Source organism: Chlorocebus sabaeus, chromosome 20, assembly GCF_047675955.1.
Source record: "Chlorocebus sabaeus isolate Y175 chromosome 20, mChlSab1.0.hap1, whole genome shotgun sequence".
NCBI classification, from domain to species: domain Eukaryota; kingdom Metazoa; phylum Chordata; class Mammalia; order Primates; family Cercopithecidae; genus Chlorocebus; species Chlorocebus sabaeus.
In genome coordinates this window covers 62,339,386-62,411,474 of record NC_132923.1, presented here as the reverse complement: position 1 = coordinate 62,411,474, position 72,089 = coordinate 62,339,386, and the positions used below count along the sequence as shown (strand labels likewise).

The 72,089-nt window shown below is 37.0% G+C and overlaps 1 protein-coding gene across 2 annotated transcripts; it reads right to left on the bottom strand.

Annotated features, from left to right (window-relative positions):
- Nucleotides 1–22,772: 22,772 nt before the first annotated feature.
- On the bottom strand, nucleotides 22,773–66,081 carry LRRC53 (leucine rich repeat containing 53). Of its 2 annotated transcripts, XM_007978290.3 has the most exons (5): nucleotides 65,996–66,081; nucleotides 36,690–36,803; nucleotides 33,575–34,390; nucleotides 28,713–29,228; nucleotides 22,773–25,615 (listed from the first exon to the last, which is right to left on the bottom strand). In XM_007978290.3, exons 2-5 carry the CDS (start codon nucleotides 36,775–36,777, stop codon nucleotides 23,289–23,291), a joined length of 3,747 nt encoding a protein of 1,248 aa, XP_007976481.3. In that variant the 5' UTR covers nucleotides 36,778–36,803; nucleotides 65,996–66,081; the 3' UTR covers nucleotides 22,773–23,288. The 2 variants fall into 2 exon arrangements, with proteins under 2 accessions (XP_007976481.3, XP_072863309.1); XM_073007208.1 differs by lacking the exon at nucleotides 36,690–36,803.
- Nucleotides 66,082–72,089: the final 6,008 nt, after the last annotated feature.

Here is a 72,089-nt window from a genome sequence, read left to right as displayed (position 1 = left end):
TCTAAAAATGGAGCATGCAGTGAGTCTGGCTTTCATTGATGATACACATTATGCTTTGCTTACATGTAGAAAGTGAAGGTGAGGAATCTACTCACAGGTAGAATATACGCATATTTTAGGTTTAAAGTAAACTTCATTTGCATCTATCTCTCAATTGCATTTGGATTGCTTTCATATCTTGTCACACTAGACAAATCTCCTTAAGGACTTTGCATCCCTAAAACTTAGCACACTTGTAAAGTAGTTGTCAAATGTAATCATAAGTAATGTTTAAATAATTATATTGTAATCTCCTAATGGCCACCCTATAACAATATATAAGAAGGATAAAGTCAAGAGAGATGTTACTTAAACATCCCTTTTAACAAGTTAAAAGTCTTGACTAACATCAAAATATTTATGAGTCTCATGTACAGAGAGGAAGCCACGTCTCATCTCATACTCTATTTTGGAGTTTTTTTCCCCAAGCTACCATATGGTCTTTTAATTACACTCTGCATAACAGAGTGCTTTTCATAGGTTATGTACTCTGTGCATAGTTTGTTAAGCATAATGATGATGTAATTGTCCTAATTTTTCTCTACATATTTTCTATAGTTTTAAATTAGACTTAGCCCTTATTACAGTGTGGATGTGTGGACTCTGTTTTGAGCTGAAACAAGATTGTCATTTGTAAGGTCTTGTTCTGATGTCCTTCCTTCTCTCTACCTCTTAGAGTGTGCATCCTGATAAGATTGATGGATATACAGAAAACTGATTATAATTTTAAATGTACTGTAGCATTTTTTCATAAGAAAGAAATACAACTCCTTTTGCCTCATCCCCTGTGTCAGTCCATTAACCTGGCCCTGTTGATTTTAACTTCTAATACATGGGTTTCTCTACCACTTACCATCATCCACCACCATCCTAGCCCAAGCCATCTTTCATTTAAACCATTGCAATAGTCTTTTTAAAAATCAGGTTTATTTAGGTATAATATATATGCAGTAAAATTTACCTTGCTAGGTTAACACTTCAATGAGTTTTAATAAATATGTACAGCTGTATAACCACAACTGCAATCAAGTTGTAGAACATTTCCATCACTCCAAAAAGTTCCCAGTGCCTGTTTGGAACCAATCCACTTCCCACACCTACAGCCCTGGGCAACCAATGAGCTCATTTCTGTCTGGATAAGCTTGCCTATATACCAATGTCATATAAATGGAATCATGTTGCTGTATTTATCAGTAATTTATTCTTTTTCACTCTTGTGTAATATTTCATATTATAGATGTGCCATGATTTGTTTATGCATACAGAAGTTCATGACCATTTGAGTTCTTCTCATTGTAGAGAAATTAAGAATAAATCTGCTCAAATAATTGATGCCTTTGTGTGGTTGTTTTCGTTTCCATTGGATAAATGAGTAACAGATGGATTACTACATGTTATAATAAGAGTTTTTCCAAGGTGTCTGTACCATTATGAATTTCCAACAGTAGTCGGTGAGAATTTCAGTTGACATCCTTGCCAGCACTTTGAATTGTCTATTTTTAAATATATATGTATATATTAGCCATTTGAGTGGGGAACATCATTGTGATATTTACATTTCTCCAATGACTAGAAAAATTGACATTTTTATGTGCTTATTTGGTATCCATATTTCTTTTGTGAAACATTTGCTTAAAAAGTCTCATCATTTAGTTGTAAGACTTCTTAGATTATAGGGATTATAGGGAAAAGGACTTTATCTGCTACATGTTTTGCAAGGATTTTCCTGTAATATGTGGCTTGCCTTTTTGTATTCTGAGCAACGTCTTTCAAAGAGCAGATTTTTTAATGTCAATGAAATCCATCTTACCAAAATTTTAAATCAATTTGTATCCTGTCTAAAATATTTTTGCCTTACTCAAAGCCATAAAAACTTCCTCCTATTTTTTTATAGAAGTCTTGCAGGTTTAGGTTTTATATTTATAAGATCTATTTTGAGTTCTTATTTTTTTAAAGTACCCAGTTTGGGTTGAATTTGTTATTCTTTGGTTTGTTCATTTTTTTAAAATATAGATGTCCAAATTTTTGGCATAATTTTTCAAAAATATTATCCTTTCTTATTAAATTATTTTGATACATTTTTCAAAAATCAGTTGACCATGTATGTATGCATTTATTTCCAACTCTATTCTGTTTCATTGATCATGTGTCTACCCTTAAATCAATACCACACTATCTTACTATGTTATAATAAGTCATGTAATTAAGTAATGTGAATCCTCCAACTTTGTTCTTCTTTGTTAAAAAGGTTCTGGCCATTTAGATTTTTTTACTTTTCCATATAAATTTTAGAATTGGCTTGTCTATATTCCTATAAAAAGCTTGTTGGAATTTGATTCGATTGCATTGAATTATTACATCAATTTGGGAAGAATGAACATCTTAACCATGTTAGTCTTCTCCTCAATAAACATGGTTTATCTCTATCTTCACTTAGGTCTTCTTAACTTTCATACATTACTTATTTTAGCATACAAACCTTGCATAATTTTTATTATACTTATCTCTATTTATTTTGTGTCTCTTGATGCTATTGTAAATATTACTCTTAAAAACATCAATGTCCTAATTGGAAGTAAAACACTCCTAAGCCAATGCAAAAGAACTGAAATAATAACAAACAGTCTCTAAGGCCACAGCACAATCAAATCAGAATTTAAGGTTAAGAAACTCACTAAAAGTCACACAATTACATGAAAATTGAACAGCCTGCTCCTGAATGAATCCTGGGTAAAAAAGTGAAATTAAAGCAGAGATCAAGAAGTTCCTTGAAACCAATGAGAACAAAGAGACAACGTACCAGAATCTCTGAGATGCAGCTAAAGCAGTGTTAAGAGCTAAATTTACAGCACTAAATGCCCACATCAAAAAGCTAGAAAGATCTCAAATTTGACATCCTAACATTACAACTAAAAGAAGTAGAGAGCCAAGAGAAAACAACCACCAAAACTAGCAGAAGAAAAGAACTAACCAACATCAGAGTGAACCGGAGGATATAGAGACACAAAAAATCCCTTCAGAAAATCAGTGAATCCACGAGGTGGTTTTTTGAAAAATTTAATAAAATAGATAGACCACTAGCTAGACCAATAAAGAAGAAAAGAGCATAATAAACAAGCATAATAAAAAGCATATAAATAATAAAAACCAATAAGCATAATAAAAAATGATAAAGAGGATATACTTCTGACTCCACAGAAATACAGACAACCACCAGAGAATACTATAAGCACCTCTATGCAAATAAACTAGAAAATCTAGAAGAAATGGATAAATACCTGGATATATACACCCCTGTAAGACTGAACCAGGAAGAAGCTGAATCCCTGAATAGACCAATAATAAGTTCTGAAATTGAAGCAATAATAGCCTACCAACCAAAATAAAGCCCAGGACCAGATGGATTTCAACTGAATTCTGCCTGAGGTACAAAGAGGAGCTGGTACCTTATTTTCTGAAACTATTCCAAACAATTGAAAAGGAAGAACTCCTCCCTAATCCATATTATGAGACCAGCATCATCCTGATACCAAAACCTTGCAGAGATACAACAAAAAAAGAAAACTTCAGACCAATATCCCTGGTGAACACTGATACAAAAATTGTCAATAAAATACTAGCAAACCAAATCCAGCAGCACATCAAAAAGCTTATCCACCACAATCAAGTTGGCTTCATCCCCATGATGTAAGGCTGGTTCAGCATATGCAAATCAATAAATGCAATTCATCACATAAACAGAACTAAAGACAAAAATCTCATGATTATCTCAATAGATGCAGAAAAGGTCTTTGATAAAATTCAACATCCCTTCATGTTAAAAACTCTCAATAAACTAAGTACTGATGGAACATACCTCAAAATAATAAGAGCCATTTATGACAAACCCACAGCCAATATCATACTGAATGGGCAAAAGCTGGAAGCATTCTCCTTGAAAACTGGTACAAGACAAGTATGCCTTCTCTCACTACTCCTATTCAACATAGTATTGGAAGTTCTGGCCAGGACAATCACGCCAAGTGAAAGAAATTAAACATATTCAAATAGGAAGAGAGAAAGTCACACTGTCTCTGTTTGCAGATGACATGATCCTATGTCAAGAAGACCTCATCGTCTCAGTCCAAAAACCTATTGAGCTTTAAGCAATGTCAGCAAAGTCTCAGGACACAAATCAATGTGCAAAAATCACAAGCATTCCTATACACCAACAATAGACAAGAAGAGAGGCAATTGTGAATGAACCTCTCACTCACAATTGCTACAAAGAAAATAAAATACCTAGGAATACAACTAACAAGGGAAGTGAAGGACCTCCTCAAGGAGAACTACAAACCACTGATCAAAGAAATAAGAGAGGACACAAACAAATGGAAAATCATTCCGTGCTCATGGAGAGAAAGAATCTATATCATGAAAATGGCCAGACTGCCCAAAGTAATTTATAGATTCAATGCTATTACCATTAAATAACCTTTGACATTCTTCACAGAATTAGAAAAAAAAAAATCATATGGAACCAAAAAAGAGCCCATATAGCCAAGAAAATCCTAAGCAAAAAGAACAAAGCTAGAGGCATCATGGTACCCAACTTCAAACTACGCTGTAAGACTACATAACCAAAACATCATGGTACTGGTAAGCAAAAAACAGACACATAGACAAATGGGAGAGAATAGATAACTCAGAAATAAGACCACACATCTATAACCATCTGATCTTTGACAAACCTGACAAAAACAAGCAATAGGGAAAGGATTCCCTATTTAATAAATTGTGCTGGGAGTACTGGCTAGCCATTTGCAGAAAACTGAAACTGGACCCCTTCCTTATGCCTTATAAAAATATTAACTCCAGATGGATTAAAGACCAATGTAAAACCCAAAACTATAAAAACCCTAGAAGAAAATCTAGGCAAGACCATTTAGGACATAGGCATGGACAAAGATTTTATGGCAAAAATGTCAGAAGCAATGCAGCAAAAGCAAAAATTGACAAATGTGATCTAATTAAACTAAAGATCTTCTGCACAGCAAAAGAAACTATCATCAGAGTGAACAGACAATCTACCAAATAGGAGAAAATGTTTATTATCTATCTATCTGAAAAAGGTCTAATACCCACAATCTACAAGGAACTTAAACAAATTTACATGAAAAAACAACCCCATTAAAAAGTGGGCAAAGGACATGAACAGACATGTCTCAAAAGAAGACATTTTTGCGGCCAACAAACATATAAAAAGAAGCTCAACATCACAGATCATTAGAGAAATACAAATCAAAACCACAATGAGACACCATTTCATGCCAGTCAGAATGGCGATTATTAGTAAGTCAACAAACAACAGATGCTGGTGAGGCTGTGGAGAAATAGAAATGCTTTTACATTGATGGTGGGAATGTAAATTAGTTCAACCATTGTGGAAGACAATGTGGTGATTCCTCAAAGGCCTAGAATGTGAAATATCATTTGACCCAGTAATCACATTCCTGGGTATATACCCAAAGGAATATAAATCATTCAGTTATAAAGATACATGCATGCTTGTGTTCATTGCAGCACTATTTACAATAGCAAAGAGATGGATTCAACTCAAATGCCCAACAATGATAGATTGGATAAGGAAAATGTGGTACATACACTCCATGGAATATTTTGCTGCCATAAAAAAGGAACAAGATCATGTCCTTTGCAGGGACATGGATGGAGCTGTAAGCTATTATCCTCAGAAAACTAACACAGGAACAGAAAACCAAACACCACATGTTCTCACTTATAAGTGGGAGCTAAACAATGAGAACATGTGGACACAGGGAGGGGAACAATGCATACTGGGGCCTGTTGGGGAAGGCCGGGGGAGGGAGAGCATCAGGAAAAATAGCTAATGCATACTGTGCTTAATACCTAGGTGATGGATTGATAGGTGCAGCAAACCACCATGGTACATGTTTACCTATGCAACAAGCCTGCACATCCTGCATATGTTTCCCGAGAACTTAATAAAACAAAAATGAATCAATGTCCAATTTTTTGCTACTATTAATATATAGAAATATAATAATGTTTTATTACAATCTAGTACCCCACAAACTTACTAAATTTACTTATCCATCCTAGTTCCCTTTTTTGTACCTTCTTTGGGATTTCTACATAAATTATTATGTCATCTGTTAATAAAGAATTTTTTCTTTCTTTCTTTCTTTCTTTCTTTCTTTCTTTCTTTCTTTCTTTCTTTCTTTCTTTTCTGTCTGTCTGTCTGTCTGTCTTTGCCTTTTTGAACAGTCAGGGACCTCCAGTACAATGTTGAATTGAAGTGGTAAGATACATACCTCAAATTTGTCTATTTCTCAAAATGTTTCATCTGCCATCACCCTAGTGCAAACTGCCAGCTTTATCGCTTGAACTTCTGAAATTGTTTTTGGCTGTTCTTTCTTGGTTTATTTTTGTTTTCTTTTCCTCTCCAATCTCTAAACATCCACTGAAATGATATTTTAAAAACATAAACCTGATATATTACCATTGCTTAAAATTATTGTATGGCTTCCCATATTCTTAGGATTCAATCTCAAAATTCTTACTATGTCCTGTAAAACTCTCCCTGATTCTGTACCTCTCACATTACTAACACCAGTTCACTTTCTATACGTTCAGTATGTTGCATTTCATCTGACCTCTGGGCCTTTTCACAAGTTCTGTTTCCTCAGTAAATGCAATTAATGATGACTACCACAAAAATTACTGTGAGCATTAAATGAGATGATGTTTGTGAACACACTTTATAAACTGCAAACTCTCTGTAAGGTGCAAGATTAGGGAAAAGTGTAACACAAGGTCAAGGCTCCCTTTGATTCTCTACTTCAGCGGCACTCTCGTTCTCTAGGCGGCCCATGTAGAAATTTCAAAGTCGTCCTTGACTCCTCTTTAGTTCTGGTTTTATTTATCTCTTTCCTTCTTTTTAAAGTTATTTTCCTATTTTTGGTTCTACAGTTTACCTCTCAAATCCATCCAGTTATCTCCATTTCCACAGCTAATTCCTTATTTCATATGTCGAACACTGCACATTGTCTTAAATAGTATCCTGTCTTCAGCCTTGCTCATCATCTTTTTTCCACCAATCACTAGATTTAGCTTTCTAAAAATGCAAATTTGAACATAGCACTTCTCTGACTTAAAATTCCCAGTGTTTTCCTTTTGCTCTTAAGATAAAAACAATATGTCTTAACACAATCTTCAAAGCCCCTTATGATTATGTCCCTGCCTGCCTCCCGGCCTCCTTCTCACCACATGCAGCCTGTCATCCAGAGTCATCCCAACCACAGGAAACTTTCATTTCCCCAGCATGCCTCCTCTTACCTCCATGCCTTTGTGCACATTAGTCTCTTTGTCAGAGACACTCTTCTCCACTTTTCATTACACTAACTCCAATTTATTTTAGGTCTTGGTCTAAATGTAATTTCTTTCCAAAAATCTTTCTTAATTCTCCAATATCAAGTTATATGCAATTTCCTCCTTATCCCAAGTCACCATTTATCATTGTATTTGTTGCATTTTACTCACAGTTTTGTAATTTTCTCTACTTAATTAGACTTTGCTAATTATAAACTAAATACTTAAAAAAGGTAAAGATGGCCCTGAGATTTTAGTTCATGGACCCCAGAAATAGTTACCCATTTTAGAGGGAGAATATTATTTAATAAAAAGTTGAAAGTTTTGCCTAAGAGTAATTTTATTCCAATATCCCAGATATTAAAATGTATAGTACTTTATTGGAAAGAGAGTTTGTTTATGATAGATGCTGAATTTTTCAAACTTGGACAGTTACCATGAATCAAGAAACAAGATGTCTAATATCATTGCAGTGTTTAGGCAATCTAGCATATGTTCAGCAATAAATTATGTGAAGCATCAGATTCAATATAAGCTACATATTAGCCATTTACAATGAGGAACGAATCCATGACTCCAAAGTGAGACGGCATTATCAATTATGGTAGTAGCAACATTACACAGGACTCATCCTTCTCGATTTAGCAGCATACTACCTCCTGGGAAAAATATAAACAAAGAACACCAATATTAGCATTGACGCCTACACAAGTGATAGGTATACATTCAGAAAAGCTTGAAGTTAGGGTCTCTTTTGCATCTCACATGTTCAAATCAACCGGTAATCACAGGTTTAGGAAAACTGAAAAACCATCACATCCACCACCTTAAAGGTCAAATAAAAAAGATCAAATGCCCACAGGACCATGGGAAGCATGCAGATGCTCAAGGCAGAACAGTGTGTTGAATAAGAAATCAGGTGCTCTGACTCACGCTCCAGCCAAACAGCGCTGAGCAGGAACATAGGTATACCCACGCTGACCATATCAACTAATTTCTGCTTGTTAATTAAGAAATCTATATGTTTTTTAATGTTGGAAATTAATTCAATATTTTAAAGAAAACATTTTTCAGGCTAACACTGTAGGGACTAAAGAGAATTGGCATGTGTCTTGTGACCTTGTGCAATTTATTTAACCTACCTATACTTTAGTTTATTATTTTTTATTCTCAATTCTTTCTTTTATGTTATTATGGATACATAATAGTTGCACATATTTACACGGTACATGTGATGTTTTGATTCAGGCATAAAATGTGTAATGATCAAACCAGAATAATAGGGATATCTATCTTAAGCATTTATCATTTCTTTGGATTAGGGACATTCTAATTCCATTCTTTAGTTGTTTTAAAACATACGGCAAATTATTGTTAACTATAGTCACTCCATTATGCTACTGAATACTATATCTTATTCATCTTATCTAACTGTATTTTTATATCTATTAACCATTTCCACTTTATCTCATCTTCTCCACTACCCTTCCCAGCCTCTGGTAACTATCATTCTACTTTCTATCTCCATGAGTTCATTTTATTTAAGCTCCCACATATAAGCGAGAACATGTGATATTTGTCTTTCTGTGCCTGGCCTATGTCACTTCATATAATGGCTTCCAGTTCCATCCATGTTGTTGCAAATAGGATTCCATTCTTTTTATGTCTGAATAATATTCCTTATGAATATGTACCAAATTTTCTTTATCCATTTATCTACTGATGTACATTTAGGTTGATTCAAAATCTTTACTATCTTGAATTGTGCTGCAGTAAACATGGGAGTGCAGCCATCTCTTAGATATACTGATTTCTTCTCTTTTGAATATATACCTAACGGTGTGATTGCTGGATAATATGGTAGTACAATTGTTAGTTTTTTGAGAAACCTCCATGTTGTTCTCCATTGCAGTGACTGTAATAATTAACATTCCCACTAACAGTTTATGAGAGTTCCCATTTCTTTGCATCCTCACCAGCATTCATTTATTTTTGAAATGTATATAATAATAAGACCTACGTCAAAAGATTAGAGCAGTGGTTGACAATAATAAGCATTCAATAAATGTTAGCTATTATTATTATTATCTTTAGGCCACCATTGAGTTCTTTCTTTCTATGAGCCAGAAACTGTGCCATAGTAAGCAGAAAATAAAGAGGAATAGGTCAGTGACCAGGCCATCAAACTACTCATCGTATAGAGAATGAGTGACAGAAGTAAAATCAGCAGAGTAAGTCTCAACTAGAGAGAAGCACAGAGGGCTAAGGATACTCCCTGGAAGGGCCTTTTACCCAGACTAGAGGTAGTAAAAGGATATCAGGGAAGGTTTCTTAGAACAGATGATACCTGAATGCACCTTTAAAAGATGTCTACTAATTAAATAGGTAAACTATGAAGAGATGAGTAAGATGATCCGGAAGAAAGCTATACCAGCAAGGTCCAGAGCCCTGAGAAATCCACAGACAGTTCAGTAGGGATGAATCAGAGAAGACAAGGACATCAGTCAAACAACATAGACTATAAATGTAAAACTGGAACCAGATGTTGAAGGTCCTTGTACAACTCAGGGTTCTCCAGAGAAGCAGAACCAGTGAAATATTTCTATTTATATCTATAAGAGGTGATTTATTGTGGGAATTGTCTCATATGATTATGAAGGCCAAGAAATCCCACAATATGCTGTCTGCGAACCAGAGAACCCAGAAAGTCAGTGATGTGATTCAGTGTGAATTCAAAGTCCTGAGAATCAGGAGGGTCACCACTGTAAGTTCCAGAGTCTGAAGGCCCAAGGACCTGAAGTGCTGATATCTGAAGTCAGGAGAAGATGCATGTCACAGCCCTAGAAAAGAGAGCTAAGTCACCCTTCCTCTGCCTCCTGATTCTATTGGGGCCCTCAAGGGATTGGATGATGCCTGCCCACATTGGTGAGGGTGGATCTTTTACACTCAGTCTACGATTCAAATGCTGATCTCTTCAAGAAGCACCCTCACAGACACACTAGAAATAACATTTTACCAGCTATCTGGGTATCCCTTAGCCCAGTCAAGTTGACACATTAAATGAACTATCACAGGCCTTGTGTGTGTCATCAGTGGAGGTCACTGCAAAGTTTTAAGAAGGGATATAGAACAACTCTTATTATTATTTTAGAATGCTCCTCTTGTAACAAAGCAAAGGCTGTGTTGGAGAAATTCAAAACTGGAGGAAGAGAAATCAGTTCATCTAGAACAAATATCTATTACGTTAGCTGAAGCAGTAGCTTTGAAAGAGAAAGGACATATTGGTTTAGGGAGATTTCAATAGGACTTCCCAATGGATTGAGGTGGAAGCACAAGGGAAATGAGGAGGTCAAGAAAGACTTCTAGGCTTCTGGCTTATGATAATGATAGATACAAGAAAAGGAGCAGATTTATGAGGGAAATTATCAGATTAGAAGGAGAAGGAGCCAAGGTGTGAAGCCAAACAGAGAGAGAAGAACAAGGCAAGATGAAAAAGAAGCTGGTACAACCTGGCAAATAAGAGCTATACTCAATACATTTTACAGAAAGAAATCAACACCTGCTTCCTAGATTTCATTTCTCTCCTGGGCTTGTCTCCTCCAATACATCACGATCAACTAAAGAAGAAAGCTGAGATGAATTAATCCATCAATATGTATTATATCCATTCCCATTTCCTTATAACCAGGTACCCAGATTTGTGGATCACTTTCAAATTATAGTCTGGGCCCAGAGAAGAGAGTCTCTTGTTTTCTTTTTGTTTTCCTGTGCAAAGCCAGCTGGTTCACGAAGAGATTTAACTCTGTGTCCTGGGATTCCTTAATGCCAGGCTCTTATAGCCTGGGATATAGCAGTAATTTAAGGACATCTGCCAATTTTTTCTAGGCAGGATTTGGTGAGATTTCATATTGAGACTTTAACTCAGAGTTGCAAAATGGAAGTCCGGGAACCAAATATGGCTTGCAGACTTTTAACGTCACATATGGTATTTAAAAATATGAATTAAAGTACATTTAAATACACAGATATCCAACAGGTCTCATATTGGTAGCCATTTGAGTTTACTACCCATCCTTAAATATTAGATGAGTATGTCCTTTTCAACATATTATTTGGACCATAAAGCATTCTGAATATAATAACTTCAAAGGATATAAACACACTGATGGTGTGGACTGTGCATTGACAAGCGGCAGGAAAATAGGAGTGAGCTGAAGTTCTGAAATCTTATGTTTATTGTGCTAATCTTTATCAGTTTATCACTAAAAAGAGCAGAGCCAACCAATCACCACCCAGATCACTGGAAAGATTAAATCAGACCAATAGATGGAGATTTTTCTATGAATATAGCTGATATTAACATTCCAACATTTCATTACACTGACAAAGATTGCAATGAGAACAGACAATGGAGCAAATTAATCTATTCTTCTGACAGTATGTAATGAGAATGGGATGTGGCTTTAAAAATTAAGCCATTCTTAGTGCAATCTCAAGATTGCAATCTCATGGTCTCTCTCAGATGCTATACACTCTGGTGATACATCATTGAAAAGTGTCAGTTAAACAAAGAATGTGTCTTAGCTCTTGCTGGGATTGTAGAACACATTTGCTTTGTCTCACCACAGCCCTGCCCATTAAAAACAATGAAGTAGAATCAATTATACTTTTCAAAACACACATAAACACAATCAAAGTTGAAAAATTAAGATATTTCTGGCAATTTCATACTGGTCAAAACTTACTAACAAAATATTGTAGTGTATTGCTCTCTTTTCAGTCTTTTTAATATGAGTTTCTAAATTTAATTTTATAAAACAGAAGACAGTGAAAGGTTACTTTAGGGACTGAGAATCTAATACTAACTTATCCATAAGTGGGGTATAGATAATTAAGGTTGTCATGGAGAGCTGCTCAGTCATTCTGTCTGCATAGTCATATTGCATTATGAGCTGAGCCTTATGACCAATGAGATAGGTTGTAGCCTTAAAATTTGCAGTAACTCAATGTAATATTTTACTTGGTATTCATACCCAAAGAGAACCTAAAAAGGATCTAAGATAACTGGCATTCTAAACAAAACAGAAAACATGCAATTATGTTTTTTATATCTAGTTCTCTAGGTTCAAACCAAAAAGAAATGGTGAGACTCTCAGATGTGCAAATGATGATAATAATAGCAACAACGCAGCTACACTTGCAGAGAGACAACAATGTGCCTGGAGCTCTATGTATATTATCTCATTTAGTCCTAGTAATGTGTGGGTTAAGTTCCTTTAGAATCAATGTAAGAGGGTAGTCAAGACTTAAATACTCGGGTTCCCTGTCTTCAAAGCCCATGCTTGCCACCATTATACTATGTCTTCCTTGCTTCATCTTACATTTAACAAAATTAATGTTCATGAGGCAAATTGGCTTAATTAGTATCTCCCAGAGAGTTTACAGCAAAGCCAGACTGAAAATTAGGCCTCCAGATTTCCTTGGTAAAGGTACTTCTTATTTTGTCACTCTACTTCAATTTATCAAAGCACCTCCTCCCATATTTTTTAATGAAAGATAATATTATTGATTAAATTTGCCACGAGATTTCAGTAATTTACCTGATCATGTTGTCATCTAGAATTAAACTAAACATTATATTCATTCTACAGTGTTTCTTGATGGCTAGGCATTGTGCCCTGTTCTCTAAACATAATAATGAATAAGATATTTATTGCTATTGAGCTATCATCTTCATTCATTTATTCAGTAAATGTTACTGAGTCCTATATACCAGAATTTATATTAGTTCCAGTTAAATAACACTTTTAGTGCCTACCTTTTTAATTGTTTAATTTATTATTATTCAACTTCTATTTTAGATTCGGGGGCACATGTGCAGGTTTGCTACATGGGTATATTGTGATGCTCAGGTTTGGGTTATGGATCGCATCACCAGGTAGTGAGCATAGCAGCCAATAGGCAGTTTTTCAACTTGCCCCTCTCTCTCCCTTCCCCATCTAGTAGTCTGCAGTGTCTGTTGTTCTCATCTTTATGTCCATGTGTACCCAATGTTTAGCTCCCACTTATAGGTGAGAACATGTGTTATTTGGTTTTCTGTTCCTGCATTAATTCCCTTCGGATAATGACCTCTACTATTTACAATAGCAAAGACATGGAATCAACTTAGGTGCACATCAACAGAGGATTGGATAAAGAAACTATGCTACATATACACCATAGAATACTATATGGCCATAAAAAGAACAAAATAATGTGCTTTGCAGCAACATGGATGCAGCTGGAGGCCATTATCCTAAGGGAAATAATGCATACCTTTTGAATACCTATTAATAGCCAATTACTGTGCGAGGCACAGAAGATACAATGGTGAAAAGACAATCCCTGACCTCAAGGCATTTATGATCTATATGCACAGGCAGACAAATAAAGAGGCAATTAAGTATAATACATGTTATGATAGTACAGATTGTTATGGGAGTACGTAGGAAGGTACCCAGGAAAAGTCAATCAAAGATAAGACCTAAATGACAGTAGATGTTATGAAGGAAAAAGGGGTAGGGGAGAACATTCCAGGCAAAAGGAATCGCATTTTAGAATTAACGTCTGAACCATAACATGCAGTGAAAAAACTTAGTCATTCACTTATTTCTTATTTATTCATTTACCAACTTTCATTGAAAAAAATAACACCAGATTATTTTTGGTTTATTATCACTTACATAAAATAGTCAGTACATTTTGACAAATGAATATATGAACGAGGTTATCACATGTTGTGTTGAATGCTTGTTCTGTAGCTTTTCACTGGTCTGTCACTTTTGAGAAGCAACATAGACAATCTCCATTCGTGTCTTTTCTTTTCTTGATAAAGTATTGACAAACAAGGGAGAAGTTGAATCCACAAATTGACACCATGGTTACATAGACTCTGTGGCTGACTCACAATACTGTGTTTAACTCAGGTCTTGTTATTCAGGATAATGAGAGTGTGAGCTATGCTCTAGAATTATGTTGTTTAATATGAAAGCCACTTACCATGACTATTTAAATTTATATTAAATAAAATTAAACAAATTAAAAACTCAATGTATCAGTCACAGTAGCCACATTTTAAGTGCTCTGTAACTTTATGCTATCATATTGGACAATGCAGAACTTTTTTTTTTTTGAGACGGAGTCTTGCTCTGTCGCCCAGGCTGGAGTGCAGTGGCATGATCTCGACTTACTGCAACCTCTGCCTCGGGTTCAAGTGATTCTCCTGCCTCGAGTAGCTGGGACTACAGGTGTGTGCCAGCATGCCCAGCTAATTTTTTGTATTTTTAGTAGAGATGGGGTTTCACCGTGTTAGCCAGAATGGTCTCAATCTCCTGACCTTGTGATCTGCCTGCCTTGGCCTCCCAAAGTGCTGGGATTACAAGAACATTTTTATCAGTGTAAAATGTTCTATTAGATATTCCTACTCTAGATCTAGATTATTATTTTTACTAAACTATTGATAAATATTTCAGGATAGTGTTGAAACATAATAGTTGCTCAATAAATAGTTATTAATATTTTTAAATTTAGCTTTATTCTCCTTTAATGGCAAAGTCTCACTCTTTAAAGTAGAAACCAACATTTACACAAATCCTCTAACATATTTTTTGTAGCAATCAAGGTAAAAATTTGATTAATGGGCTGACAATCGCCTTCCTGAATCTGTAATACCAGAAAATTTCCCAGATGTTAGTGTAGCATGGCTGCTTAGGCAAGACTGACAAAACAATCTCAAGGTGACAAATTTCCATGTCATGACCCCCTCATGTTGCGTTGCCCACTTTCGGTGGAGGCACTGATAAGTAGTATCACTGCCAAGAGTGCTTAAAGCAAAGGGGAGGAGATGCCAAGACTTTGCAGAATCTACTTTGAATAATGAAGAATTAAATATCATTCATCTTAAACTGATTTTCCAGACACACTGCCAAGAAGCAAACAAGTAACTCTATATTTTTGATACCAGAATCTAAAAGAGTTTCAAAGGGGGATGGCTGGCACCTGCATCTGAGTTTAACTCATTTTATGAGTAGTCCCTCCCCACCCATTAGGCTGTGTACAATTATTTTAAATGTGCTCACGATACTGGCTTATGTACTTATAGCTACACCAGCTCAACAATATCCAAATGATTATAAGGTAACAAAGTAGAGCAGAGTTAGAAGATCAATGATTGCTAAGCACCAGTCTGTTTGCTTATTGATTTACCTCATTCCAGAAATAATTTAAAAATAGTCAAGAGTGGCTGGGCATGGTGGCTCATGCCTGTAATCCCAGCACTTTGGGAGGCCAAGGCAGGAGAATCACGAGGTCAAAAGAGCAAGACCATACCACTAACACAGTGAAATCCCATCTCTACTAAAAATACAAAAAAATTACCTGGGGTTGGTGGCACGTGCCAGTCGTCCCAGCTATTCGGGAGGCTGAGGCAGGAGAATCACTTGATCCCGGGAGGCAAAGGCTGCAGTGAGCCCAGATTGCACTACTGCACTCCAGCCTGGGTGACACAGTGAGACACTGTCTCGAGGAAAAAAAAAAAAAAAAGTCAAGAGTAACCAGTGAAAGTACACCAAAATGCCTAATTTTTTGTGACACAGAAGACACATTTGATAAGGAGTGACATATTTGATAAGAACACAATCTAAACAACAAAAAATGAGTGGATGTATTTACCTCTGAAATTAGTAACATGTTTTATAAAATGAGAAAACCTAATTCTGGTGCAGATGAGATATATTGATAACCCTCACACACATGCTGTTGAGAGTATAAATTTAGTGCAACTGTTAGAATAATTGTTGTACCGAAGTCTTTAAAGTAGTTACGCACTTTGGCACATCGTTTTCACTCCTCAAAATATCATAAATGAATAATCTATGAAATCTGGCAACTCGTGTTGAAAAGATATTCTTTGAAGTGTTTACACCCAAATTTGGAACAACCTCAAATTGGGAAATGATTAAAAGCTAAATGTAGTGTCATTAAAATAGGTTAACATAGAGTGTTTAATAACATGAGAAAATGCTTTGTTGCTTAGATTAATTCTTTAGTATTTAGGAAAAAAGAATTACATAATTGCATATTGGCATAAGGTCAATGACGTAAAGAATATATAAGAAATATGTGAAATATTTTAACAATGGTTTCTTCTAAATGATAATGTTTAATTTTTTAAACTTCTACAAAGAACAAGTATTAATTTACAATTGGCAAAATTAGGTAATAATTCAGAATAATCCATAAAGCAAAGTGTTGATCAAATCACATTGCATATAATTTCACTAGACCTACTGAAAGTGTATGGATAAACAGAATTTAATGGGAGTAAATTTTGGTAGAGTAGAGGCAGCAGTTGTGGCTTATATCTCAAAAGTCATTAAGATATAGACAGATGCTTACAACGCCACAATCTAAAAGATAGGAAGCAGCAATGTCCTGGAACTTTATCCTCTCACTGATGCAGAGCAATTTTTGTGAGATATAACAGGGCATCATGTGTTGATTACAGAGTATTTTCATTATAATGTGTGCTGAAGAGACCATGGATTTTGAAACAAAAGTCTGCACCAACTACTAGTTATATGTAAAATGTTTATACATTAAAAACTAGTTCCACACACACCACCACCACCACCACCACCTACTTTGCATGGTTGTTAGGAGGATTAAAGGAGTTTATGTAGTTACCTGCCATGATGCCGGATACAAAATGCATTCAGTAAAAGTAGCTACAAGCTTGGTTTCTAAGAGAGTATAGAAATCATTGGTTGCAGAACAGGAAATATTTAGCAATCAGGAATCTACAGTGAAGTTCTAAGAATCACAACACAGTGATGCAGACATTGAGATGAGCAATATTCAGAAATCCATGCAGGCAGGCAACACGACAGAATTCAATCAATGAGTATCGTTAGCTAAAATAAGGATGTGAAGTGTCCAAGAGAGTTTTAAAAATAATAACTACTTTATAAAATTAAAAACTAAAATCCCAACAACCTTATAACCAGTAATAGGATTTCAGCTTTAAAAAATCTATTTTGCTCAATGATACAGGTGCTATCAGAAGTGGAAATTTCAGTGGTATTCCATGTTTACTACATACAATATAAGCTCTTTAGCCTAGGATTTATGGCATTATACAGTCTTGTTTAGTCTGCCTTTCAATCTTTACTTCTTATAATATCATGTACATACCCTATACTTCAAACAAAACGACTTGCTCCTTGCATATTCCTTCACTCCTTATAAATGCCTTCTGCTATTTATTGAGTCTGAAACCAAATGAATGAACAATTATAAAGATAAATTTATAGTATCAAATTATCCATCACTTATTTAGACCATTGGGGGAAAAAAGGCCTAGAAGTCTCTTTGAATCTCAGCTGATGTTGCTCAGATTGATTTTTAATGCCTTTTGTGTGTGTGTGTGTCTCTTCATTTGTTTCTTGAAATAAATATGTGAATTTCAAAACTGACATGACTATTTGGTTTGCAGCGGCTGCGGCAGCAGACATGGCTTATCACCACATCAGACCTCCCATTGGCTATTCCATTCCCAAGCCTGTATCATCTCTGCTGATACGAGGGTGGAACGCATGTCCTGAAGTGAGTAATTTTTATTTCCTCTTAGAAAATGTGTTATGGTCAAAATCTGTCGCAAATAGTATAACTCCAAAGTCTACTTTCAGTGTGTATTTTAAGACTGTCAAGGCGGGAAGACTGATTTGCCTTCTGCTCTTTAGTCTCTAATTGCCTCAAGAAGTCTGAGTATCTCATATTTCTTAGCTGCTGCTTTCTGATTTTGAAACGTTTCTCACAACTGATTAGTAAAAGAGAGACCAGGGTATGACAGATGACTCACAGTCTCATCTCAGCTGCAATTTTTATTAACTGTGCGTGAGCCACACTTAGTCATTTCCCAAAGCAAGAAATTTGGCACAGGATGGATTTGTGTTGGCTTTTAAACATGAGGCAGGCCTCAGAATAGGTGGTCTTCAGGAGCACTGTGGGAGGCAGAAGACCTGGGTCCTAATCCCTCTCTAACTTTCTGAGTGACAGTATTATGATGTGGTTAACAGCACAGACTTAGAATTCAAATGGAGTGATCAATGTTATGGAAAGGATATATAAACAGTAAAATAAATTTTTAAATATGGTCATAGGTCTAAAAGAATAGTGAGGGAATATTATCACAGAATGAAATTCCAGACAATCCGCCTGCAAGAAAGGATTCTTAAGTGTGCAGACAGGTTATGCCTGCTTTGTTCTCAGAGATTCACAGAGGAGATTGTACAACTTCTTTCCTAGTAACACAGTCCAGTCCAGTGCCTAGTAATCTTTCTGCCAGTATATTTTGTTGTCTATTAAAATCTCTGTGTTTTGATACCAATCCATTGATTCCATTGCTCAGAGTGGAGAATATTAGTTTGCATTCTTCACACTGGAAGACCTCATACATAAAGACCTAATGGTTCTCATTTTGCCATCCTAAGCCATTCTAGTTATTGTCCTCTTAAAATATAACTTTGTTTCTGATCCTTCCTAGGCCCTTTATCTCTCTTCAACAAGAGAATAGATAAAGTGAGGCTGTTATTATTTCAGGAAATCACTTAGGAGAAATAGGATAAGCCCCAGTCTAGATGTTTGAAAAGAGAAAGCAAGCTTTCCATTCTTTTCCTAAAGGCAAAATCCAGACCAAGTCATTACCCAGTCTCATTTTTTCTTAAGAAGAAAAAATGAAGATCGTTTTGGGACGGATTGAGTATCTCAGAAGATAACCTCTTATCCTGGCCATTCAACCTGATATGTTACATGTTTATTTGTTTAGAATCTTCCATCACTACCAAAATGTTAGCTCCATGAAAGCAGGGGCTTTTTGTTTTGTTTTATTTTGTTCACTGCTATAACACTAACATCTAAAGTTAGATGCTCAAGAATGTTTGTTGAGTAAATGAATGAATACCACTATTGCGTATCAGTGCCTTCAATCCCTGCATCTGAATTTCGATGTCCAGAAAATTTCTTCTTGAAAATTGCATCACATAAAATAGTTTAGGAAAACCTTTTCTTGTATTTCAGTATGAACTTCAGGCATATTTTCTCAGAAAAAGTATGTCAAGCACCTATTCTAGAATTTGCTTCTCTCTGTGGGATGTGAGCTATGACAAAGTTTACCATCAAATAACAATCAAGGGAATCCCTTTTGCTTTGATGAAGTGCCTCTTCATAATTATAGATAACAGGCGTGTGGAATTTCTAATTTCAAGATAAAGGTAAGTCATTGGCAGGTCCTAAAAGCATTTTTTGGATAGAATGGATGTCTTAAGGAAAAGGTTGGGAAATGAGAAACAGAAATTGGAACATGGCCAAAGAAGGATAATGCTAAAAAAAAAAAAAGAAGAACAAAAATCGATTGCTTAGTAGAAAAGTTGTGTTGCTATCAGCACAGAGTCTTTGTTCTGCTGATGAGATGCAGAGGGGAAGACGGAGAAAAAGCATATTAGGAAAGCAAAGTCTTCAACTGACTTGCGATATGTGGTTCTGCAAGTAAGTCCAGCCTGACTTGGCTCTGGCAACCACCTCAGTATTGTGAAGTTGAGCTGCTTCTGTATGTGACACACTTGAGGCTTCCTTAATTGCCAAGTAAGGTCTTTACCATGTCAGCAAGCTGAGTGGCAAAGAAAAGGAAACAATGGGCTATTTTTCATTATTTCCTTCAACAATTATTTGCTGGGTTCCTCCTGTATACCTCCTACGGATAGGGGCAAGGGATTCAATAGAGATGGAAACTCTTAACTTAAATGGAGTTTAAGACCTGGTAGTTATATGGAGATTGATTGAATAAACACATTAATGATTCTATAGTTACCTGCCAAGATTAAGAAAGACAAAATTCTGTGAGAATATATACTAAAAGAATACTACTAGCAAGTTGGGGGACAAAGACAGAATGTAGGTTAGTGAAGGCTTCCCAAAAAGAGTAACACCTGAGCTGAAATCATAAACAGGAGTTTTCTGAAAGAAGACAGCTTGGTGAGAAAGAACAGTCTAAGCAACCAGAACATGTGAAAATTCACTGGGAGAACAGATACAAGGGAAAGACTGGTAGTAGTTGCAACATTGTAGTCATGGAGAGGTTAAATCTCTGTATCAGGCATTATTTGAAACAAGTTCTTCTTTAGATGGAGGACACTAACCACTAACATCATGCTATCCTGGTCATTACTTTCTAGGTTATCAACTTTGCTTCTCATTTTTTCTTGTATATCTGTCTTTACCTCATTCCTTGAATTTGAAGCACAGTATTTTCTCCAAGGTGTCTTCTTAGTCAAAATTCATAAACTAGAACATTGAGGAGAGTAAGAAGACCAGTCTATTGAAGATGGGAGAAGGTTGGAAAACAGTAAGAGGTTAAAAAAAAAAAAAACCCTGATATTAGATAGTGACAGATTTTGGAAACGAGAACAGGAAATTTGGACATGGAATTTCGGCAATTATATTTTTATCTCTAAAGCAATGAAAAGATAAAAGTAATTTTTTAGAAAGTTCATCTGAGTTTGATACAAAGGATTTATTTACTTACTTAAAAAATTGTATGTAGCTCCTATAGTAAGGCAAGCGCCAAATTATCTTCTAATGCTCCCCGGAATAGCTGAGCATTGTTTCTTAATATGTGGCTGTGAACTGTGGGTTACAGATTACCTTAGAATGTTTGTTGAAATAAAGATTCCGGGGCCCTATCCTAGGTTTACTGAATGAAAATCTCTGACATAGAGCCTGAAACACCACATTTTAACAAGCACGCCAGGTGATTTGTGCCCAACAAAGATAGAGAACTGATGGGTTGAAACTCAAGCAAAAGACAGTGAAGTTGGAGCAGCCAGCTGGATTGCTGTTTGAGTAATCCAGTTGATTACAACACACAGACTACAATGGTTACCATGGAGATTCAAGGGCAAGGGTAAACCTGAGAACGATTTCAAAGAAAACATCATAAAGAGATAAAAGACTGGATTTCAGAAATGGAAGGGAGAAGAGACCAGGAGAACTAGCACTGCTGCCTCCTGAGAGTCAGCTAGTGACCAAGAGTACTCATTAGGCCTCTAGATATCAGGGATATTGTTGGCAGCGAGAGGAGAGAGAACAAAGCTAAAGGTGCTGCAGTAAGGTGACAGTGCTTTAAAGTAGGAAAAAAAGAAAAAGGAAAAGGAAAGATAGCTACCAAGAAAAAAAAAGTGACCTGGTCTACAAAGATGAAGAAGCCGTCAATTAGGGTGGAATAAACTTATCATGCAAGAAGTTGGCATAGATACTTCTCTCACTCACCTTAAAGGTGCTTTAAAAATAAAGTGGGATCAAGCAAGGCAGATAGGTGGCATAGGAGTGAAGCTCAAGCAGAGATAATGAACAGAAATACCGGAGGAATTAGGATTAAAAGCAATAAAGTCTTGAATATTGGTGAGAAAAGACAAAGAGAGGTAAGAAGTTTAGGAACTTTCAAAATAAGAAACTTAAGTCATTTCCTAGCAATTCTGAATAGAAAGGGAAACAAAAGAGGTGAGGTATGTGGGCTATATTTATATTGTTCTAATAATCTTTTAAGGTTTACAAAGCTTATTTATTATTATTATTATACCAAATGTAGATATAAAGATGTATAGACCTAGACAGGTATACAGATACGAGAAAAGGAAGTTTGTTTCCCTTTTAACCTTTTTGTTCCCCTACTAAAAAATGTAAAATATGATAATATTCTAAACCGTGAAGGTATGCTTTAAATATTTTTTACAGTGGTCTCAATAATTAAATTATTTGAATCCCTATATATATTTTTCAAATAAGCATGGCTTTGAATGAGACATGTTTGTTCTGCTACTATTTTTAAATGTAATATTTATATTCACATTTAATTCCAGTGTACAAGGAGGAGTTCTCACTCCAAACAATAGCGGCATGCGAAACCCAAGAGATCAAACCTTGAAAGCTATGTACTAATAGGTTATTTAGTTTTCAAAATCTTAAATTAATAACAATTGGCAATAAAGCTCATTAAAATTCCTTTTGTTCAGGATCCATTGTGTTGATCTTCAAGCCCTGTTCTTCTAAAATGATTGAAGCTGAGCTCTCCACCTAGTGGATTTATTGGATTTTGCAGATTTTTATGAAAACAGCCAACTATCCCTGGAAATCCTTAACTTTTTTCTCTTAGAGAAATAACAGGTTTTAAAGACTTCTACTTAAATCTAAGATAATTGTCAACAGGACAATTGCAAATGTATGAAATATGCCAATATGCATATCAGTTAGACTACAGTTAACAAAGCTGAATTTTTATTTTCATACTATAATTAGGAAAACAGATCAAACACAAATATGAATATATAATTATCCATGTAGAAAGCAATATTGTAATACCACTAATTGAGATGTGTATAATAATTTACATAAAATAAACATCAAATGTAAATCTGCTCAAATACTCTTCTTATGTAGTCTTTCCTTTTTTTGAGGCTTTTGTTTTTTTGCTTTTTCAATGTTTGCTTGCTTTTGCAAGACTTGGCCAAACTTTTCTTACTTGGTTTTTCATTCCTTAGAGAAGCATACTCAGTTAATTGTGTCAGACGTATCATATGACTCCATCTTTGATTTTTGTCATATATTCAACTCTGTGGTTTTATTTTATTGATAACAAAGAGCTACTGAGGACATCGTTATCCTCCAAAATGATGCATTTGTAATGCATGCAAAGGCTAAGGGGTGTTTGTGTGTCCTCTTGAAGAAAGCTAAAGTAGAAAATAATTACTATTTGAGTTATTTTCTTCACTTTATTCTGCTTCTAAAGGTGATGTAGTAGCATATTCAGCAGATGGTGGATACAGTGCAGGTTTTGGAGCAGAGTTTTCAGCTTCATTTATTCTGCTAGGAACTAAAAACACTTCATTTTCTGCCTCAAAACTGTCTTTTAACCCTGGTAAGAAGGAAAGTGCTTCATGTGTCTCCACTGTCATTGCGCCTTCTTTGTATGCACTATCTTTATCTGGTTGAATATTTTGAAATTCTCTAAAATTATGCATATTACTGTTAATTTCAGGATCTACTTCACTGCAAAGTATTCTATTTTGGGTTTCATGGGAACTTGTGATACTTAAATCTTTAGCTGTAATGGTCTCCTCGGCAGAGCTTGCATCATATAATACATGTTTTACACTTGTTCCATTTTCCCAAGTTTGCTGCCTTTCTTTTGTGGTGCCTTTTAAGGTCATTTGTGTGATCTGAATTAACATACTAGAATCTGTCTTGCTTTCATCAAGCATATTTTTCTCTTCTTTCCCTACTATTTTTATCTCTAGTGCTTCAGTGCCGTCATTTCTGGGCAATGCATTTGTGCTGTCAATTCCTTTTTCGCTACTATTGGTTAGGTGCCAAATGGCTTGACTACTAACAGGAGAAGTACTGATATCCTTGGGAAGTTCTATTCTATTTTGGTATGGAATTGAATTTGTCTTCATAAATGATAGGTTGTTCTTGGATCGTGTTTGAGGAATGAGAGAGGAATCACAAGTTTCTGTTTTTGAAAGTTTTTTTCCTACATCATTTTCTTCCTTATCCGTAATACAATTTTCCACAATTTGATGTGGTATTTGGGGTTTTGTCATTAATGTTTTTTCTTTATCTCCAAGTTGTGTATGAGTTGAATTTTCCTCTCTGTGTTGTAAGGCTTCATTTTGATCTAAAGTGTATTCCTTGTTGTAGCTGTCAGTCTTGTGAGCATCTAAAAGTTGTGTTTGATTCCTCGGGGACAAAGAAAACTGATTTAGCTCGCTGGTCTTTGATACATTCTGCCCCATGTGCTCAGTGGACTCCGTTGTCCGTTGGTCAGTAGCCCCCGTGGAATGCTGGAATGGTAAAACATCACTTCCTGTATTTTCCCAAGTAGTTGGTAAATAACTAAGCACTTTTGATTCAAGCTGAGTTGCACCTTCCATTTGTTCAGTTGAGAATTGAGAATGTGAGTGCCTGTGCTCAGCATCAGTGGGTGTAGGCTGAGGCAATTTTGATGTGTTTCCATCAGGAATGTGGCCAGCTGAATAACAGTTGCTTTCTATAGAGCTCTGGTTGACTACAGACAAGTTGTTAGCACTGAGCAGCGGGGCACGTTTAGTGTTTCGTTGGTAATATGGGGTCTGCTTTGAGGCATGTTTCAGAGGCAGCCGCTTTGAAGTGAGTCTAACATAGTTGCTACTCTCTGACTGTTGAAGAAAATCTGCAGAAGACACAGTATTTATTTTGGCTTTTGTCTCAGAAGTTTTGGATAATTTCTTAGGAGGCAACAATACTTGCTTGCATTGCTTTGGGAGACCTGACAAGGATTTTTCTGGATGGACTCTGACTTTTCTAAAAGGATGTAAATTTAATTTTATCTTTAAGTTTCGTCCTTTAATCTTCCCTTTGAGGTCAGACTGAAGGGTTCTCTTCCTTCTCAGAACCCGTGAATTAGGAAACCATTTTTCTCCTTTGTTTCTCTCCCCAGGGTTGCTACAGTTTTTGACACCCAACTTAGTCAGCTGGTTACTTTGATTTTTCTGTTGTTTCCAAGGGGTTGATGTTTTGGGTGACATTATTGACCTATTTATTTCTACTAAATCAGGATCATGGACACTAACCCTCTTTGGGGAATATGCTTTCTTGATTTTTGTTGATAATCCTGATAAATCTATGTTGTCCTCACTCATAAGAAATTTTTCTATTGCGCTGTTAATTTGGATTTGCTCTTTCTCAGGCTTTGAGTGTTGTCTACGATTTGGCTTTTCTTTCATGTAATCTTCAAATTGATCACAGGGCACATATTTACAGATAAGAGAATTGTTTGGCTGAAAATGTCTAGGTCTGCTCTGTTTTAACAGTCCACAAGGATCATAATATTTTGATCTATGTTTTCGTACGATCTTTTGTACATAGTGTTCCTCAGGCTCCCAAGGCTTGGATGATGAGCTTGCAATAAAATGTCTCTGCCTATGAGGTTGTAAGCCATTGTCTTCTTTTTCTATTGGAGGCTGCCATGATTCATTTGTTAAATGCTTCTCAAGACTTTCTCCTGCCAAGGCTGAAGCGGGTATTGCATATCTTCTTCTAAATGTGTCACTGCTGATATCTGTGGAACAATAAATGCAAGAATTTAGCACTTAGCAGAGTTTTATTACCCCAACCAAACAGATACTTAGAAAGCTTGTGAGAAGTATAAAACTGACTTCTCTGATAATTGCAATTCTTGAATATTTCCTAATTTTTAACCAAACCTTCAAAGGACATTTGTCAGTTCCATATGTTTTGAATGACACTCTTTATGGTCACACTGCAGTCAGTTGTGATGCTGACTTAAAAGTTGTGGAGTTGGAAATATAAATGTTATTTATGGTCATATATCTTTAGTTGTTGGTTAGGTTAGCTTTAAATGTGAATAATATCTAAATCCTTTTTAAGTGGCTATAGTAATTTTTTCCTGAATTTATTTCCCATTTGCAACTTAAATATTGGGCAAAATATGGGTGCAATATTGAGTAAGATTCAGGTTTCAGATAATAACCTGAACAACGAAAGGGAAATACTTGCAATACTGTTGACTCAATGAAAGCAGAGATCATATCTGTTTTATTTCCCATAACTTAATAAAGTGTTCATTAAATATTTGTTAAATAAATAGTTATTTTGAAATATAGCCCGATTTGTGTGGCAGCGGTCTTTGCCTGGGACTTTTAAAATGGTACAGATTAATATAATATTTAATCTTATTAATCTTATAACTTATTCTACTAGTTTCTTTTAAATGTCTGCCTACAAATTCCTCTTAATGTTACAATCTTTCATTCACTGAAAGAAAACAGTACATGATGAACTGTTCAAAAAGGAAGCTTCCTTTTACTGTTCCGAGATAGACATCTCTACAGCCCTATAGGCACATATAGAAGAAGGAAACTTGTACTGGCTTCTCCTTAATGTCTGCCTATAATCTCCTTTTACACATTAAATAATATTAATGACAAAAATAATAGTAATACCATTAATAGAGCACATGCTAAGAGCTAGGCATTGTGCTCATATTGTACATTCATCATCTCTTTTAATATTCACAAGAGACGTGATCCATTAGACATATCCTACTGTCTTATAACTTTTACAGATGAAGGAATGAACTTTAAAGAAATTGAATGCTTTCCCCTAGTCCCCATGCTTGGGGAATGACTTCCCCAAGTCTATCTGACATTAAACGACCCTATTAACTACAATGCATCTAAATTTTAAAATTATTTATTAGATACTTTCTATTGTTTCATGAAATTTTTTCATCCAGAGGAAGAAGTTTTTTATTCCATGATAAAAAAGGAAATCTTAACTGCAAAACATCTTAACTGCAAAACATCTTAACTGCAAAATATCTTAACAGCACTATTGCTATTTAAAAGGCTTTTTTTCTTTTTCGTTTTTAACATTGTTAGGTGTTAGGCCTCAAAATTAACTTTTAGTAGACAGGAGATGTACTCTCAACTCCTAAGGGTGGGGACACTCCATCTCCACTTTTCCCCAAGAGGTGAACTAAGTCCCAGACTAGCATCTAATTCCAATCTAAGATCTGCCGTCAACATTCTAGGTGACCTTGGAGAAGCTACTTGCTCTCTGTGTATTAGAAGGTTGGACTAGATGGGAGCTTTATGTAAGTATACAAATTATGCTGGGGAAAGAATCTGTAGCCTTTGTCAGAGTCTCAGAGAGTTCTGTGACTCAGAGGTAAACATTAAGAACTATTAGTCTAGATCTAAAGTCCCCTCTACCCTGGAAAGTCCATTATTCTTTTTCTAAGTCAGAAGGCATAATCAGAGTGGCAATTTTTTCTTTACTAATTTCTGTTCTGGAGCAGATGTGACCTTGGCTGTTTTCTCCTCATATACCTACCCTCTCTAGTTCTGGTACAATGCCTGGCATGGAGCAGCATTTCAGGTATTTCTTACAAATATTCATGCTAATCTGACAAACCAGTGTTCTCAGTGTGAAAACAACATACTGGGTTTTAAATGGTTAAGAGACCATACCCCTTTAGTTATAAGAGTTTCTCACAGAGAAGTTCAGGCATTGGACAAAGTTAAAAGATGAAATGAAACATCTGCCTAAGGTATGATTCTAGTGAAAGGGTAAGTGCTTATTTTTTTTGTAAAATAAAGTCAATCTGACCCAGTTTCTATGGCGTATGTTTCTTTCCTCAGCCATCCCTGTCTTGTGTGAAATCATCAACCCCCAGACGCTGTTAAGAACTGGAGTGTGGGAAGGCAATGGAATAAACTCACATCCTACCTTATAACATATTTGAAATAACATATGGCTTTATTCTTGTCCAGTCACCCCAGAATGCATCCTTAGGGCCAGACCCCTGTGGTAAGAATTTCTTGATACAGCACCTCTGTCATTCATATTCTTAGAGAAAGCTCTGCTTGTTGTAAACCAATTCAAATAAATGACAGGAACCTCTTTACAGAGCAGCTGTCAACATTTTCACTGCTGAGCCTGAATGCATAGCCTTACTATTCAGAAAGAAAAAGGAAGACGTTTAATTCATTGCCTCCACCTAAATATTGACATCGCCCATGTACAGTGGGTAGATGTCACGGCCAGATTCACTTGGCTCCCAGCATGGGACGATGAATTAAGTCCTGACTTTGCCTGGACTGGGAAGTTATCATCCCTGACAGCTCAGCAAGCAAAGTATGTTTCTTGACATCATTCCTGAAATGAATCACTAGCATTAGAGGGCCCATTCTTCTAACATGTCATGCTCTGGGAAGGTTGCTTACTGCAGAATTGGCATTAGAGCACGAAGGATGTTGGAATAAAAGCTGATATTAGCCATCCCATAGATCTTAACAGCACTCTTGCTATTTAAAAGGCTACTTTTTTCTTTTTTTAACATTGTTAGGTGTTGGGCCTCAAAATTTACTTTTAGCAGTCAGGAGATGCAATCTCAGCTCCTAAAAGTAAGAACACTTCATCTCCATCTCAGCCTAAACACACACACACACACACATGCGCGCACGCACGCGCGCACACACACACACACACACACACAATATTTTTAGAAAAGGAATAGACTAGTGCTACAGTGATTTTTATAGCATTTCCTATTGAGGAAATTAAAGGAGGGAGGCTCCCTCCTTCAAAAAGCATTAAACGGAGTGGGATTTTCTAAAACAAGACAAACTCACCTTCTGTTCTTATTATATGGTGTGGCAGAGTTTGAGGCAGGACTTCTTCAGACTCAAGATTCCTTAGCTTTTGAACTTTCCTTGAATTATATGTTTTAAGTAAGCCTGCTTCATTAAAAGCTGTCATATTTCCAGGAGACTGTGAACACCTTGAATGCAGCAATCTACCATCCTGGCAAAATAAAGTGCTGCCTACCCCATGGTCTTTCTTTTTCAGGTTTCTAAATGATCCATCAAAGGTTGTGGACTCAGAGGCCGATGTTGCTTGATGACTATTTTCCTGTAAAAGTGGCATTTCCTTTCTGGACCCCACAATGGACATGATCTTTATCTCGTTTTCCTGGGTTAAGTGGCAGTTACAGTATCCCTTAGTGTGGTAATTTCTTGCCCCGTGAGCACACGGGGGTTCGTTGAAGGTTCTGCAACAAAGGTTTTCTGATGTATGTTCATTTGCTTTGCCTTGTTGGAGTTTCCAGTTAAATACAACTAAACCTAGGCAAGTGAGACCAACAGCTCCTGTGACAAATAGAGAGACCATTAAAAGATAACATCTTGGGAAGAAACATATAAATCATCAAATGTGAAAACCACAAATATAAAGGTTAATGGCTTGAAAGATATCAGAATGGGTAGGAAGTCCTTCACCATTTGGAAAATATCAACTCAGACAGAGGCTACCATTGACATAATTCTGCTTTCCAATTTGGATCTTTATACATATTAAAGATTATAAGAAACAACACCATCTGGAATCTCTTTGGTAGGAAAAAGGGCTGTTTCATGAACTGAAATTCATTTAAGATAAAACAGTCCCTGCAGTAACATTTTTTCTGTCTATGGCACCTCCTTTTACGAACTCTCATAATAGAATCAATGACATCTCATCTACGACTGCCTGGTACTGTCATTTCATGTTCTATGTAGTTTTTCCTCTGAATAAAATTGCAAGATCCAGTATTTCTCGAACCCAGATGCCGACTCTAATCTGTTTCTATTTCACTTTTTCCTATCTTGACAAATGGCATCCTCAACTACCTAAACGTTCAAACCAATGTCCCTGAATCATACCCTCATTATCTATCACAGTGATTTCCCTTGTTTCTTCACACTTATGAAGTGTATTATTGTGTTTATTCATTCATTTGCTTGTTCACAGACTGTCCTCCTCTGCTACAATTAAGCACTGTGAGGCAACACATCCTTTTAGTCCTGTTCAACATTCTATCCCCAGTGTCCACAACTCTGAGACAAAGGAAGCAGAAATAATTATTACATATTCTTAAATCAACAGAAGGGATTCTGTTTATGAATTCTGATAATGAAATCATTGGCACTCTAATCTTATAAATCCTCAAGATGTGATTAGGAAGACATGGTGTCAGTACAGATTGAGTAAAGAGATCTGTGTCCTAAACCCACATCTGCCTGAGGACGGTGCCCTTTTCTGGAAATGAAGACAACATTCCAGATTGTTTGACTGGCTACGCTATGCCTAGTTTTATCCCCTGGAGACTATATTAATGAAAACATATTTTTAAAACTTAAATAAAAAGAGAAGGTATCAGGTCATGATTGTTTCTTTTTTGTGTGTGTGTTAAACATGAAGAACACAGAGAATAGCAGTTTCTGGTAAAACCCTCAAACCATTGTATAGTTTACCATATCTTAAGCTCTTAAATCTATTTTAATTCATTTGCCAACAATACACTCTTGGAAAGTGCTATTAACATATTGAAGCAATCTAAGGTACATTTTTAAAAGTTGTAGCAAAATTATGTAAATAATAATCCTTTCATTGACAGATTCTAGAGTTTGAATTATCCCAAGCAATGATTTTGGTTTTAACATGTTAAAGAACATACTAAAAATTTAAAAACTGGCACCACTCCTTAACTTATATGGGTAAGAAAACTCAAGTTTCAAAGCTATGTTCTGACACTTTTCTTGGTATTTTCTAATTTCTCCAACACTTATTTTTTCTCCTTTCACAAGTAAGGATAACTGATACTATCCAGGGATTGAATAATATATGTGACATGTTTAACACAGTGCTTTGATATAGTAGATTTCAATGAGCGTTCATTGCAATTTATGATTATGATTATGATTACTGAGCTACCATTGTTTAGGTTTTGCATTGCTCTATTGGTTCCTGAAAGACTCACCTATCAGGAAAAAAAATCCAAAAATAAATCATTAGGATGATATTTTATATGACTGGTGCAGTTAGTAGGCCAAATAATGAAGGAACAAAAGGGCTAAGTGTTCTTGAAGACAAGAATCAGCCACTGAAATGAGAGTAAAGATAATCTGATTATAGGATACAGTTTCTCCTCTAATTGTGTCTGAATGGCAGGGACTCACTCACTCCCCTGCTGTTGATGCTAGGTATATATCTGTATCCCATTACCAGTCAGGTATGGTCACTTTCCATTAGTGTAGAAAGCAAAAGCAGCAAATGAAGCTTGTAGGCAGGCGGAACGTGCTATTAAGAAGCTGTTTGAATTTTCTTTGCCATGGGCATTGTTTCTATTTTTAAAAAGTATTCTAACAATCTTTCTGAGTTGGCAAGAGAAAAAGGGAAAATTAATGATAAGTTCTTATTGAAACATTAGAAACACGTTACAGCTTCATAAAAACTTTTTATCTACCAGTTCATAGCATACGTGTCAAGATATTAGTGTTTGATGCCAAATAACCGTTTATTAGTTTTAAATTTACTGAATATAGCTATTTATATTCCTTTGAATTTTTATGACTTAGATATAGCTGAAGAAGAAAATGGACTCATAGGCAAAACTATAGTTCTAAGTGTTTTTCCCACAATCTAAAAGTATAGATAACTCACCCCATGTGTACTTCAGAAAGAGTGGAATCTTAATGGAGCAAATTAACATTAAAAATCAGAGTCTTTTTAAAGAAGAATCTCTTCTCAAAGCACTATAATTTAAAAATTATTTGATGAAAGATATATTAGCATGATAATTTCACACACCAAAACCTAACATATATGTAATCATATTTATAATTTATCAGAATTTATTCACGTATATTAAGCTCCCTCTCACTTTGACAAAACCTTTGGAATCTCCTAGAATTTGTATTCGTCTCAATACAAAAAAAGAACCGTTAATGTAGCTAAATATATTTCTGAATATATGTTTCTGAAAACAGGTGTAAAAGGTAACTAGAAGATATTAAAAATTGCTCTATTATAATATTTCCAAAGTGATGTCCTCTAGAACACAAATTCAATGAAATCCTCTATGAAAAAAAGGGATCATGGCCAAATAAGTTCAAGAAATGCTCCATTTCACACCTTCCTCTTAGAAATGTATAGTGCTCATTAGAAAATGAAAGGTTACGAGAAGTACTGCAGTGAGTACACCTGTTTCTCTTTGCTTAACTTAGTACCTTTTAAACCTATTTGAACCCCACCATCTATTGCCTATATGTGCATCTGTGTGTTTTTATTGGAATATCTATTAATTATCCACCAGTGCTAGTGTTCTAAGAAGCACATTTAAGGGAAACCTGTCTGCTGCCCTATCACTTATGTCTTTTATGGCAAATTACTTCTTAGTACATACAATTACTGACATAGTTACATGGTTTTTAAAAGAATTTATCTTCCTAACATTTGAATTTCCTTCCGAGTGAATTTGATTACTGCTGATGGTAGTTCCATTGTCTATACCTGATGCTGGTCTCCATCTATCCTGATTAAAAGTGTAATTGTCAGGAAGTAAAAATACAATCAATCAATTCACTAGATAACTGTTATAGAATAATGACTTATAGCACATATTTAAAATACGTCAGTCTTGGATGCCATTTGTTTGTCTCTGGTCTCTCTCTCTTTCTCTCCCTGCCCCCTCATCACCATGGTTACCCACAGGTGCAGAGGATTTCACCATGCACTGAGAGCATAGGGGACAACACACAGATTGAGCTAGATAACTTAAGAAATCTCATGCATCTTTGGTCTTCAACTAATGACACTAAGTGCCATTTTATGTTATTCATCCAGTGAGATGCAATGATAGCTGACGCATAGTTTAATAAATTTTAAATTACAAAAAATATATAAAGAATTGCATATTCTCCTCCCCTTAGTTGGTCTGGGGAAGTATGGCCTAAGTTTACATAGAGTTGGACAAATAGAAATTTTAGAAGAATTCAAATCCCCCCAACAGGAGGAAAACCAAGGCACAGAGAAGTTACATAATGTGTTCAAAGTCACACAGCCAATAGCAGAGCCAGAATTCAAACCTAGGTAATCCAACTACACAACTCATTTATTTAACTACTGTGCCATATAAACACTGCAGACTGAGATATATGTGATTGCCATAGTAGCATCCTTTTGTGCCTCTGTGAAAGTCCGCTGACTCCTACTATGTGCCATGGAGAAGCACACAAATGTAAGTGCCTTGCAGAAAGAGTCTATGTCCCATCAGTTTTTAAATATCTATCACCTAGTGTCATAATAAATGCACCAGTACTTTTTGGTGAAAGGATGATTGATGAAATGTAAATGTTATTCTTGTATTACACACAAGGAAATTAAAGTCTAAATAGCAAGTTAACCTGTTCAAGATCACAGCGCTAGTTATACCAGGACTGGAGCTCTTGAATTCTGCTCCAGGGCCCTTTCCTCTATTTTAGACAGCTTCCTTGAAACAGGAAATTCTTGCAACTTGTGCTAAATCAGCTAATATCCTCCCCCATCTACTGGCAACCTCTCCTTTCCATGGCCTTGGCAAATTTCCCAAAGTGTCTGAGATAAGCATCACTTAGCATGCTGCAAAAATATGGACAAGTGAAGAGAAAAGAGGAGGGCACACTTCTCCCCGGCATACCTGCAAAGCCAAGGACAGTCAGCAGGGCCACATCTTGTCCCGGGAGGAGGGGACTTCTGTCCTTTAGAACCAGAGTGAAGTTGGGAGCTTTGGAAACACAGTTGGTCTCAGACAGCCTCAGCACACTCTGTGCAGCTGCCACAGCTGCGGTAGATGGCTGACAATTTAGGTCCTTGGCATTCCTGAGCGTGTGAGCAGAAGACTTAATGTAGTTTCTTAAAAACCGAGCAAGGGGATGGAGATCACAAGTGCAGCTCCACTGGTTCTTATCTAAGCTCAGATGGATTAACTGCTTCAGTGGAGTAAAAACATCCGGCATGTGGGCTAACCTATTTCGCGAAAGGTCCACTTCCTGTAGTTGAGGCAGGGGCCGGAAGGCATCTTTCCCAATGTAGGAAATAAAATTGTTGGATAAATCCAGATGCCTGAGACTGTGGAGATTCGTGCCTCCAAAAGAACTGTCTGTGAGATTAGTGATCTGATTCCCATCCAGCTGGAGCCGGGTCAGGCCCCTTGTGTTTCGGAACCAAGACCCTCGTAGGGTGCGGAGAGCATTATTGCTCAGCACCAGCACCTGCAGGCTGTGAAGCTTGCTGAAGGTGTGATCAGTGAGCGAAGAGCTGGATATTTGGTTGTGCTCCAGCAACAAAGTCCGCAACATCGTAAGGCCATCTAGGGCATCTTCCTGAACATCCTTGATACCATTTCTGCTCAGAGAGAGCAGGGCAAGATTAAACAAGAGAGACAGGTTGGTGCTTTCAATAGAGGACAGATATCCATCAGTGATGATTAAAACCCTCGTGGTCATAGGGGCTGCTGTGGGCAAAAAAGCACACACTAGATGCAGGATACACATGAGTGGGAGGGTGGGGGTATGGTGGAGAGCAGAGAATCAATATCCTCTAAGCAATCTTATCACCTGGGTAAAAACAGTAAACAGTACACAACATGAAAATGATTTTCTGATTTCTAAATTTAAGGGGAAGCTGGCTATATATCAAAATGATGGATTTTTATATTCTTTGCTACTGTGACATGTTTGTTTGAGAAACATAAACCCATCTGTTACTTTAGATGTCAAAGTTAATTCATTGTTTCAGATTATCTTCATGGATGTTATTTTGAAGGTGTCTTTTCAGGCCCTCCCTCCAAGGCTGTGTACCGACCTGATCTAGCCCTGCAGATCCAGTACAGAGTCAACTAAGAACTGAGCCTGTGTCTGATCCCCCTAGTCAGTGTTCTATAGCAATTTATATTTATGCTGTGAAGTCAATCATCTTTTCTCCCAAACATAAAGGTGCGTGTTGGGGTGGGGAGAGTGAGAAGGAGCATTGGTTTCTGCTTTTTAGCCCCAGGCTAAAAGCTAGTAACTTGGTAAGGATATATATTCACTCCAGACAACCCAAGTGTCTGTCAGTGGGGTTCTCATTATAGTCTGGGCCATCTTGGCCTCCTGTCTAATATCTGTTCCCTCCAATGAAGTCCATCATGTGATGACAGGTGGTACTCAGGGCTTCCAACTGTTAAATCCCTTCACCATAATCACCTCAGAGCTATCACTGCTCTGTCATTAGAAATCAAAGCATTTTAACTCAATAAAGATGTATTATAATCAGGAGTTATTGTAACACATCTTTATCATGCTAAAATTGTTTTGACTGCAAATGACAGTGTCATAAGGATAGAGGAGTCCATTGTCACTGGGAGGTCTGCAGGTGATATTAGAACAGTCAACCACAGGGAAACAAATCACAAATCCCTTAGGAAATTCAGACTGCATCGCGGAAACAAAGAGATTAAAAAATATGTAAAAGACAAAAGATTCTCAGAGTGCCTTCTTTTGAAAGAATTGTTCTCATCCCTGCAGCACAAGCAAGCTTAAATCCTGGTAATTTTTTCAGCATTTATGATTGATTATTTGAATGCTATTCATTCTGGCCAGTTCGGCATTTTGTTCCTCTCGTCATTGTTTTTGATACGGGATGAAGGAGGTTTGTTTTCATGGGTTCTCAGTCCTTTAGGGATTTGCTGACTCTGAATGAGCAGGCTATTATTTCTATCAATTACTTCTTGTCTAGGTCTGGAAAAGAAACCCAACTACCAATTCATCCATTTTATTCTCTGTACTTATGAAATCTAACTTCACAAATGTGGTGTTCTGTAAATGAGAAGGAGGATATAGAGGTGCACCAATGTAGATGAGAAATATTTGTTTCTTACAGACATCAACTAACTCTGATCAGGAAAAATAAATGTAGTGAAGTCAAGAAATCCATTTTAGATGGTGAGAGTTTAGTGTTAAAGCATTTTCAATACTGATTAGAAACAATATACACGTCAACTATCCTTGAAACCTTCTCTCTCCTGTCAAGGATGGTGACAACATCTACCTCCTAATTATCAGAGTCATGGAATTTTAGAAATGGAAGAAATTATCCTCTTCCACTCTGTCGTAACTCAAGCTTGTTTATGGAAATTTTCCATTGGCAGAGCTTATAGCTTGTTTATCTCTTCTTGGATATCAGGATGTAAATCACATTCTCCTCAAATTTGTTAATAAGGTGTCTTATTAAATTGTTGACTTAAGCAAGCAATATGTAATGAATACAGGCAGTGTATCTTGTTAGCATTTCTACAGCTCATTTACCACCAACAAAAAAAGACCAGACTTTCAAAATGAGACGCACTTTGATAATAATCTGTTTCACTGGTACATCACTTAATCTTACTAATGCTGAACGATTCCAGTTCAGGTTTCTGATTCATTTATATTTCTTCTAGCTGGTGGTAGGGTCCAAATCTGCACAAAGTATGTACAAAAATATAATTAAAGTGATGTATTTGTTAAGTGTGTAGCTGGATAAAATGGTGATATTCTTTTGCAATAGCAAAATATCTCAATTACTTCTGAAGGTCTTTAAATAGTTTTGATTGAGACCATCAGGAACAGGAAAACAAAATATTACCAGTCTCTTTAGTCATTGTTTGAAGCTTACTCATTAAAGGGTTACCTCTTTTAAGCTGAGCCCAGAGAACTGTCAGTACAATGAAAGGTACGGCAACCAATTTTCCAGGTACACTGAGCACTGCTTTGTAGAGTTATTAGTTTTATTACCTACTATATAGGTTAGCTGGTGACAGAGGGTTACATCTTTGGTGCACACCACACATGACTCAGGGCAAGCTGCCACCAACTGCAACATGATGGCGAAGAGTACCAGCCATCCACCTGAAAGGAAAGTAGACGGTAATGTATATCATAATGTTGGCATTTACTGTGCATTATTTTAGTACATACAGCTCATGAGGCATTTTGGTAATTTCTACTGTTCAATAAGCATCTTGGTGTTCTCTTAAGATGCCAGGTAAATAACTACATTCCTTAATTTGCATAGAATTTAAACCAAAATGTTAATGCATTTGACTATAAATTCAGAGAGCTCACATCCACGGCATATTTATTAGTATTTTGAAAAAATTAAGTTACTTTGCAAAACAACATATAGTTTGTAGTGCTTTCACCAAACATTATCTTACTTAGTTCTCTTAATTCTGCAGCCCAATTAGAGACTAAAGAAACAGCTCAGGATTGTTAGTAAACCATCGTAAATCACATAGCGGGTAGTTTTTTAACCAAGTCTTTTAACTTTCAATCCAGTGTTTCTTCTAGTATGCAAAGCTCATCTCAGGCACTGAGTTTTACATGATTACAACTAAATTCTTACTCCTTATAGATTTAAATGCCACACCTAGGGAGTGAGTATGAAGTCAAGATTAAACTCACAAGCTCTACTTAGCTTTGAATTCAGCTCTGTTTGTAGTGACTATATTATCTTAGAAAAAAAGTCTCTTTGTTTTTTGCGTAAAATAGAAATAATAATAAATTCCTACAGTACAGAGTATTATATGAGTTAAATGGGTACTCTAAGTGTTTACTAAATGTTAAATTTTACCATTATTTTTAAGCTTTTTCAACTCCCCAGAGAAATATTTAACATCACTTGAATTTTATGTTCAAAAACGACAATTCATTTATAATGCCTTCACTGGTTGATTAAAAAAAAAAAGGAGCAAATTATAATAAAACCCTCTACCTATATTATAAGATAGTTTGAGAACAAAATAAAATGTTGAAAAAGACATAAAATGATTAATTCTATTATTTATTCAACAAGCATTTGTAGATCACCTTCTGCATGCTAGGCACTCTCAGAGTACTGGGCATAGAGCAGGGGCTGAGAAGCCCCTGCCCTTAGGAAGTGTACTTCCTATAAAAGGACATAAATAATAAGCAAATAATATAAAATATGTATTCAGTCATGTGGTGATAAGTGCTATAGAATAAATAAAACAAGAAAGGAAGATCACATTGGCTCGAGGGCTCTAAATACAGCGAACAAGGAAAATCTCTCTGATAAAACAACATTTGAACAATAAGCTGGAGAAGGTGAAGGCATTAGTGTGTCATGGTGGAGAGAACCCAATGCAAAGTTCTGAGGGCATGAGGAAGTTGGTGTGGCCAGAGTGGAGTGTGTAAGAGGAAGAATAGGGCACAGAATCATACGAGCAGGTTGTTGTATACCTTAGAGATGAACACAAAGATGTAGGATTTTAACCCAAATAACATGGGAGATAATTGGAGGCTATAGTGAGTGGCATTACTTGGTCCGATGTACATTTTTAAATGATCATTTTAACTACTGGGTTGGGAACATACTATTAGATAAGCAAAGAACAGAAGTAGCAAAAATAGGAGACAATTGTAGTAATATAAGCAAGAGATGATGTGGTGTAGACCAGGATGAGAGAGATAAGCATATTCCAGATGATTTTTTAAATCATAATGATGCAATTTAATTTAACAAATTTGAGCTCATTTAACCTCTCTGATGGAATGTGCTAGGTGTCTAAGAGTAAATAAACCATTGCATCAAAGCACTTTCTAGCTAGTAATAGACATGTAAATACTTATCTATAACACAAAGAGAAATTAAGTAAATCTAGATGAAAGTGAATAATTGTGCTGTGGAATAATGTGGATGCTTTAAGAAGGATGTAGCTTGTGAACTGGGCTTTGCAGAATGCAGTGAATTTCCATGGGCAGAGAATAAGCATTAGATAATTCCAGTCTGAGAAAACAGTAAGAACAATGCCCTGCATGGGGCAACAGATTTAATCTCAGTTCATTTATTTTAGCCCTACCTGACTGGTTAGTGTGCCTCATGCATGTGTGGTTCAGGGGCCAACCAGAGATTTAGGTATAATTTACACACAGATTCCAGGGCTTTTTCCAGGATCTCCTCTCATTTTCTACTGCCTATTTGTAATAAGCAGGATTCTAAGATGGCCTGTAAGATTCCTTTCCCCTGGTGTACATGCCATGTAGCATACCCTCCCCTTCAGTGTGGGCAGAACCTGTGAATATGATGAGATATTACTCCCATGATTATGCTTCATCATATAACCAAAGGAAGATTATCCCAAGTGGGTCTGACCTAATTGGGTGAGCCCTTCAAAAGCAGAATACGTTTTACAACTGGTCACAGAGTAGGAAGTCAAGCATGTGCCCTTGCCAGTCAGGAAAAAAGCAAACAGCCATGTTGTGAACTGCCTATGTGGCAAGCAGCTGTAGGCATCCTCTAGAATTTGAGAGTCATTTCTGGGGAACAGATGGCAAGAAAACAGACATGTGTCATACAACCACAAAGAAATGAGTTCTGCCAACAACCGATGAGCTTAAAAGAGGCCTTGAGCGTCAGATGAGAATCACAGTTCCTGCTGACTCCCTGATTTCAGCCTAGTGAATCTCTGAGCAAAGAACCCGGCTAATCTATACTGTACTCCTTACCGATGGAAACAGATAATAAATGAACATTGTTTTAAATCACTAGGTTTATGGTAATTTGTTACAAAACAATAAATAATACACTCCAGTTGCCCTTAATTCTGTCCTCTGGTCCTTCAAACAAGCAAACCATCAGAATTTTAACTGTTTCCTAAAATGCAAAAGTGGTCTACCCTCAGGCTAAATGTGAGAGAGAGAGAGAGAGAGAGAGAGAGAGAGAGAGAGAGAGAAAGAGAGAGAGAGAGGTGGGAAACATACTAGTTCCTTTCTTCTAAGTGACTCACTCTCCTCCAGGATCTACTTGCTTTTATTAACTTTCCAGTGCCTTCAGGTAGCTGTCGTTTACATTTTGTCCAGAGTTTCTAGTTGTTTTCTGTAGGAGGGTTGATCTAATATAAGTTACTTGATCATTCAGATTCTGACTGGTAAGAGCAATATAATTTGCTGGTATATTAGAGGCAAGAATGATAAAGAGAGTAGTCAAAGGTCATCACTTTTTGTTGTTGTTGCCTCTGCAAGTAGAAGGATGGAGTTTCCATTTACTGAAATGGGAAAAGCTATAGATATAATTAATTGCATGTATGAGTTTAGAGTTCAGGAGAAAGTACTGGGCTAGAGATAGAAATCTGGGAGTTGTTTTTTAAAAGGCATGAGGCTGAAGTAGCTCCTCAACAAATTAATTCTAAAGAGTAAAGAGACTCAAAGACTGAGTCTTGGGGTGATGAAAAGCTTAAAGATAAGAAAGAGAGATGAAACCAAAAAGGGAGGCTAAGAAGAAGTCAATGAGCACAGAAAAAAAATAAGAAAATGGTGTCCTCAAAGCCAGTTGAAAAACGTGTTTCAGGGACAAAGGAATTGTTGCTTGTACTCAATGCTATGCCAAGTGAGATGACCACTGAGATGTAACCATTGAATTTATCAACGAGGAGATCTTTGTAACCTTGGCAAAGGCAGTTTCAGCAGTGTTGTAGGAGAAAGCTTGATTAGGATGGATTGCAAATGGGAGAAGGGGAATTAGAGACCACAAATTTAGATAACTCTAGAACATTTTTGCTGTAAAGGTAAACAGCAATGAAACAGTAGCTTGAAGAAGAGAGGTTATGGGTTTTATTTTGCTGTTTGCTTTTAAGATAGGAGAATGTATAGTATGTCTGTATGCTGGTGGAGATTAAACAATAAAAAAGGAACATGAACGATGCAAAAAAAAAAAAACAGATGAGAGAATTATTGCGGAGCACACAAGTGAAAGAGTTGGCCTCAGAATTAGGCGAAGTTCATCCATAGAAACAAAAGTGAGGGCAAATTATGTAGGTCATAGGTGAGTAGGTCAATGTAGTAGTGGGAGCTAGAGGTTTGAGGAAAGAGAAGGTACAAAATAGTCATCTGGAGTATGAGAGAGTTAATGGGCTAGAAATATGTAATAGGCTCTCTGAGCAGTACTGACGGTCTATGGGAGGTTAGAGGGTCAAGATTTTGAAATGAGACAGGCAGAATTGATTCAATAAAGGCTAGGATTCTTTCAGTAGTGTACAAAATGCAAGATGAAGCCAAAGAGTTGAGGATGTGTGGAAGGGAGTGATAGTTGGAAGTGAATCTAATGATAAATGTTGATGAAATGTAAGATAAGTAAAGGGAAAGTGAGTGACAGTGAAAAGATGATGAAATGAGCAAAACAACAAGTAAGGAAAAAGATCGACAGATGGGTAGGTAGGTAGATAGAAGAGTATCTACTTTAGGACATATTTGGAAATGCTCGTAATATAAAGCTCTTGTTTTGTTTTGTTTTGTTTTAAGTGGTAAAATGGCTTCCAATTACCAGTGTGATCCAAGATTGTTGGAGTCGGGTTTCTAGAAAAAGTGAGCTAGAAAGAAAGGAGACAACTCAGAGAGTTGTCTGATAAAGACTGAGAGGTTAAAGAGCATGGAGGGGTGCAGGCATTGGTCATGACAGGGTCTAGGGTATAACTAAGGGGCTGAGTGACTAAAGGAGTTTGGAGAACAAGCTCATTGGAGAAGAGTAGGCAAAGGAACCCAGAGGTCAGGCTATTTTAATGATCATTTGCATGGATAATAAAAGTACAAAGAGTAGTGATAGAGAATATGAAGTCAGCCAGTTTTTTAAATCCTCAAAGAATGAGGGGGTGTAGCTAGACTCTGGTGGTATATCCTGACAAGCTGGTCATGTAGCCTGACAAGCTGGTGGTGTTTAGAAGAGAAACCATTTGGAAGTAGCAGTGACAGCAAGGAAGACACAGGATTTTGTTCACCCTACTGCTCCCACTGCTCCCACTGCCCCCACCAACCTAGAGATACAAGGAGTATGTGAGAGGAAACAGCTTATAACGGAAGCAATGTTCTCAGGGGTGGGCTAGATAGTAAGGGAGAAATTGTTCTACTAAGAATCTAAATTAGTTGGTTACTACACCTGAATGTTAAATTGGGCTCTCCCCCTCCTGGCAGTGAAAGTTTCATAAAGGGAGAAATGATAGTATGTATGGTTTTAGGATCTGACAAAAGAAGACAAATAATTTTCTCAAAAGAGGTCAACATTTTCTAAAATTCCAAGAATTTTTCCAATAAAAATTTTTATATCTCTTGCAACTGGAACAAAGCTTGAAATATATTTGGAATAAACTTTTTTTTAACCAAACTCATCTGACACAGAGGTTAATAATGGGCAATATCTTTAATGGGACTGTCTGAAGATAAAAAGCTAATCTTAAACCCTAAAGTAAGGCATAGTCCTGAGGTTTCTATCATCATCTTAGTTTTGAATCTGAGATGATCTTTTCAAAAGTGAAGTTCATTATAAATCTACTTTAGCAGTTCTTTTTATACATAGTGTGCGGTATATTACAAGGCACTGAGATAGTTAATAGTTTTTAGTACTCACTATTATTCTTTCATTTTGAAGAGGAAACCTGCCATTTAAAAACATGCAAAGCTAATTAAAGCTTTTCCACTATTTCATTATCTGAATGTAGTTGCAAATTCTGACTTAAAACTCTTATCAGAGGGAGACTCAACATCCCTCCATGAACAGCAAATGAACATTCAATTAACACTTCAATAAAAGTGTATTTTAAATAAAAATATACTTTATTGTTAATCTCATTCTTTACAAATGCTAATACCCAACTTTAAAATCCAAAGAGAGTCTCCTTCCTTTTATTCTTAAGGGGAAAAAAAAGTTCTTTTTTCTATTTACAGGGAAGACCCGAGTTTTCTGAAGTTGTCACGAAGTTAGAAGAGTGTCTCTGCAACATTGAGGTAAAAACTTTAGCTTCTGAAATATGTCCATAAAAAAGCCCTGAATATCCAAGGCTGTCAGGGAATGTAGGTGAGATGGTACTTATGGAAAGTTAGTATGAGGACCCATAACTCCATCCATATTTACCCTATTCATTAAATTCCTAGGGTGGAGCAGAATTAGCTGTGCCTACAGGGATAAAGGCAAAATCAGAGTGAACTGAAGCCCTTCCAATAAATAATAGGGCAGGCAAATGGACACAATCATGCTCAGCTTAAAAAATTGATGAGTGAAAATTGGAAAGTATAATAAATACATTAGAAGGTAATTATTTAATCAATTTTATGCAAAAGTTTCTTCATATAGAGATGTGTAAGACATTGTTCATTTACATTCAATGCGAAAATAAGAATTATCAATAAAATATGTTCATAAATTAATTAGGGGCATTGCTTTCACACCACATATATGTTGCTTAATGTGATATATGTTGGTAATCAGGCTAATGGAATTTTCTTTCCTTATTAAAGCTGTTTGCTTTAATTTTCTCTATAATTGCCTTAATTTTCTATACACCTGGTCAAGAGATGCATTTCAAAATAGGTGAGGGAGCTGAAACATTCACACTAATTCAAAAATAATATATTCTCAAATGCAAATAAGTGCTACTGGTGGAGGAAGACATACATCACACATAGAGGATGACATATGCATCTGCATATGCAGGGAAGGGGCAAAAATAGAGAGAAATAGCATCAACCTGAGATTGCACCACTAAGTCTCAAAGTGGAACCATCAAGAAAAGTAGGGTTTTTTCTTAAAAAAAAAACAAAAAACAAAAAAACAAAAAACAAAACTCAACTAAGAGTCATTGGACCTAGTCTATTGGAAAAGGATTCGCAGTTACAGCCTGCAGTGAGTGTCTCTGTCTCATGATTCTTTGCTGGAATTTCCAAAGAAAACTTTTGTGTAGAAAGAAGCTTCAGTGTTTAGACCTAAGGTCCTCTTTCCCTTCTGTTCTTCAGTCCTGGGACTTGCACAAAGTGGGGAGAAGTAGTCACATATTTGGTGGGGCTTCAGCAGCCCCTGTGGACAAAAGCATCTGCCAGAAGCCTTGGATATTAAGAGAAACCTTCAAGACTTGAATTTAAAATATCCTCTCATTTTGAAACTTAGAGTTTGAGCAAGTTTGCTTTGAGCCTAATGGGATAGACACATCTGGAGGTGGATTCCAGAAACAAGAACCATGATAGGATCTACTAAACTAGCTTGTCTTATTGTAATATATTGATCAAGCCTCTTATTTATAGTCTTTCCCCAAGGGAGAAGATGAATGAGCTATATGCTAAGACAGTTTGCTGGACTGAGTTGCACTAATTAATGGACCAGATTCAGCCTAAAGAGGCTTGACTTGTGCAGTTTCATAAGAATTTATCCTCTCTATTTTTCAAATTTCAGTCAATGGTTTAGATCAAGGCAAAGAGGGAGCTACTCATCCCATGTGCAGATATAATCAAGTTAAGAAGGACAGAAAATATTTGAAAGCAAAACTCTGGATCTTGGAGGATAAAGTAACAGGACATGTCTAACAAGAATAATTTTAACAGGAATACATATAAATACAATGTCCTGCAGCAGAGCTAAAGAAAAAATAATAAAAGTATCAAATGGTAGAGACATGGCTTAGGAGCATCATGAATGCTAGAGAATAATAAGCTCATTGGGAGTTAGAATATAAAGTGACTACCTTGTAGTAAAATAAAAGATGTGATTATTCTTGTTCTGAAATGGCCAAGTGGTACCCAGTTGTGACCCTGAACCTTTTAAAAGAATAATTGCAACTATTTAAACAGGGATACACATTTTAGGAGAGAGAGATTTGAGTGCTGAATAAGTTGAAAATCATGTAACAGGGGCGGGGCGCGGTGGCTCAAGCCTGTAATCCCAGCACTTTGGGAGGCCGAGACGGGCGGATCACGAGGTCAGGAGATCGAGACCATCCTGGCTAACCCAGTGAAACTCCGTCTCTACTAAAAAAAATACAAAAAATTAGCCAGGCATGGTGGCGGGCGCCTGTAGTCCCAGCTACTCGGGAGGCTGAGCCAGGAGAATGGCGTGAACCCGGGAGGCAGAGCTTGCAGTGAGCCGAGATCGCGCCACTGCACTCCAGCCTGGGCGACATAGCGAGACTCCGTCTCAAAAAAAAAAAAAAAAAAATGAAAATCATGTAACATGAAAACCAGTTGAAGGAACTAGTGATGCTTATCACAGAAAAGAGGAAACTAGGATGAGTCCAACAGGTTTTTTTGTTTGTTCTCTTTCTTTCTTTCTTTCTTTCTGAGATGGAATCTCGCTCTGTCACCAGGCTGGAGTGCAGTGGCGCAATCTCAGATCACCACAAACTCCAACTCCCAGGTTCAAGCAATTTTCCTGCCTCAGCCTCCTGAGTAGCTGGGACTATAGGCGTGCACCACCACGCCCAGCTAATTTTTGTATTTTTATTAGAGACTGGGTTTCACCATGTTGGCCAGGATGGTCTCTATCTCTTGGCCTTGTGATCCACTCGCCTCAGCCTCCCAACGTGCTGGGATTACAGGCATGAGCCACCGCACCCAGCCAAGTCCAACAGGTGTTTTTAAACATCTGAAGAATTATCATGTGGCAAAGGGAGTGGTCTGTTCAATATGGGAAAACACTTGCCACACATTCAAGCATTTTTCATCTTATAAAATTGATGTATTCTTAGAAAAGTGTGTAAATTCATTTTATGTGAAGGGAATAATTTCATGTAAAGTGAAAAATTTTAGCTATGATTTAAAGGAACTCTGCCATAAATCTTATTGCCATAGTGAAAAATGTGAAGAATCTTTTGATCATTGAATAATAACCTTCTAAATATATTTTATGAATCTGACTTGGGCCTACTGTGTTTTTAGAAAGATGAGCATAAATTTAACAGGCCAGCACTCAGCACAGAACTGAGTCAAAAAAGTAAATTAAGCTAGCCAGATGTTGCCATTAGATTTTTTTCCTGAAAGGAAAAGCCAGAAACAAGCTGAGTGAATAGAAATTAAAATATGGGAAACCTTGGAATAGAAAGTTAAATCCGTATTTTATGTTGTGTCTTCACACCTGTTGGAAGTATTAAACAATTAAAATTACCCCTCCTCCACTCAGCTGATGTCTCCTGCATCAAGTAACAGCAGTGGGTCTCTCTCACCTTCTTCTTCTTCTGATTGCCTGGTGAGCCGGGGAGGACCTGGCCGGAGTCATGTGGCAGCTTTAAGAAGTCGTTTCGAATTGGAATATGCTCTAAATGCAAGGTCCTATGCTGCTTTGTCCCAAAGGTGAGTGGTAATATAAGCAAATCTCACAGTAAAGTCTTATTTCAGAATCTTATCAAGATAGTCAACTGATTTGATTACTATCACAGGGTTTGATCACCCCTCTGAAAAACTTTGAAAGAGGAGTTTTCAGCCCATTTCTCTTACATTATGACTAAAAATTAGAAATTTTATTATCTGTTAGCCTAGGTCCTCTAGTTTCAAGTATCAGGTATTAACCTAGCTGAAGTAAGACACGTCTATTTTAGCACAACAAAAGGGATTTATTAAAAGTATTCTGAGGCTATCTTATGGCATCCAAGCAAGAATTCCTGTGTAGAAACCAGGAAACAGCTTTGAGGATCTGAGCAACACAAGTTCAGTGTTCTAAGAATTACCATATGACCCATATTACCTTATGATCCATTTCCCAGGAAATTCCATTCCTAGGAATATACCCTAAAATTGAAAATGGGTACTTAAAAAATACTTGTATTCAAATGTTTATAGAGCAATATTTATAAAAACCAAAAGGTGGAAATAACCCAAATGTCCATCAACCAATGAACACGTTGATAAAACAGGTTGTCACAACAAAATACCATATACTGGGTACATAAAACAACAGAAATTTACTTCCACAGTCTGAAAGCTGGAAGTCCAAGATCAGGTTGTGCATGGTTCCAGTGGGGGTTCTCTTCCTGTTTTCTAGAAATCCATCTTTTTTCTCTGTCCTTACACGGCAGGCAGAGCTCTAGTGTCTCTTCATCTTCTTATAAGGGCACCAACTCTACTGGATCAGGGCTTGCTTTACATTTATGATTTCATTTAACCTTAATTATCTCCTTAAAGGCCTTCTCTCCAATGCAGTCACATGAGAGGTTAGGATTTCAACGTATGAATTTGAGGAGGGTCACACTCCAGTCCATAGCAATAGGTAAATGTATAAAAACAAAAAGCAGATGGCTGCTTCCAGGGGATAGGTAGGAGGGAGAAATTGGGAGTAACTGCTTAATTGTCATCCAGTTTTATTTGGGGCTGATGAAAAGATTTTGGAATTAGAAGTGGTGGTCTTAAAACTGTGAATGTACTAAATACCATTGAATTGCTAGTTTTAAAATGGTTATTTCTATGCTGTGTGAACTTTACCTTAATGAAAAAGGAAGCAAAAACAAAAAGATTAAGCAAAAAGGTAAGTCAGAAAAAGAGAAAAAGAAATCAACATTCTTTCATAGCTAGTTCTGCCATTTACATGGCCCAGTGCCCAATAGATAGTCTCTTTGTCTCTCAGCTTAAATGTTAAGTTTCACGGAGAAAAGTATCTGTCATATAATGCTATAATAATTCTGTATAATACCCATCCCAGAATTCAAGGGTGTGCAATCATAAGCATTCATTTCTTGCTCACTTGTTTGTGGGCTCATTTTGGATGAGCTTGACTCTGAACTACAGGTTGTGTTCAGGTCTGTTCCTTGTGTCTCTCACCCTCCTTGGACACCTACATAGAAAAATGTACTACCTGTGGTATATTCTTCTCATAGACAAAGGCTAGTAACTCAAGAGGACAAACCCAAGTTTACATGCATATTTAAAGCCTTTGCTCAAGTTATATCCTCTGACAACATTCCATTGGCAAGTTTCACAGCTGACTTCAACATCAACAGGAAGAAAAATATACTTGGTTTTTAGTGGGAAGAACTGCAAAGCCATATGGCAAAAGGCATGGGTAGCTGGAGTGGGAATGGGGTCATATTTCATTAATATAAACATGGCTATCAGGGGCCCCCGTTCCAGGTGGGGAGCAAAGAAGACAGTCGCTGTGAGCTTCATAGATACCCTATAGAATGCACACTTTCCAACCCATGGAAGACCAGAAAAGACTAGTTTAAAATCTGTCTCCATCCACATGAGAACCAAAGCATTTGCACATGGCCCAGTTACACATGCACACTCACACCCACACCTACATATACAGACACACTCACACACTCCATTATCAGAGTAAAGGTTCTTAAGTGGGAAAAGATTATCTGGAGTTAGCAAGGGTTTCTATACAATCTACAAATTGCAATTGTTGCTTTTTTAGCTGTAGTTATTATATTCCTGATCTGACAAAAGAGTTACAGCTGTAGCTATGAAGAGATGGGACTCTTATTCATGAAGTCTTTAATCTATAGGATGTCATGAAATTAAGTATCAGTAGGTTTGATTGATAACCACATAAACTGGACACCATTTTTATTGGATTTTAGTCTCTCACATAATTTCAAAAGCGCCCATAGGCCAAGACTACGTTAGATTTGGTCACATCATCATCTTCCAGTTCTATCTGCTGTTCTTATTCTCTACTTGTGGCTTTTAAAACTATTTCTATGAACAGCCAGATTTTGATATTGCTAAAGCACAATCACCTGAGGTTTGTCCACTTGAGACAGAGGTTAAGAGGATAAGCTGTGGAATCAGACAGATGTGAGGTTAAATCTTGGCTTTGCCATGTGCTAGCTCAATGACCTTGTCAAGTTATTTAAATCTCACATGTAAAATACTGATAATAATACCAGATCTTAGAGTTGTTATAAGGAGAGGTACTATTGTCATAGTAGTGACAGTACTTGATCTAAAGATGCCAGCAGAACCAAGCAAAGAATATAGTTCCAAAAATGTAGGTAAGTCACAGAATTTACAATACATGGAGAGCTACACAGAATAGGAGGCACAGCAGCAGTCCCAGGTAGGCAAATGAAGGGTGGAGGAAACAGAGCTTCTCTAGCCTTCAAGAATCTAGAGATGTATACCACTACTAACTTTTCAAAAAAAAAAAAAAAAAAAAAAACTACATGCTGGGTGAAAAAACCCGTCAGCTTTTTTGACATGCTCCCTTTGATATTCTCATAAAGTGTTTTATAGCCTTCTGGCCCTTCCTGACTGTTATGGAACTCTGATAAGGGTTTGTCTGTCTGCTAGGTGCAAGTTTCTCTTAACAACGTGGCATTCCCTAAGGATTTGCTGTGAGGGTGCATTCAAGGTCAGTTTGTTAGTACCATTCCTCCAAGTAAGCTCAATCTTTGCACTAGTTGAAATCAACTCTAGGAATAGGTAAAGCGTTTAGCTAAGTTTTAAAATGTGTCAAGATAGAAATTACGTATGTTCCATTCATTACTGTATCCTTAGTATGTAGCAGTATGATTGACATAAAGTCAGTAAGAAATGTTTGTTGGGCAGATAAAGAATAAAAAATTAGATAAATTGGCTCAATAAACGGTAACTATTTTTCACTTAGTGTGTAATCAGTAAATGAGCCTTAACTATTTTCTCTTTTCTTACCATTTAAATAGCTGTCGCTATTGAACATCCGGGGCACTATTTTAAACATTTTAAATAGTCATCTAATTCAGCCTTAGGAAGTAGGTATTCCAATTTTTATAAATGAGGAAACTGAGGCTCATAGAAAAGGTAAGCAACTTTCCCAAGTTAATGGAGAGTAAGTAAGCGAAGCTGGAATTCTCACTCACGACTCTCCTATGCTTTCTGAGTTTCTCTGGAATAGGAGGTGGCATGTTCCAGAAGCTTGAAATATTTTGCCAATACTTGTATTTGCTGGACTTCCAGTTTCTCCTGGAAGTCAATCTGTGAATAACTTCGGCTATTTCTCCCAAGTCTGACTTTTCAGCTTGTGGATATGAAGGCAGAGGAAGTGAGACCAGCGATCAATAGGTGCTTAAAGTGAAAGCGCCCAACGATATGAGAATTGATGGACTAAGTACAGGAGGGCCATGAGTTTAACAGCTTGTGAGACAGCGGTTCTCAACTTTGACTGCACATTAGAATCATCTGGGAAGCTTTTACAAGTACCATTGCCCAGGACCAATTAAACCAAAATCCATGGGATTGACACCCAGGCATCAAAATACTTTAAAGTTTACCAGGTGATTCCAATATACATCCAAGTATAAGAAACATGCTGAAAGAGAATGATACAATGCTAACCTGCCAGTCATTCTGTAAGAAGGGGATGCAGCTAATGAAAGAGGAAAGACAAAGCCAAGGTAAAATAGCATCTGTGACCAAAGGGGACCATTTTGATGATGTGCATCGTCCCTGCCAAAATTCCTTGCAATGTACCACTAACTTCTGATCTTTGGATTTCCTAATTAATTCAAGTGACAGAGTTAAAAATGTAATTTTTTAGTATAGCATTATGGTTTTGAAAAATCTGTACAAGGTTTTTGCTATAGTTCCTACTAATGTTTGGATGTGGGGACACCTCAACAATGTCTTGAAAAATGATGCATCTACTTTTCCATTTTTTGCCATGAAGTTCACAGATGATAGATTTGAGTTTTATAATGCTTGATTTGATGGGGTCTTTGGTTGTGTGTGTATTTGTTTCTAATTATTATTATTTTTCTTTATAAATACATTTAGAGGTGCAAAATTGTGTCAGAGATGTTCTCCACAGATAGTAGGAATTCTCTAGTTCCTACCAAAACTATAAATTGATAAAATCTGAGATTGAGAAAGGCGCTCTTGAAGTTCTGCCTCTTTTAAAATATTTTGTGCCTCTAGATATATTTGGAAAACTAAGCATGTGGCAGTTGCTCCTCCCACAGGGTATGAAATCCCAACTTGTACATGGATTACATCATGTAAATTTAGAAATGACAAACTGATACACAACCTTTCAGATGTGAAAACCAATTAGTGTTTGTGTGGGGCTGGGCTCTGAAAATAGAATGATTTGACCTAGTTAGCTGTCCGAGAGAAGAAAACCAGGGATCCAGAGTTTGGAACTGTAAAACAGATACATTTGGGATTAATTTTTCACACTACAAAAGGGTCCATCAAAGGTTTCTTTAAATAGAAAGCTTGCCTAGTGCACTTAGAATGGAATTCATTTTATAAAAGTTGAATATAACTTATACAATTTTAATTTACTCTTAGTTTTTCTGGGTTACAACAATTGTGTAAGATGATAGCAACATGACACTGATGTTCCTAAGAGGAATAAAGAAGGGAGAGCAGCAAGGGGACCGTGTCCATTTGCTGCAGTGGAGCAGGTATTTACCAGATAGCAATGGCCATGTCTCCTCCTCATCACCCCAGGTCAAATACTCCCCTCTTTCATCTACCACCTCTCTTACACTCTTTTTTGTACTAAAACTTTCAAATATTCCCTTTTCTTCCAATCTTTCAATCCTCTCTCCATCCCTAACTTCTTGTCAACTCACCACAATCAGCACCTTGCTCATGACCACCATAAATGCTCTCACACATTGCTGCTTCTTTCCATGGGTCTTCTTGTCATTTCTACAATCCTGTGGCTCCAACTCACAGCACATAAATGCGCGCGCACACACACACACACACATGCACACGCACACATCTACACACACACACATTCTCCCACACACACAGGTGAACCCCAGTTCATTATTCAGCCTTTACCGCTCTGCTTCCTAGCTTTTGCAACATCTTTAACTTCTCTCCTGTTCCAGCTTCCTCATGCTCTCACCCACCTACTACCATCATAATCTTTATTATGTAAAACTCCAATTCTAATTATATTATTTGCATTAAAACCTTCAATAATTCTCCATTGCCTCTAAAATTAATTCTGAAGTCCAATTGACTCAGGAGTCCAAAATCCTCAGTGATACACGTTTCAGTCATATGTTCCAGTGGTTCTAAACAGAGAGTGATACTGTCGCTCTCTCTCTTCTCAGGTACATGCTAGGCTTTTTGGAACTGCAAGAGTCTTCTTTTTTGTTTGTTTGTTTGCTTTTGTATTCCCAAGGACTAAAGAGATGCCATTACTATTTAGTGAGCTGTGACCAGAATGTTGAAGTTTCTCCAATGTTTTGGACAATCTCAAAAAACAAAAAATTATCTTACACAAAATATCAATAACATTCTTGGAGACGAAAACTACAAACAAACTAGAAGTTCCACTAGTTTCCATAAACACCTCATGTTTAACCTACTATCGACCTATCACTGTATCTTAACACTGTATCTTAACCTTGACACCCCCCTTATCTTATCAAAATATTAACCATTCTTCAGTAATTATCTCAATCAGCGTAATCACAATGTCATGAAGAAGTATTTTCTAGGGGCTACCCCATCTCCATTCATGCCTCACTAAAGACCACAGTACTCTGTGCCATGTTATAATTCATATCTCATTTATTATTTAACTGCATGTGGTGAATGTTAAATATTTGATTTACAATAAACTAGGAAAATTATTAGTTAGGCTGTAAATACCAGGCTTTGTATTTCTGCAATTTGAGTAAAACTCTGGCATTCAGATTTTTTTGACTCCTACATTCCTGTCAAGTTCGAATACATTCTCGTCAAAAAATAATGAACTACCAGATATTCCACCTCTTTTCCACTCTCCCCCCCTCACTATTAGGGCACTAAATGTCAATGTATTTCTTTTTAATTACTAAAAGGATAGAATGTAGGTGACTAAGATGTGTGAGGAAAAAAGTGACTACTACATTTATTCCGTGCGTGTTTTTTTTAAAAAAATATTTTAATGTTTAAAAGTTCTATAACAAAAGATATTGTTCTTTCAACAGTGGATTTCACGTGCAGAGCATTAATATGACACTTATTTTAGCATGAGATAAGAGCAAAACATAATATTCTGATAAATACACCAATTATTGGCCCATTTATTTTATATTTTATTAATGTAAATCTTCATTAGAGAAATGAATAAACAAACAAGCAAATGGACAGAAACATCCCAGCAATGCAGGTGTGTACACACTGAGTTACAAGGGACATCCAGCATGCATTTCCCTTGAACTCAGGGTCTGTACTTTTCCTGCAAATGAGACCATGTCTAATTATTTATTATGAATGAACACTTTACCTAGAATTTTTCTTGACTGGAGCAGTCTTCCTGCCTGAGCCTCCTGAGTAGCTGGGACTACAGGCATGCACCACCATGCCCAGTTAATTTTTAATTTTTATTTTTGTAGAGACAGAGTTTTACTATGTTGCCCAGGCTGGTCTCGAACTCCTAAGGTTAAGTGATTCAGCCTTCTAAAGTGCTGAGATTATAAATATGAGCCACTGCACCATGCCCCACATAACTTTTATTAAAGTATATTGTTATAATTGTTCTATTTTATTATTAATTATTGTCAATCTCTCACTGTGCCCAATGTATAAGTTAAATTTTATCATAGGTATGTAGGTATAAGAAAAAAATGTATTGTATATTGGATTCAGTAATAGCTCTAGTTTCAGGCATCCACTGGGGATCTTGGAATATATCTCTGGTAGATAAGAGGGGAGGGGACTACTAAAATTTTTATAATCAGCTTGTATTTTCCACCAAAAAAAAATGAGATTTTGATTATAGATATTTAAGCCTATAGGTCAATATGAAAAGGTCTGACATATTTATAATATTGAGTCCCCCTTACCATGAACATAGCACATTTTTGCATTTATTTAAATGTTCTTTAATATCTTTTAGTAAGAGTTTATAATTTTCTCTATGGGGTTCTTATATAACTTTTGTGTGATAAATAGTTACATTCATTGTGATTGCTGAAATCGTTTGGACTAATTGCTACTACCTTATTTTATTCTGTCTAGTATTTTTTCTCACCCTATCTTTTTTTATTTCCTTTGATTATTTGAATATGAGCTATATTTCTATTCTTTGGTGAGCACCCTAGAAACTTTAATACATTATTTAAAACAACAAATTATATTTTTAATATGTTTGTCTTATTCTCAAATGAAAGATCTTAGACCATTTTAATTAAAGATTATTCTCTCCTGGCCTCGATAATACCTCTTCTTTTTTTAATTTCCAGTATTTTATCTTCATCAAGATTTTATAATTCCATAGTGATTTCATTGTTTTATACAACTATGTTTTATTTAGGTTTACCCCATGTTTAATGTTTCATTGTTTGTTGTGGTTACATTTCAAATCTTTTTCCTAGTATCATTTTTCTTTTCCATAAATGCAGCTTAAAAAATTCTATGAACCTCACTCTGTTGGAAGTAAACAAATGAAAAAAACTTATTTTCCCTCTTTTTTAAGATATTAGTAGATATAGGATTTTCGTTGTTTAGTTACTTTTTTTCCCTGCACCTTCAGGGGGAAAATGCTATTCCATGTTTTATTTTCTTTGCTGCTGTTAAAATTTCATGTATGAATCTAGTTGTTATTTCTTTTGTTTTTAATCTGCCTTTTAAAACTGCTTTTAGAAGTCCTCTTTATCTTTGGTATCCTATAGTTTAACTATGTTGTGTATAGATATAAATTTATGTTTATTTATTTAACTTGTGATGTATTTTGTTTCCTGAATTTGAAAATTGACATCTTTCATAAATTCTGGATAATCCTCAGCCATTGTCTCTTCTAACATATCTTTATTACATCTTCTTTAGTATCTCTTTCTGGAATTCTAGTTGGATATTTTTTAAAGTTTCTCACTGTTTTCCACATTTCTTGATCTCTTTTTAAAAAATATTTCCCACCCTTTACTTTCTCTATCCTGCTTTTTCAGATCTGTCTTCCAGTTCACTTATTCTCTCAGAAGTTGGGTTTAATGTGTTGTTTATTTTGTTCATTGCATTTCTAATTCAATTTATTTCTTATTTATATTCCAGTTCTAGAAATTGCATGCCACTTACAGTTTTACAGGAGAGTTTTAAAAAGCTGTAGACCCGCTCCATACTTTTTATTTCTTCAAACACATTTTATCTAGAGATATTAATACCTCAAGACCACCCTAAAACTTCAACTTGTAGTTCTTTTTTTTCTTTTTTTTTTGGGGGGGTGGGTGGGGGATGGAGTCTTGCTCTGTTGCCCAGGCTGGAGTGCAATGGCACAATCTTGGCTCACTGCAAGCTCCACCTTCCAGGTTCAAGCGATTCTCCTGCCTCAGCCTCCCGAGTAGCTGGGATTACAGGCACACACCACCACACCCAGCTAATTTTTGTATTTTCTTAGTAGAGACAGGGTTTCACCATGTTGGTCAGGCTGGTCGTGTACTCCTGATCTCATGATCTGTCCACCTTGGCCTCCCAAAGTGCTGGGATTACAGGAGTGAGCCACCACACCTGGCCAACTTGGAGTTTTTCATAAAACCCATGTAGTAATAATTCTGCTTTAAACTAGCTTGTATGTGGGCTGGCAGATGAGACTTCTGAGAGTTTATATATATATATACACACACACACACGTATGTATATATATGTGTATGTATGTATATATTTGTATATATTCTTTTTCTCACTTTACCTGGAGCCAGGAACAATGTAGGATACTTATCCTCTGCATATCTTTATGTAAAGTGAATTTTATTTTTTCTGATTTACCTAATCTGGATGTTGCCCTTTGAGGATTTTGGCTTCATATAGGTGTTCCTTATCTGACCCTCCACCTTGCTTGAACCCATGGTGTCTCCACCATATCATCTATTAAAATTCATGCTATAGGCCAACAAGAGTCTATGAGAAATTCATAGCACTTATATTTGCTTGGAGTGATAATCTTAGAAAATCTTTTACTTTTATATTCATACCCACAGTAGACTGTAAACATCATGCAGGCATAAAATGTCTCTCCTTTTGCTGCTGTTTCTCCAGTACTTAGAACAGTGCCTGGTACATGGTAGGTGCCAAACACCTATTTGTGAAGTACGTGAACATAATGACTTCCCACAAACATGATGCCATTGAATTCAACAATTTTGTGAAGTATGCCTCATGGTTTCCATTTTTTTAGATAAAACTCAGAAACTCAATAATGTAAGTAATGCAAATAACTAGTAGAAAAAATGGTAGTTCATAATTTAATCTGGGACTGTCCGGTAGTGTTTTCATCACATCATGCTATCTTTGGAGACTAAACTTTACCGACATGTTTGCCAACACGAGAAGGTTCTAATGTCAAGTTAGGGCTTTGAGGAAGATCAGCAGGGAGCTATCCAGAGTACTGAACTACCTCACACTTAAACTCTGCAGATATACTGGAACATACTGCCCTCTGTCTACGGCCAATAGCCTTTGATTGCAAGGAAATTTCCCTTCTCACTCTGACTAACTCTGATAATAGTCACTTTGCCTAAGCTTATGCCTCCTGATGAAACACTATAATCACCTGCCTGTGCTGATACAGACCCAAACTGAACACAACTCCACAGCTGCTGCCTCATTCACAGGCATGCCTAGCCCTACCCTCTGTGTCTTCTTCAATCACGCTTCTCCAAAACAGGCTCACTCTCTGACCACATTTGTAAAAGTAGCGACAACCAGTCAGAGCACATAAAATGACAGACTTCTTTCTAGGAACTTAACTGAAGTGACATTTGTGAACTAGCTTTGAGGATAGCTCTATTTTAGCATGATTTCTTTATGGAACTGAGTATACTGTAAAATTAGGCTCTTCTTTTCATTTTCTCATTAAACATACTCTCCACTGTAGTAGTGAATTGCACTCACTGAATGAAAAAAACAACAACAAACTTTTAGCTGACATTTGGGGGCAACAATTGACTTTCTGGTGATGAGAGTCCAAGAGTTTTTCAGGGCCAGAAATGAAGAAAAAGACCACTGTTTCTCATACATAAATACAATAGAGAATCAGCATATTTTAGCTAATTCTACATAGAAATAATTTTAAGATTTATAAATTTAATAAAACCAAAAAGGGTATTTGGCTTTGTAACCTATATTTTACTTATTCAAAGAATGCTGATTTGAAATATGACATCTATAGAATTTACAAAAGACTGCAGTGCTTATTGGAACATTATATTAGTATCTAACCCTCACTTCAGCAGTGTCTTCTGAGCTTATAGGAAGAGTTGCCTTTCTTACTCAGTAACACTGGTGACTTAAGTTCTATGGATCTTGTACGTATAATGAGGAGAACAAGATGTTCCTTGCCTAAATCTAGGGACAAGCCTTTTTTTTTTTTTTTTTTTTTTTTTTTTTTTTGGGTAGCTATCATCTCTGAGATGCAAAATTTTTATGACATGCACTTCCTGAACGTCAGTTATCAAGCTCATTAAGGGCTTGCAGTGGCAAAATATAAAAGCCAAAGGAGAGAAGCTAGAATCTAAGCAAGTGCCACGATGCCTATCAGTTGCCTTTTATCTCTTTCTTTTTAAGCTCATATCTTCTTGAGATGCCCATATTTTTTTACTAATTAACAAAATCAGAAAATCTCCTAATATCTTGGTGGTATGGGGCTGAAAAGGGAAATATGTAACTATGCATCTTGATGTGACAGTGTGAAAGTATTTGGTATAACTCATTATATCCCTGAATGCCATCTTATATAGGTGGGGAAATTAAAGAAAGTGGGGAATGGTCTTTCACGAAGTTAAAACTATCTCCATGAAGGTCCAAACAATAAACACAGCCATTTATTATATTTACATAGCACCTCTTCACCGTATCCGTAGATGCATACCCAGACCAAGCAATTCCCTTACACACACATATACACGAAAAGTGAAAGGAGGGCTATAAATTGATTGCTAGTGCCCTCTGCATTTCATGCTTCTGGTATCTTACAAATCACCAGAACTGAACATAGTCTGTGCTGAAAGGTAATAGGGCTCTATGTTAAGAACTCCTTTTCGGCTGATGTGGACTAAAGCAACCAGGTTAGCTGCTTGTTTTTGGCTGCCTTGCTCTCCAGCGCCATCTAGCAGTCAGTTGACAAACTACGAGTGAGGCCTCCTCCAGACCTCCTGACTGCTGTACTAAGGAGAGAGGCTTGGAGACTTCACCCCGAACAAAGATGTGCAGCCTCAAAGTTGAGGAGCATGTGAAAAATGTCAATCTTTCCTTGACTTTTAAAACCACCCTTAGTTTGAAACAGCCTTTCTCCATGAAAAATGTAAAAGAACATCAAACAAAATATTCTGTTCAAAAGAGGAGGTGATGAAAATGGAAAATTAATAAAAGTGAAGATATGAGAAGAGCCCTACGTGTGTAAAACTGGCACTTTTTTTTTTAATAAGCTTTAAGGACCTGGATTTATTGTCACACATAAAAGATTTGCATGAAAAGAGTGAGCGAGTGACATATTTAGGTTACAACATATCCACTTGAGAGAGAGAATGAGATGCAGCTCTCACCGTGGCTATTCTCATGCTGTAATTTCGTGTTCTTTTCTATCCGTCAGCAGCGCTTGTTAGCGAGCTAAAATGCACTCCCTCCTAACCCAAAGGGCGAGCCAGAGTGCATTTCCGTCTTCAAGCGTTTTGTAATACTAATTAACTAATTCCCAGTCACATGAAGAGAACCTGCGAAGATTCGCCGGAGGCAAACTGCTAAATAAATGGTGACAGATTTCTCAGTTTTCAATTAGATGAAATGACATATTGGGACAACGAATGGCCTGACTTTCTAATGATGAGAGTTTTATGAGGTTTTCATTCCTGGAAATGAAGAGAAACCCTCTCCATTCATACACAAAGGAGGGTCCAGACCCACTCTTAAGCACATCAAAGCACACAGATCCTGCCTTTGGCAGTTGCTTGTGTGTACAACTGAAAGTAAGAGTTGGTCAAAAATGCTGCTTTTGAGACTGCTTCTGCTCTCCTGAAATATCTGACAGGACAAGCACAGGGACCAAAGAGAACAACCAGCCTAATTAAATCTATACAGGCAGCACTGTGTTCTGTTCGTCCGCCCTGACTCCAGCTCTGGCCTCACCCTGCTCCCTCCTGACTCCAGTGTTTGTGTTGCGAATCTGAATCTCTTGCTAGCATGGCAACTGTTGCTATGTTCGCAGCAATAAGAAGTGGGCGATGCTGGTGTCTCTGTAATGATTCAGATACAAGAGCAATGATTTCTAAATAGATTTCTGAAGCGGCTCTCACAATGGCTCTGAACAGTTTAACAGGTTTAATTCCTCATGGATTTTTTTTTTCTTTTTTTCACCTTTAACATCTTCCATGTGGACTAAATCTAAACCTCATATGATGCAAAAATGTCATCATTCTTTCTTTTGCTTACTAGTATTTGAAGCAGGAGTTTTCTTGTAAAAGAACACATTTAACCAGTTGTCATTTCTTATTATTATCTCCTTGGAACCTATGAGATGGAGTTTTCTTGATATTTAGGTAATGACAACTAAGGAAATCTGAAAAAATAATGGGCCCAGGAAGAAAATAACTGCTGGATTAACCAAAGTGGAATGAAAATCATCACCATTAATATTTGTGATATTAGCTGAACATTTTTTATTAAAGAGCAGATGTTTTAAAGGCCTCATCTGCAAACGAGGACAAAAAATTTACTAGTGGATATATGTTTGCCACCCTGACTTCTCTTTCAAAGAGATAGTGAGAAAAATGAAAACACTTTTTGTTTTTTTGGACTTCATCAATCTCTTATTTGCCAGCCCATCCAGTGTTGACTGTTCCACTAAGTGTCACCAGATGCTAACACAGCCCGGGCCCCAGGGGGATATGATGTAGATAATATTGCTGTGTGCACTGATGGCAATACAGACCTGGCCAAAGGATAAAAAGAGAAGACACATTACATGTTTTGATCGGTAGCATAGAACAGAAATGTGTATTCGAACATAGACACTTGCTATGTTCTAGACGCAATTGTGCATTTTTTGTATGCCTGTGGTAGCACAGACTTACCACAACTCTTCGACAGCTAAGAGTTATTTATTCTACAAATGAGAAACTGAAGCACAGAAAGTATAAATGGCCTGCCTAAGGCTTTGTAACTAGTAAACAGCAGGGCCAAGATTTGAGCCAAGATCAGCCTGACTCCAAAGCCCATGATCTTTTTACTACTTGCTGAGCTGCTACAGTGTGAGACAAGAGAGCTGCTCTCATACTAATCAGTTGTGTGACATGAGCAAATCCCTTCCTGCCCCGGGTTTTAGGATTATCATCTATAATGAGGCATTTGAATTGGATGCTTGTTATTCAAGGTGTGACTCACAGACCAGCAGCTTTGGCATCACCTAGGAGCTTGTTAGAAATGTAGAATCTCAGGCCCCACACTGGACCTGCTGAATCTGCATTTTAACAAGATTTTAACAGGCAACTTGCAAATATACAGTAACCAATCTCTGTGGACCCTTTTAGCTTTAGTGTACTGTATTTAGAAAGTCACCTCGCTCTTATCTCTCTCTAGATTCTGTTCCTTCTCCAAGGTTGTTTTACCACTCCCTGTGAGCATTCCTAATCTCATTCTTTTACTTGATGGAAAGATTCACTGTCTTCTCAGAAAAGATTTATCTATCTTAATTCATTTACCACTTTCTACTTGGTATCATGTCTCTGTTGAATAAGTTTCTTGAGGGGGAGAGCCATTCATATTAAATAATTTTATATCTGTAATATCAATTGACAAGGTTCATTAAACTAAAGAAAATATATTGAAAGGAATGTTGAACAAATTATTATCTTAACTTAGTTACAAATAGTAAATAGTGTGCTAATCGCAAGATCCCTGTATTATTCATTACAAACATTTCAAGGCAAGCACAATCCAAGTTCTTTAAATATAGGTCCAGGAAAATTTGCAAATAGCACACATGATGAGCAGTTTTTAAATTTCTTCACACACACCCCTCCCATCTTTTTAACACAAAAATACCTAAAGGATTCAATTAAGACCAAGTTCAATCCCAACATCTCCTCCTCCAGGAAGTCATCCTAAATACCCTCAACTAGTTACCCATCATGTTTGTTGTTACTATATTCTGTATATATCCCATCAGAGAATAGAAACATTATTGTAATTATTGATGTCTTTGAATGTCAGTTGCCACACGCACACACACACACACACACACATGCACATGCACTTACAAAGAGTAAGCTTCCTGAAGCCAGGAACTGTGTCTTTCATTTTTGCTTTCTTAATATTTATCACAATGATTGGCTTATAGTGTGATGGATATATGTGTTTTGAATGAATGAATGAATGAATGAATGAATGAATGACTCAATCAATACAAATCTTTCTGGCCCCAAAGTCTCTTTTTTGCTTTAATGTACCTCTTGTTCTCCTTCACGTTAGGATGGTTCACTGACACCAACAACATGGGGATGCACAGTTCTATGGTGAGAATTTCAAACAACTTGTTTTAGCCGTGTTGGTATTCCCTACTAATATGGTACTTTAGTGTACTATGGCATGAGCTAGTCATCTAGGAACATGGGCTCTGAGACTTAGGAACTCAAGTCCCTTTGAAATCGCAAAGGCTGAAAATTGAAGCAGCATTTGTATTTCTTCCTCTCTGGTTGGTCAGGTGTTCATTCGACAAACATTTGCAGAGTCCCTATATTGTGCGGGGAGTTTGCCAGGAACCAAAGATGCCAAAAAGCAAACATAGTATAATATTTCTACCTTTAAGTAGTTTGTATGGAAAATAGACCCCAAATATATTATAATGCAATGTGATTGTATACAATAATGGGTACATGACTCTAGTGTATTCTAACACAGATGGAGGCGTTACTAAGAAAAAGGAGAGGCAGACAATGATTCCATCAGGTTAAAGGGCATGTGGGTAGCTTCTTGCAAAAGGTGGCCTTGGCAAAGAGATCAGAAATACCTAATGTAAACGATGAGTTAATGGGTGCAGCACAGCAATATGCACATGTATACATATGTAACAAACCTGCACCTTGTGCACATGTACCCTAGAACTGAAGGTATAATAAAAATAGTAATAACAATAACAACCATCATAAGTGTAACCATACTGAGTTCTTATTTTGTACCAGATAACAGGCCATGGTACTTTAAATGTGTTATATCATTTAATCTTCATAAAAATAAAGAAGGCATTATGATTTTTTCAGTTTCACAGATGAGAAAAAATAAAGTCCCCAAAATACAAGTGGCAAATGCCTGATGTGGGACTTAAACCTGGCCAGAGTAGTTCTAGAACTGGTGAATCTGGACACCAAACTCTACAAAAGGCAGAGAGAAAAGCATTTAAAAAAATAGCCCACAGGCCAGGAGGCAGACTGCATTCAGAGGATAAGTAGCGAATCCGTCTGCCAGACCAGTAGCATGAGAGCTTGCACACAAACTGAGAAAACCAACAGCAAGCTATGGGTCAGAGCCCAACCCAGGGCTGGTAGAAGAGAGGCTCAGGAGGAAGGATGCTTTGCTGATAACAGAAGTGGGAGTTACTGTGCTATACTGGGAAAGAACTTGCTTCTTGAAGCCAGAGGTATATGTTCTAATCCCACCTCTGCCTTTAAGAATGGCATAAACGTGTTCCTCGGTAACTAAAATAGGGACCATAATATTACCTTGTCTGGTTTTTACAGGGTCTGCACAAAATTCATATAAAACACTTAATATCATCCCTGAGAAACTTGTGTTGTTTTGTTTTAAACTAAAGATAAATGTCCCTGTTTCACAGTTCTACCCACAGATGGATAAACCCCTTTCTGAGGTTGAGAAATGAAAGCCTGTGTCTATCTGAAATTCAGGATCCTTATTCAGACACTTTCTTCTTCTTTTTATCACTTATTCTCTTTGAGATAGTAGAGCACTCCTTTTTCCTCATTAAATAGCAGCTTTACCCATAAATTTCTCATAGCTTTTCCTTACTTATTTACACTACCTGATTGTCAAATTCGACAATGTTGACCATTCCTCAGTCAAGTTGCCATTTGGAATAACTTAAAGGTTTCTGGATGTTTTCTACCCAGCAGCTATTTATGACAATGACAGAAATCAGGAAAATGACTTTTGAGGATTTCAATTTTTCTCTATAATCCCTGAAAATAAAGTGATAGTCAATTGTGAATGTGGCTGCTGAATGCTAGAGTACTACATAAAAATAGAAAAGATTTAAAATGCGTGAGAACTAATGAATCTAAATTTATTGGTTTTATACAAATGAATGATTTTCATTTTATTTAAAAAAATTGTCCTTTATTGTTTAGGGCAAGATAAATCGTATGCTCTTTTCTTCAATAATCTTTTGTCAGATTAACATAGAGGAAAATTAATTATGAAATTATGAAATAAATAAAATTGTGGACAAAGCACCATATTAAAATGTTGATTGTTGATTTTGTCATATCATATATGTTAAGGACTAGAGTATTGTGTTTGATTTAGAAAGGTACCTATGAACTACTTTCTGGTATTGAGTGATCTGAATTTCTTTTTTTTTTTTTTTTTTTTTTTTTGAGACAGGGTCTCACTTTGTTACCCAGTACAGTTGTGCGATCATGGCTCAGTGCAGCCTCAAATTCCCCGGGCTCAGGTGATTCTTCCTCCTCAGCTCCACAAGTAACTGGAACTACAGGCATACCCCACCACACTAGGCTAATTTTTGTATTTTTTGTAGAGACAGGGTTTCACCAAGTTGCCCAGGCTGGTCTTGAATTCCTGAACCCAAGCGATCTGCTTGCTTTCCAAGGTGTGAGCCTATGCGCCCGGCTTGAATTTCAATGTTACAAACAAATTTTCTATTGCTTGTATTTTCTTTGGGTATTTTATTTCTTTTGTAAAAGGTAGACAATTCTGAGTTTAAACATGACTTAGAGATGTTTAACTACTTTTTTTACCCCTTGATTTTTACTTCCTGAGATCAGTAGTACAAAGGGCAATCAGTTCTCACCTTTTAAAAAGATCTGAGGCCAGGCATGGTGGTTCACACCTGTAATCCCAGGACTTTCGGAGGCTGAAGCGGGAAGATCACCAGGTCAGGAGATTGAGACCATCCTGGCTAACAGGGTGAAGCCCTGTCTCTACTAAAAGTACCAAAAAAATTAGCCAGGCATGGTGGCAGGCACCTGTAGTGCCAGCTACTTGGGAGGCTGAGGCAGGAGAATGGCGTGAACCCAGGAGGCAGAGCTTGCAGTGAGCCAACATCATGCCACTGCACTTCAGTCTGGATGACAGAGTGAGACTCCATCTCAAAAAAAAAAAAAAAAAAAAAAAAAAGAATAAAATGAGAAAAAAATTATTGAGAGATGGTCAAATCTCTTGAATTTTTAAAAAATTACTGCTCATTAAATTAAACAGCACCTTGTCTGTAATTTGTTCAAAACTACCAACTACCGAGATCTATGTGTTATACTTTGTTAAATAAACTTCTCTTTCTCTTTGGGAGAGACATATATAGGATCTTGAACAGTATACAAAGTTTAATTAAATATAGCTAGCATTGAAAAGTTCATGGAATTAATCAACTAACTCACAAATGTGTGTTGATTTCCTTCTAGGTATACAGTACTGTGTCTGCCCCTATCCAGAGAGGCCCAATATTTTGATAGCTAGTCTTGTATTCTTGTATAAAGAGTTTTAGCAAACTGAATATGCCTTTTTTTTTTTTCTTTTTTCTTTTTTTTTTTTTTTTGAGACAAAGTCTCACTCTTGTCCCCCAGGCTGGAGTGCAATGGTGAGATCTTGGCTCACTGCAACCTCTGCCTCCCAGGTTCAAGTGATTTTCCTGCCTCAGCCGCCTGAGTATCTGGGATTACAGGCATGCACCACCATGCCCAGTTAATTTTGTATTTTTAGTAGAGATGGGGATTCTCCATGTTGGTCAGGCTGGTCTCGAACTCCCAACCTCAGGTGATCCGCCCTCCTTGGCCTCCCAAAGTGCTGGGATTACAGGCGTGAGCCACTGCACCTGACCTTTTTTTTTTTTTTCTTTCTTTCTTTCTTTTCTTTCTTTCTTTTTTTTTTTTTTTTGAGTCACAGCCTCTCACTCTGTTGCTCAGACTGAAGTGGAGTGGTGCAATGGGCTCAGAGCAACCTCTGCCTCCCAAGTTTAAGTAATTCTCGTGCCTCAGCCTCCCAAGTAGCTGGGACTACAGGCACGCACCACTACACCCTGCTAATTTTTGTGTTTTTAGTAGAGATAGGGTTTTGCCATGTTGGCCTTGAACTACTGGTATCGAACTCCTGACCTCAAGTAATCCACCCTTACTTTCTTTATTTAAAGAATTAACAATATATTACTTACAGGTGGAAAACACAAAGGTATGTGTCATTTTCCCTATTACACTAGCCTCCTCGCTGATCTAATTCCATTGGATATGCATTTATCTATCATTTATTAAGCATCTCTTATGTATTGAATCATATGGTAAATATTGGACACCCAATGATGGATTAGACATCTCTTCAGTCCTGGGGGAATTCACAGTCAAGGGGAGGAGATCAGAGAAACAAACAGGAAGATAAGTACTAAGCCTTGTGTAGGAAGCCCTACGAGCCTGGGAAGAGTCAGGGTAGGCTTCCCAAAAGCCATCCCGTTTCACTTGAGTTTGGCAGAGCTAGCCAAGCAGAGAAAGGAAGAAAGAGTATACTAGGAAAGGGAAGCAACAGGAACAAAGGCAGGAAAGTGGGAAACTGCGCAGTACATTTGTGAATAGCAAAGGATTGAATGTGGGTAGAGCAGAAGCTATAGATGAGGATTTAAAGTCAATAGAAGTAGACAGAAAAGAACACGGAGACAAGTACGTTCAGTACCCAAGGAAAGTTGGAAGGAAGAGGGTAGCTGTCCTTCATGAGGCTTCCCTTCCAGTCACTGAGACCTCAGACTCTTCTCTTCGTTCAGGCAGTGAGCATAAAAAGTTCTGGATGGGACTGGGTAGAGCAGCCAGCAATCTTTATTGAAATTGCCCTGGGGCATGACTCAAAACTGTGAGGCACCCTAAAGGAGCATGATTTCTGCAGCTGTGTTTACTATGAGTCATTGTACAGACTCAGACCTGGAGCTAGGGATAATATGGTCATCTAGATGAGACATGAGTGACATAGACACAGTAGAGCTCCACTTTGAACCCAAGATTGGCCCCTCGAACTGTGCAAAACAGGCAGCACTGCAGGGTGGCTCATGGCACTCAACTATTCCTGTACTGATGACATCACACACATGATCATCTGTTTATCAGTCTGTCTCTTTAGATGGTGAGGAAAGAGAAATAAAGGTGTAAAAATCCAGCCATGATAACAAAAACACCAAAAGAAAGAAATTAACTTACCCAAAGGTCTCACAGCTTGTAGTTTGTGAATCTCTACATTAAAAGGTGGATGATGAATCTGAGACCTACTGAGTTAACTGTCCAGCATCTCAGCCATATGCCTTATTCCTCTTTATATGCATCTCCACTCCCACACCACCCCCTCCTGGCTTCATTCTTTAGTGCCTGGAATAACGCCTGGCACATGGTAGTTACTCATCAGAAGTCCACTGAGTGAAAGAACAAACACCTACCACTGATGGGTTGCTATTTATACTGTTCTGTCTTCACTGTTGGGAGCTTCATACTGTGTTCTTCAAAATGAGCACCCCCTGCAGCATGCCTCACTCTACAAGGAAAACTTCTCTGTTAACAAGCCTTATGATGGGGTCCCTGTGTGATCACCTAAAGGTGGCCTTTCCTGTCCCTCATCCAGGTAAATGGCTCACTGTGGAAAACTGTAGGTGACTTTTGCCCTTTTACTAACATTCCTCTTGATAAGACACTTAAAGAGGAAAATAGTCTTGACTCTTTAAAGTTGATGCCAGTTTGGGGCTGTTAACAAAGTCAAGGGATTCTGTTGTTAGAATCAACCTAGCACACAGCTTGCTCAGTCGACACTGTTTCACTGGCCTATGATTACAGCAGAGTTAGGTGCCTAAGGTAAGGAAATGGTTGTGGAGAGAGTCCGAATGACCCAGAGGCCCATGTGTGCTTTTCTAGTTCGTTTGTTCAGCTGATATTTATTGAGCAATTATAGTGGGATGTGGAAATGTACTGAGTCCCCATCCCTTCATTATTTTAATCCAGTGTACTAGGGGCTCTTAGAGTGAGCCCATGAAATGGTGGGGATGCAGGGGCACTGGTAGTGGGAGTTGAGAACCTAATGATGACTGTCTTTGCAATGTTCCCTCAGGAGAAAAGTTCTGTGCAGTAGGCACATCCCACTTCAGACTCCTGCACATCTGCAGAGAACTTTGCATTCTCACTGCAAGAGGAGTTCCTCTTCCTTTCATTTTTCTTCTCCTTGTCTTCCTTTTTTTCCTCTATGCCAAATCTAAGCAAATCTGCTTCATCCAGAGGCAGCTGGTGCTACTATGTGGGAGTGTTAAATGTTTAACATCTTGTCACTTGCGTAACTGATGGAGTCATCCTTTTTGTTTCAGAGTTTCATGTTTAGGGGTTGAAAAGCTAGATTGATGAGTATTACCAGAGAGAAATATTTTTTGGAAAGTAAGTGAAGCTGATGACACATTACTTTACAGTTTAGTGAAATTCAGCAAATCTAATTCTATTATCCTGTCAAAGTTTCACAAAAAGGAGACCTGAAAGCATATTTTAGATGAATCTTTAAAGATTTCAAGAAGCCACAACCACATCTGCAAAGCTCAGATGCATCTGGTGCTGACAGACCTTTGTTTCTCTATAGACTAAGGGGAGAAAATAATCTTCCAAAAACTAATTAAGTAAAGTTATCTTTGGTCGTACAGTGCCTGCCTCTCTCTCCCTTGAAAAGGTTGTCAGCCAGTAAACAATAACTGCGTTTTTCAACTCAAAGGCTATTCGAAGTTTGCATAGCCAAATTTACCCAGGCACACCAAAATAGAAGCTTCCTGTATGAATCATAGAGTCTTGTAATGCAGATTTTATAGAGCATTTAAAGCCAGATCATTTATGTCCTTGTTTATTTTCACAATCAAGTATAAGGTATGGTCTAATAAATACATTCTGACCAAAATGCTAGGAGCAGTTGTTTTAAAGCATTTTCACACAATTCTCTGTATTTGTCAGAGGCTTACAAGCTGACAAGCTGAAAGGGCTTTGTAATGCTTTTGGCAATTTGTATGATTGTATATACACTTACACAGAAGTTCCTTATCAAGAGGAAGCATTTAAGTGAAAGGGGAGCATTGATGAAAAGGTTCATTTTAATAAAAATTGCTATGTTGTTCTCTACTACGTAACAATTACTCACTTAAGAAGAGAAGTCTTGATAGAATTTATTGAGAATATACTATGTACTAGGACACATATTATTAATATGATAGCCACAATTATTCGCAAGGTAGATATTATCTCTGTTTTGAAGATGGGAAAACTGGTCAAAACAGGAAACATCTCCTGAGATACTAAGTGAGGAAGCTGGGGTTGACTCATCTATCTAAACCCAAAGCCATGTGTGCTCTTTTCAGGACAGCATAAGAAATTCTGTTTGGAACTCATAAAAAACAAGATCAATATTGTGGTAAAAATGTGAAGGGATATTATGAATTGAATTGTATCCCTCAAAAAGATATGTCAAAGTTTCAGACCCCAGTACCTCAAAATGTGACCCTATTTGGAAACAGCGTTGTTGCAGATGCGAGAAGTTCATAGGAGTTTATACTGGAGGAGGGTGGGCCCTTAATTCAAGATGACTTGTGTCTTTATAAGAAGAGCACAGAGACATGTAGAAGAATGGCATGTGAAGATGATGGAGGCAGGGACTGAAGTGCTGCACCTCGAAGCCAAGGAATATAAGGATTGCAGCCCTCACCAGAAACTAGGACACAGGCACAGAATTTTCCTCAGAATATTCCTTCAGAAAGAACCAACCTCGCCAACACCTTGACTCTGGACTTTTAACCTTCAAAACAGTGAAAGAATACATTTCTGTTGTTTGAAGCCTTCAAGTGTTTGGAACTTTCTTATGGCAGCCCTAGGAAACAAATACAGGAGATGACATAACTTCATAGAGCTTAGGAAGAAAACAAGCTCCAGACTGAATGTTAGGTCAGTGTCCTTCCTGAGGGTCGTAGTCCTGTTATTTTTCTTTCATCATTTGGGAGTATGCAGAAGACCCACCTCTAACCCAGTATGAGACTTGAAAGACTTTTTTTTTGGTGCTGTCTCAGAAAATAAATATACAGTTAACCAAAATGAATGTGAAATTCTAACGTTTTATCATGCCCATACATATCAAAATGATACTAGGAAAGGGTGTGCTGTTTGACTGAAGTTTCTCTGATGGTTGCTGTTGGCAACCAGTTCTACAAGAGGCACAAGTCTAATTAGGGCAGAAGTCAGGAAGATATTGCAAGTAATTGAGGTCAGACATAACTCAGGGTGGGCAGGTGGCTGACATCCGATGTAGTCAAACTAAGGAGATCATGGTTTGAGGTGGGCAGACACAACGGGTGAGGAATGGAGACTGAACACTGGTGGAATAGCTAAAAGCTGAATCTGGCAATGACATTCGAGTAGGTTAAAAAATAAGTGTGATAAAAGCTAAGGGAAGTCTGAGGTTTTTCACTTCAGAAGCCTAGTCTTCCTAAATTGGCTATTTCTTTAGACTGGAGATCATTAGTTATTAAAAGGACTATACTTACACCTGCCAACCTAATGCCCCATAGAGCCAGTTTACCTCCTGGCTGCCTTCAAGATTCTGATGTCTGACTCAGTTGAGAAGAAGGGACTTGCCTTTGCAGAAAATGTAAATGGAGAGAGTAGTACTGATGTTTTTAGGAGCCTCACTAGAGGGGAAGGAAAGGACAATCAACTTACCGGTGAAGCCATCCTCTGCGGATCTTTGAGCTGGAACTAGTCTGAGATTGTAGGTATGAAGTGTAAATCATCCGTGTTTTTATTGATAATAACTTTGGTATTTCAAAGTTTTTAAAAATATGGTCATTTATTTCTGTTCTGAAATTTCCCATTAGCCAGGAAAAAAAAAAAATTGACTAATGTTGAAGACTACTCAGTGAATGTTGCTATCCATTTGTTTGTTCACTCATCTGCTCAATCACTATCTACTTGGATGGGATTCCTAATTTCTAGATATGTTGCTAAATGATGAAAATAAACAAAAAATAAGACATGGTTTCTGACTTAAGATGAGAATGGTTGAGTCGGGAAGGCAATATCAAATCTGTACAACACAAGGCATGAGGTGTCATAGTAAAGAGATCAAGTCCTTTTACTGTGGGGCTTAGTATGCGAGAAAAACTGTGAGAAAGAAGTTCATTGTGTGCAGAGCCTGCCTATATGAGGCAGGGAGCAATAGAGGTTGAGGCTGGAGAAATAGACCGAGACCTGCTGCTTGAGACCTGGGCTGTGGGACCTTACTACTATGGGACATGGGACCTCGGCAGTAAGTGGCGTGGTCAGCCACGTTTAAAAAGGAGGACATTTCCACAGCTTGGTTGAGGATGGCCTAGAGAGAGAAAAAGAATGCTCAGTGGTAGAGCAAATCGGTTTAGTATTGTCAGAATCTGGCTTTAGTTAGTCTTGCTATTTTTAAAAGAGGAATGACAAGTCATGGCAAGTATTATATGTTACAAATGATAATATGGTATCCACTTCATATATGTAGAAATCACTGTATATTCCCCATCACTAATTCCAGCATTCTTTCTCTAGTAGTAGTAATGAATGTACCCTCATACAACCACATGTTTCCCCAACCCTTATTATAACAAGTTAAGGCAGCTTACTTCTGGGATTTTTCAGTGTTAGAATATTCTACATAGATGAGATGCCCTTATTGCTGGTTCACAAAAATGATATCAACAATTGTTAACCACATGATAGACAGTATTTTCTCCAGCAACCTCTCTACAGAAGTCTAAAAGAAATATTTACAATGCATGCTCCCATGAGCATCATTATGAGAAAACGCTGGTAGTGATTCAAAAAAATAAAAACGGAAACATTCTTGTCCCCAGCTCCGTTGATGGGGATTATTTAATTTAGCTTTCCCCCCACCCCTATTTTGGTAGATGCTGTTCATTATTATGTATTACACAAATCATTCTCAATACCTGTGGGCACTTTGTATATGCAATATATCTTGTAGGGGTAACTCTTAAAAAAAAAAGGTTAATAGCATTAATCCCATTTTACAGATGGGAATAAAAGACAACTGGCTTATTATATTATCTTAGGTCAGACAGTAAATCAATGCCCCATTAACATTCATTAGAATTTTCACTCCATCCAATTTCAAACTAAGCTTCTTCTTCCCTAAGGAACTGAATTAGTATCAAAAATTTTCTGGCATTAGCTCCTCACTGATTCATATGTCAAACACTCAAGCACTTATTTGAGCAAGGTACTGTGCTGGTGGTACCAGGCTGGACAGGAAATGGTAAATGGGTCAACTGAGCCAGCCTGTAGAAAGCGTTTAGAATCAGAGCAGGAGTAGCCTTTAATAATAATAGTTAGTAATAACGGTATTTATGGAGAGCTCCATATGTGTGGGCTGTGTGCTAAGCATTATATATAATCTGCTATGTCCAACTCACAGTGGCAACCTCAATTAGGTTCTGTTTCATCGATGAGGAAACTGAGGCTTAGAAAGTGTCTTGTGTAAGGAGTACAACTGGTAAACAGAAAAAGGATTTAAAACTAAGACGTCTTAGTTCATTGTCTCAATCACAAAGCCAGTGGCTCTCAAAATTGAAAATGCACCAGAATCACCTCGGACATTTTTTAAGGCACAAATTGCTGGGCCCACTACCAGAGTTTCTGATTCAGCAGGTGTGATGTAGAGTGAAACATTTGAATTTCTAACAAGTTCCCAGGGGAGGCTGATGTCCCAGGCATCACACTTTGAGAACCACTGCCCTAGTTAGTACTTAAAGTAACTCTTTGACTGTGGTCAGCATACGGTGGGAAGTCATTCAAAGTTTTTGAGGAAGTGATGACCTCACCAGAATAGCACTTTTAGGAGATTAATATGGCAGCTCTGTGCAGGTTACTAGAGGACAGATGGTGGACCAGGAGGTTCCCAGGTAAGTCAAGAAGAAGCAGAGAAATGATAATAGATGTTGAGAAATATTGGCCCAGTGGAGTAGAAGGAGAGTGTTTGCTGATCGATGGAGGAAAAAAAGAGTTGTCAGATGTGACAGTCTGCTTTTCAGTTGGATGGCTAGAAGAATGATTAGGTCATTAATAGAAATTGAAAGGAGTTCTACTTTTATATTTATTTTCATCTCCTGTTTCCACATAGCCTCTTACTGTTCACTCATTTCATTGTTTTTATTTATGAGATTTCCACAGCATTTTCATTCTTCTTCTTTACCTAAAGGGACCAATGGATCTAAAGGGCAGTTATAGACTCTTGGTCACTTCTGAG

Coding starts and splice junctions, on each gene's coding strand:
- LRRC53 (XM_007978290.3), bottom strand. CDS start 36,777: ATGTTGCAGTTGGTGGCAGCTTGCCCTGAGTCATGTGTGGTGTGCACC. Junction 29,229..33,574: donor GACTGTCCTTGGCTTTGCAG/GTATGCCGGGGA, acceptor TATTTGTCACAG/GAGCTGTTGGTCTCACTTGC. Junction 25,616..28,712: donor CCATATAATAAGAACAGAAG/GTGAGTTTGTCT, acceptor ATTGTTCCACAG/ATATCAGCAGTGACACATTT.